We start from the raw sequence: 72,089 nt of genomic DNA, 5'->3' as shown, positions 1-72,089 counted from the left end.
CATTAAACTCTTAGTCAGTCAATGCAGATGTTATTTCAATCATTGCTTGGATTTGTTCTTGCTTTGCCTTTATCTCTTCCATTGTCAATGGATAGGTGCTCGGTGTGATGAAATCATTCTCCAGATAATATACAACATATTCTCCAACTCCTAATAAGTGCAGCTTCATCCTTTTCTGCCATGTAGAGAAACTTGACTTGTTCAGCTTCGATGCATCCCTCTTATACATCTTTGGATCTTCGCCTCAAGTACCTTTAAACTTTTTCTCCTGAGTCCAAAGCTCTGATACCAATTGATAGTTTTGATACTAATATGTTTCGTACAGATGCCAAGCTAACAAGATGAGAGGGGGGGTGAATCATACAAACTTAATCTTCCATAAAATCAACAGAGTCAACCTCGATAAATTTATCAGAAAAACAGTAATGCATGCAAACTCATAAACAGAACATATAACACCGGATTTAACGTGGAAACCCAAATAGGGAAAAACCACTGTGGGATTTTGGACCCACTAAGAAATATACTCTTCTAGAGTATGCTCGGTTAAAAGAAAATCTTGTTAAAGATTACAAACACATTGCTAGATGTGACCCAGTTAAGGGATTTCCCTCAGATCTATTAGGATCTTCACCTTGTTAGAAGTGACCTTGTTAAAGGATTTCAAACACTCAATCTGAATATCACCTTGCTAGAGGGTTTTACAAATAAGACTGTTAAGTCCACTCGGTTAAGAGATTTTCTGTCACTTCACAAAATAATAGTAATAAAATATATCTGCAACTTCACATCTAAAAATGCTAAAGCAGATTCTTATTTGCTCAATACAATCTAGTCATAGGACTTATCTTGTCCCTCTGCTGGGCTCTATACTATGTTATCAAAATAGGTCTTCAAGCTTCTGTGCTTGGTAATCACTATGTAGCATCCCTGTGCTTACACTTGCCCGCATGCATTGTTTATCAACAATTCCTTATTTATAAACAATTGGCCAATCGCTTAATCTCCTTGATCACATTTCCCATGATCAATCATAGCCATCAGATCTTCAATCTTGACCAGGTTCAATGTATCCTTCGATCTGAAAACGTTTTACCCCACCTTGGAACTTGCATACATTTCTTGGAACTTGTGCTAAGGTATTGCGATTCAATCTGAGCTGTAGATCTTCCTATCGATCTTTCATTGCCATAGATCTTTAACAAACTTTATGCACGGCTTACCAATCATTTAATCAACTCCAGCTCATCAGCTTCCTTCATTAAATAATGCTTTTATTCATTCAATGCATTTTGTTATTACTCGGTTACAACTTGGTAAATACTAAACTTCACTCGGTAGACATTCTGCCTTCATTAACCGATAGCGATAACCTTAGGGTTTACCGACTAGGTTTTTTGCTCGGTAGCATAGTATAGTATTAACCTTACAAACAATAGCATATGTAGGATATCAAAACAATCTAAACATCATGATCTCATCATTGTCTAACTCGGTAATAGTTGCTCATTGAATAACTTATGCCTCCCCTTATTCATCACATTCTTTCTGTGTCTTTTACCGACATCTTAACTCTTTTCAAAACATACTTCTTAAGATATGGCAACATCATATTGAATTAGAAAATCAATTTCTTGACATCAATGACAAAATAATAATATTAAGACAGTGAACATTCTTAATCAGTTATATCCATAGTCATCAACAACCTTCTCAATATCCTTATTGAAATGCCAACAATCTCTCATTGTAATTGGAATGCCAACAATCTCCCTTGTCTATTATAATGCCAATAGTAAATTGTACACTTTTATTAGTGTGTCCAATTTCACACTCTCCTAGCACCAATTTTAGTATTTCTCTTTCTTCTATGCATTATAGAACCATTATTGCAATTAATTAATATTTAATTCAATATTATGGGTCTTATTCCACTTTATTACATCATCACACTCTTATTTGGACCCTTAATTCTAGGTGTGCCCTTTATTATTTTATCTTGATTTACCCTTAATATTACCCTAATCCAACTCTTAAAGCTGCCATATCCCCTCCTTGATCATTATATATATATCCTAAATGACACAATTATTATTATTAAATTAACAACGAATAATTAATATATTCAAATAAAACATAATTAACTTAATTCTTAATTGTACACACAATTTATATATTTAAAATAATAAATTAATTCCAAAAATATAAATACACTATTAATAATTATTATTTAATTAAGAAGAAGAATTATTATCCATTATTAATATATTTATTATTTGGAGAGATATGATCTAGGAATAATAACAAGCATTAATCATATTGGTTGTGGTTCCTATGATTACGATATCATGTTTTGCAACTAAAATATATCAGTTATGATAGACATGCTAAACTATCAATTATAAACTAATTGGTATCATTGTATGAAGGCAATAATGACCAGTCATCAACAATTATAATCAAACATATCTAACAGATACTGACTATTAAGGCATCGGTTAACGAAGTTTAATCAATAATTGTTATGGAAGTATCGATGAAGGAAAGCCGTGACTCATCAAATCTCAAGCGATACCAACCTTTTGGCTTTTGAGATATAAGAGCGATTTCAATCACGGGGAGAAAGGGGAAAAGGAAGGAAAAAAAAAAGAAAGTCAGAATTGAGTAAATAGATCTGCAATTCAGAATACAACCTTATCTGGACATAGTAAATATTGTGATATACTGGTATGCATAGGGGATGTGCTTAATACGTATGCTTAACATATGAGCCTAATAATGTTATTATGCAGAATTTAATAGTAATATCAGTATAGACTGCAATATGTATGACAGTCATACTTAGTTACATATACAGTGGCAGACCAGATCTGATGCATGTCAGATCTGTCTGCCCTTACAACCACTGAATATAGTGATGATTAATGTTTTAAGCAGCAGTATATTAATAACTTATATAATAAGTAATTAGTAGATACATAAATAATTGATTATATACTTTAATTCATTTCTTTATATATATATATATATATATATATATATATATATATTCAATTTAGAATAAGGAATAATATAAGGGTCGTAAATATAGATATTGATACTAATAGATATTAATATAATAATTATGATTGATATAATACATTTAGAAATTGCTCTGTAATAATACATAATAATTCATACAATTAGTAATTAATAAATACATGAATGATTTATAAATGAATCAGAATAAGATTAATTATTTAATATGGAAGTTAGCAAGTACTACACAGATTTGATTCATGTGAGGTAGACTTGACTCTTAATCAAGTTAGTTTAGGTCATAAGTACTTTGAATATAGATTAATTATGGTTAAACTAGACCAAATCTGAGTAGGAGACATTACAAAAGCATATTTTGCATACCAATACATTATGGTTTGATCCACCGAGCTGAAATTGGTGTTATAATTCCATTATCTCACATACCTAGAAATTTGGAAAAAAATTGATAGGACCAGGTCGTCGAGCTACCTGGTCTTGAACTTTTTTCTCTGAATTCTGGGAGGATAATTTGGTGGTCCTATCTAATTCAAATCCCACTCCATGTGAAAATATATCAATTCTAAATTGGCCTAATGGTGATTTTAATTAAGAAATCCCTATATAAAGCATCCTTCTCAATTCATTTTCACATGACATATTATGCTAATATTATCATCAATTCAAGAGCAATGCTTCTTCCTCAAGAGTAGATCCGATTCAAAGAGCAACAAACTATATCAAGGCATGTTCATATTATGTTTCAATTATGATTTCATGATGGATTTTATGTGATTCATCGTGGTATTACATCAACACATGGAGGACTTATCCGAAGAGCATTGCATCAACTATTAAAAGTATAATCATCTATATTCAAGCATTTTAGTTTTGCCCTCAAAAAGCAAACTTTTTCAATTCAATTCAAGTTCAATTTCTATTTCGATTAGGGTTAATTCCAAATCTAAGGTTCGACCTAAGGCAAACCGCTATCCACAACACACTTTCCCTTATTTGGGTGTGCAGGTGATAGATTCAAGAGCCATGAAAGTGAAAAGGATAGAGAAGACAAAAACAAAAAAAACTAGCTTTTGCAGAAGTTCCAAAAACCTCTCTGGACTAGGGCCCAAGAATTTTCCTGGATATTTCACCAGTGGACTCGAAGGGTCTTGCCATTCTCGGAAAGACCCATCTTGCCTACGTTTGCAGTTGAAGGACCAAGGCAACCCACTACCTGGTCCCAACAACTTTTCCCAAATTTTTAGGTACAGGTTTCGATCCTCTTCTTCTACCCATATCTCAGCTTACAACTCTGTTTGACTTCTGCAACATTCTATTTTCATCATTTCACTTCAAATTCTCATTGTTAGACCTAGAGTCAACTATACAATTCAAATCCATTTTCAACTCAAACAAGGGGGAAATTGGACTCCAATTTGCATTCAAACCTCTTCTTAATAGAATTGAGGTTGGATCTATTGAGTTCATTCTCCTTTTAATGTAACTGTATTTTTGTTAGTTAATGGTTTTATTATCTTAATTGGTGAAACCCTAATTCCAATTTACACCATTACATTAACAAATATAAATCTGATTGGATTAGTAGCAGATCTCTCTCTCTCTCTCTCTCTCTCTCTCTCTCTCTCTCTCTCTCTCTCTCTCTCTCTCTCTCTCTCTCTATATATATATATATATATATATATATATATATATATATATATATATATCCTTTCCATGTTCACAACCCTCCCCAAAGTGGCATCTCTTTATAACTATCTAATCACACAAATCTACATCAATGTTGACTTAAGATTGTTGCCTTCTCATCTCTGTTTTGCTAAGTTGCCAAATTCTGCAAAAAATCCCACGAGTCCTGGTTCGGTTTGCACCAAATATTGGTTTGTTACAAATTCTCCCCAAATTTTGTCAGGGTTCAATTTTGGCCCAGGAAATTCTCTTCAGAGGAACCCTGGCCGAATTTTGACGTATTTTGGACGAATTTCAGTGCTAGCGGCAGAACTCGGGAAGAATCTGGGTGAAAAAGACATTTTTTAAAACTTTTTTAAAGTTTTCTTTTTGCCTAATTTAGTCTATTCGACCCTCCAACCCTAAATTAGACCACTAAAAAGGTCAAATAGGTAAAACCTATCTCATTTGTTCAGTGAAGGCTAATTGTTAATGTTGACATTATTATTTTTGAACATAAACATTGATATGGTGGTGTATTTTGGCATTTTGCTATGTTATTTGTCATTTGGACTAAAAGTCTACAACAATAATATATATGGTGGTGTATTTTGCTATTTATTTGCTGCTGCATATATGCATATATTTTTTATTTTTTTATTTCTATATGTTTTTCTACGGATGAACCCAAAGCGAACCCGAACCCACCCCGCCAAAAAAATGAACGAATTTGCAAACCAAAATCTCGAACCAAAATCTGAACCGACAACTTAGTTGTTTTGTGAAGATAATCGCTACCTTACATGGGCGAATACTATTTATGTTAATCATACAAGGTGTTGTTCAATATGCTTCTTTGCTCACACGATAGAGACGAATAAAAATCAGTATGTGATTGTTGACCTGTTAATGGGTCCCACACTTTGGTAAAAAATAAAAAATAAAAAATAAATATGAGATTAAAAACTGAAGTAAAAAAATTTAATAGTTATATATAAATAATATACTAAAGAATGGTTTCCATAAGGGTTGCAACCCTTATACAAGCTAGCCCTTATTCTTTGATTTATTCCAGTTTCTCATGGATCTTTGGCTAGTAACTCAAACAAACTAGTTGTTGTTATTGATATTATCCTTTTTTTTGTAATCTATTTTCTATTCAAAACAAAAAGTAAAATTAAAAACTCATACAAAAGTCAAATAACTCTTCAAATAAAGTAAATAATGAAATAAAATAAAATAATTCTTCAGCATCCCCTTGTTAATGGAGTCCAAGGGGCTGATTCTTCAAAATTAAGAAAAGAAGTGCAATAGAAATCCACCCCTAAAGGTTGGTATAAGATAATTCTTATGGCCAAGATAAATTCTTATGGAGCTTGAAAGTAACCTGGGAGCTTTTGGAGAGAACGTAAAATGATTGGAGTAGCTTTAAGAAGATTAAAAAAGGGAACAAACAATGAAGCAAGGTCCAAGTCCTCATTTGGAAGGGAAGTAAAAATCCAAGGTGATTCTACAATAATAGTTATTGTTGGGAAAAAGAAAAAGGCACAAAACTAGAAAATTAAAAAACTTCTCAAAAAGGCATTATATAATACATTGTTCAAACTATTTTCAAAGAAATTAACAAAGAAGCAAATATCTTGCCAATTCCAAATTATTGAAGAAAGTGTGACCACTTCCAAAGCAAAATTATGGTCAAATCTTAAACTAAAGCCCAATCAGCGAACAATGATAGTTATTAAAATAGTGATGATTTGATAAACTAAAGGTTTTAAGATGTTGCTATCTTAGAGATCTTGTTTGTGCCCACTATGATTTTTTCTTAATACAAACAAGCTAGTTCCTAGAGGGTTTGAACAAAGTCATTGCTCTTGTGGTGCAAAAAGGGAGATTACCTTTCTTGAACAATATTTTCTCGGTAAGCAAAGTATTGTCAACAGCCCTTAGCAACCTCTCTTTAAAACGGGATTTCTATAGGATGAGGAGATAAGGTCATAAAGTTCTTGAAACAAGAGTTTGGGTATGGTAACAATTGATTGCCTAGCTTAATATACTTATTTCTAAAAATTCTGATGGTGAAGATAATATGTAGTTTAAAATACAAGAGGTGATGATTAAGATAATAGAGAAACGATGGAGATGTTAGAAGGTTTTTCTAAATTTATCCTTTTTTTTTATGGAGTTTTTATCAAAATCCAAAACCATTATAAAAACTGTTTTTGCTTTCAATTATATATAACATAGAGAAAATGATCTCCGAGACTATATTTTTATATTTATAATAATAAGACATCTATACTAATAAGCACTACAAAAGCCTAAATAATGTTAAAAGTCATCAAGTATCCTAGAGGAGAGAAGCACTGAGCAGTAAAAGAATTTATTGCAACAAAATTCAAGTTTTATATATTAAACGAAACATACCCAAAAGCGGCTTGCCATCTGTATAATGAAGCAAGGTGAAAATATGGTTGGCAGACCCTCTGCCATTGCTGCCGTAGCACTCATCTGAAGTGCAAAAGCTGTTTGTAAACGATAACCTTCTTTCACCCTCTCTGCCAAAAGTTTTGAAGAATTCAACTGAAAATCCTCTCTGCTTTCCTCATTATTATTAGAGTGGATGTCACCAATGTTGGCATCTTTGGAGCTTAAGAAGGTCGCATCGTGGACATTGAAAGAAACAGTGGGGAAATTACACTTGTGCAGCGGGTGTCTGCTAGAATATTGCATGTTGATAAAATTGTTGCTCCTGCCGCTACATTGTCCTCGAAAACAGGGCACTCTCCGTCTCCCACCTTGGCAATTGCTCCTTTCTGAGCCACAATCAGCTGCAGCAAAAATTATCATATTTTTTAAGGAATGAGAACTTTTTCTACATATAGGATGTTTGGCAAATATTTCCAGCTAAACAAGAAATATGTGTATATTAGACTAAATATAAGTGGTTTCTATTGAGCCACTGTTAACTGCAGTGAAAATTTTTAAAGGATGTAAATTTATTTCTCTGTATTTTATGTTTGAAAATCTTTTTAGGCGACAGAAAATTATTTCTGTATACTTTATGTTTTAGAAAATCATTCTTGTGATGGAATTGTATTTCATGTTTTCAAAACTTCTGAAATGCATTGAATAAACTTTATTAATATAAAATTTAACACATATATTTAAATTATGGTTTACCATTTTTTACTGCAAAATCTGATTATCAAGATAGGCAATATGTCTGTTCGAGTCTGCTTAATAGATAAATTATTACCTAAACAGAAGCTTGTTGGCACTTTTGTATTTTGTTATTTGGTTTCTAACTTTCTTCCTTATACATGTCTGCATAATGTAATGTAAAGCCACAGCTTGTTTCTATTTTCAATGACAATATGGCATCATAGCCATAATGAGATATGCTAGTTTGAATCGAAGGAGAAACTTGGTTGTAGTTATTTGTCAATTTATCAAGCCTTGTGCAATTTTTTTTCTGGAAAGCTGAGGAGATCCTCAAAATGATATGCTATTGTGTAGGTTTGAGAGAAACATAAAGAGATTGAAAACATTTTCGAGGGGTTACAAGAAAGTTAATTTGATAACTTCTGATTGGTGAGAGATTTTAGGTGGAATATTGCCAAATTGGCTATTTTAGTGTATCAAAATGATTGGTGGGTGTATTCTGATCTTTGCATTTTTGGTTTATAGAACTACAAATCTTAGATTATCAAATTTCTTTCTATGGATAGAGGTGGTATCAGATAAAAGCATCAACCACAAAAAATACGGAGAGTGCATTCAATGCGTGTAACAAATGCAATGTTTTTACTGTAATAAGATTAGACATTTTAAGAGAAATTACCAAAGAAGAAAGAGTGACATGAAAGGCTAGTGGAAACCTAGGCAAGCTAATGTTGCTGAAAATGTTAACGAGGACAAAGTCACAGGAAGATTTGCATTTGTTACATCATAGGAGCAATAAGTTGGTTCCACAATCTGGTTAGGTGATGATTGGATTCAACATATTTAATGACATGGTAATGTTCATGTCGCATTGACCACTATTGTTAGTTATTCATTGAATTTACAAGGCAACAAATGTATTATCCTGTCTCCCATGATGACAAAGTGAATGGGATTGGAATTGACAAAAAGGGATATCACAAAATTGTTGATCCCAGAACAGCAAATCTTCATGCATTAGCATGCTAGAGAATATATTGTACCTCATACAGGGTGTTGATTATGATATGCTACTACTTTGCACGTATTTGAACCTGGCACATATAATGAAGCCAAAGGAAAGGCTGAATGGGAATATGACAACTGTAAATACAGTTTGTGAGGTAATTTGGTTGTATTATCAACTGATTTTTCACAAAAAATTAGAAAAAATAAAATTTAGCCATATAACAAATTTTCCAAAAATCCACCAAAATTTCATTAATATTGTTTGTGCGTATTTACATAAGTAACCTGTTAACAAAAGAAATTACATTAAAAAAATCCCCAAAAAGACGTTGATAATTCTTTTTAACGAAATATATATATGTTACAATTAAATTCGTCCATAACCTCAAAAAATCCCAATTCCAATACGCATTCACATGCAGCTCCATACCTATTTTTTTAAGCTGCCTAGGATAAGTGGAGTTAAAGAAAAATTGGTCCCCTGAAATTCTATAAAAGTTGCTGAAATACAGACATTATTTTAAAATCCATCCATTCATTTACCGGCAAAAATAGTTTCTGCAGTTGCTGTTTAAACATTTGTTGCTTCTTCTTTTTTCACAAAATAGGAGTTTACTGCTTGCTACTTTCAACGAGCAAAACATTTTTTATTTTTTTTAAAATGGCTTACCTGCTCTCCATACAAAGCATTGATCCGTATAGTGGAAAGGCCTGTAGCAACAGCGGTCACAGCTATCACGACTTTGCGTCAATTGACGGAAACCCTTCAAAGATTCGTGCTCTTCTTCTCACATTATCTCCTTCCCATTTCAACTATTTTCCAGGGAAATAATTTCAGTCTACCCCACAACACAAAAGAAAATTTTTGATTTCATTTTACTCGACAGCCTGCCATGGTTTTGAGCGCCTCAATTTGCGTTGAGTAAATGCTAATATGTTACCATTTGATGTTTGTTAAACTACGGCGAATAATGAGTTTGAATATATGCTAAATTTGATCCGTTGGATTAGTTTTCTTTATTCCGTTAGGATTGGGCAGTTACTGCCTGGGACGAAAAATTAGATGCTGGAGAATTTTTCCCATCCCTGCAAATTTTTTCTGGCTTTTCGGGATTTTGTTATACTTAAAAGGTTGGGCAGAATATTTTTGCCTGGACATATTTTTTGACCTGGGAAACAATTGATGGTCTTTTCTTGACGATTTAATTTTTTATTATTTTTATTATTTAAAAAATTAAATATGGTATTCCAATGGAACGTATGTGTTTTGAATGGATACGGTGTTTTTTTGACAGAAAATCTTTTCCCTTCAAAAGATTAGAAATTTTTTGTAGACCTTAAATCTATGATACAAAATGTTATTCATTCAAGTCACATTGTTCCAAGCCTTATAAGAGATTTAAGACCAAACCTAAGAATTTTTTATTCAAACCTTTTGTTGAATGTTGAGTCCTTTAATAATAATCTCTCAGTTTGAAATCATTTGACTATGTCAACAGCAAATCATTCTGTCAAATTGTCTAAAATTGCATTGAAAGCCATATTTTATGTTCTATATCATGGAATTGAATTGTTGCATCAACATGTAAGAGGGGCAAGTGAATTCTATAGGAGGCATCATTTATCTTTGAGGGGTTCAAGTCTATTATCCTATATAGTTTATAGTAATAAAAAATGTTATCAATATTACATAAAGCATACAAAATTACTCTTGAGTGTGTATTAAGAACTTATGAAATAGTCTACCTCTCTTTTCCTAACAAAAGAGTGAACCTCAATCTCATAAATTGATTGTTGTTTTGGGTGAATTTAATCTCTTGCACCCCTCACTATTTTGTGTATTATTAAGAGAGTTGTCTCCTTGGATAAGAGTGCCTACATCAATCCATAACATAACAAAGTAATATATATACATCAATTATTCTCAAATACTTTATTTTGCCTATTGAAACAAAATAATGATAATTAAATGTATACATTCATACAAATACTTGTGTTAGACACGTAAGGATAAAATTGCTATAGCAACACTGACATCCAATTTTTCTCATAGACCAATAGGTGTGATAACTAAGCTCATCAACTAAATAAGTAATAATAGATTTAATTGAGAAACTCAAATACACAAACAATAATGTTAGATTTTACAAAATAAAAACTCAAAACATGCTACAATGTACCTTGGTAAAAACTTGTGTCACAACTAACACAACTAACACTAAGAAAAGGTATGTTGTACTATTGATGTCCACCAATTCAAAAAATTATTGCATTTCAAAATATGAACAACATTATTCTAAGTATAAACTAACTATTGGTTTAGTAAGATATATTAGAATTTTACCTTCAAAATAAATAAAACCATAAAACTTGCTAGAGGAATAATCCATTATGTACCACCCTGTGACATTAGACCTTGAAATATATAATGAATGCATAATTTTAATTCAATCCTAAAATTGCAAATTAAATTAAACTTCTAAATATAAAATACTTTATAAATTCATACTAACATCCCTATACATGATCACCAAATGAATTGTGTAATAGATCATCATTGATCATCATACTATCTAGCTCACCACCCTCCATGCTCCCAATGCATCTATAATGATAGTGAGTGTACTCATGGGAGGTGACACCGTCTATGCTCTATGGATCATGGTCTCATCCTAGCATAAATGACAAGTTATAGCATAGGTGAGAGGAAAGAGCACTTTGATGGTCATTCTATCAATTATTTGTTTAATGAAAAGGTTAGGGCATAAAGGTGTCATATTATATAAGGGTGTTTGTGAGGCTAGCAATAACATATAGAGTCTAGAACTCCATAGTCTCCTCGATGATTGGTGACATCATCATATGATGTATAGATTTTTGAGGAAGGGTTCTTCATTGAAGGTTTTCTATCCAATAAACTCCTAGTCTATTGGATATTACAAGGAGGCTGGTCAAAGATCATCTACTACCTGTATGAAAAAGTGTAATAGCACCTCATGGTTATTACAAGACTTATACCAAAAATTATTATTCATATCAAGATGAACCAATGAATTGTTAATCTCTTCAAAGTCATTAAAGGGGTGAACTAGTTTTTGGATTAGTAAAATGATCATAAGTGTATATTGTCATTATATATTTATTCTTAACTTCTTTGTAAGATAACTTTGTCATATGAAATTGGTGAGAAGAATCTCTACGAGCTTTCCATTGATCAATTTGACTCATGATTGAGTCAACATACTTCATAACTTCTTCCAATAATGAAGCAACTAATGCATGGTGTGGGTTTCCTATAGATGCCTTCAATGATTAAGCTAATTTTGTTGGCACTGTAATTTTTCAAATGCCCTAACAATTCCTCTTAGCTTTGCCTAGGGTCTAGGGGAAGTATAGGAGGAGATTAAGGTGATGCAAAATCTCTTCAAACATTTCGTGTATATTAAGTTCACAATTAGGATTTATATGAGCTAATATAAAAATAAGTAACAAATAAGAAATGCATTCAAAATAGTTAATTATTTTAAAAATGTGAACTTGATTTGATCAAAAATCATGATTTTTTTCTTGACTTACCTCTTATTTGACATGGCATTACTTAAAAACCGAGGATAGAGTTGAATCTTGCAAAACGCAATTGAGTTTTTCTTAGAAGACATATTTTCCTCCCTCAATTGCGATTGTGAATAGTAGTAGGGTTTGTTTTATTTTTATGTTAACAAAAAGTGATCACATATTATGCTATACAAAACATGAGTGTGTCTCAAAGAGAAAAAACAAAGTCATGTTATGATTTAGTATTTACCAAGCCATAGCATGATCATGCTATTGTTGCTTCTCAATAACGTGACCATGTGTTGGCTTTATATTTACCAAGCCATACCATTGTCACATTATTGTTACTTTTCAATAATGTGATCACATTATCGGTCAGTGTAGGAAGTTAAGTCCACTTTATGGTCAAAAAGTGGAAGTGTTTTCCCTGATTTGTAGATTTTGCCACACTTAACATAAAAATTTGAAGCACTTAAAGATTGATTCTTACCACTCAATCTAGTTTTCAAATATGATATTTATTTTAATAGCCAGATAATAGAAATTGACTTTCAAAAGAGATTTCTAAAAACCACTTTTTAACATCCAATTTTAACATCCAATTCTGGATTACATTTATAAACATCGCGTGGATTAAAATTAAACTGTACTTGACATTAGAATAAGACATAATTGCTATCAACATGAACAATGCATGCACCATCAATATCTCCAACTGACGGTTTAAGCCAGTATTCTAAAGGATGCCTGCTACGTTTTGAACCCAGGTCATTGTGCAGGACGGATCCAACATTACTGCTAGACTGCAAGAAAGCATCAGGATTTTCATATGCACAAAACACACCAGCTATAATGACATAAAACCATATCAAGTGGTCAAGAAAATATGTATGAAAAGGTAGTTTTGTAATAAAGGATTCATTCAAAATTTCAAACATAATTAGGAAATTTAAAATGCAATCATATCAACGGTGATATTAACTATGTAGGATTATTGCCATAAGAAATATGACTTGGTCTTTTGATTTAAAATTCAGCATAAACATCTTCAAACAGTTAATTACTAGCATTTGAAGTATATGGCTTAATAAAACTAGAAAGATGGTGAAAACACATAACACGCTGCTGACAATACAGGGATGTTTTGAAAACACGTTTTTAAAACTCTAAAAAGGTATATTTAATACTAGCTAAATAATATAAATATTTATCGAACTACCAATGAATGCCTCTTTTTTTTTTAAAAGTTGAAGTTACATAATGATGTTCACTCTTTAACACAATGCAATATCTTATTCATTCATCCAATTTAATTGGATGTAACAGAAATATAATCAAGTGCTTCAGCATTGCCATAAAATGAAGCAAGAATGTACAAAATGCTAATTTTCAGATCACAAAATCTATTTTCCTTTGAGCACCGCCTTCTACAAAGGGCTATCGTCCAAGCCTGAAGCTTCTTCCTCTGAATACAGTGCCTGTTGTTGGTTCAGACTGAACAGGACTGCTTGCCTGAGGACCTACATTCCAAAGTGCAACTAACTTGTGTCTGCATTGTTTATCAAGGCCTTTTCAAAAGAGCAAATACAGATGAAATCTTTTTACAAACTACAACCAAAAGAAGCAGCAAAATTATTGTTTGGCTAAAATACTAAAAGGTTTATTATGCCAGCCGGGGAAGAAAACAAGCTAATTTTTCTTTCAGATAAACATAAATAATAAAAATACATATATACTTCAAAAATCATACAGATTGAGGTGAGAAGTGATGGATTAAAACAAAACCTGTGACCAATCATTTATTAGGGCCTTCAGGTAGTCAAACTAGGATTTTGAAATCAAACTTTCAGGCTTGGCCAGGACGCAGATTCACCATATAGTCAATCTGATTTGTTACTTGACCTGTATTGAAGAATAAATAGTAGCCTCCTCAAGGGGTTATCTAATTTATCTCATCTTAGAAGCTAGTGGAATCGTATTTGGAGGTTCCAAAATTTAACTTGGAACCCATGCATTGTCATATAACATATGAGATAATTCAAAAGATAGGTCCAGTAGTTTGTAAGATGAGAAAGAATACTAAGATCTTATATGACATGGGGGCATTGCACAGTCATATAACTCTGGAAGATGATCTCAGCTAAAACCAGTCTTCCATTGGGTCACGCCCCTACAGATTTTGCTGGCATTCTGGGAACGTAGAGACTTGATGAGGACATCCTCTCCCTATTCCCCCCATTCTGGTCTTTTTGAAAATTCTCTCACATCCCTTGACATCAGGGCATCCACCCACATGATGCACAAAATAACAGCAAAGAATACTAAGATCTTATATGACATGGGGGCATTGCAGAGTCATATAACTCTGGAAGATGATCTCAGCTAAAACCAGTCTTCCATTGGGTCACGCCCCTACAGATTTTGCTGGCATTCTGGGCACGTAGAGACTTGATGAGGACATCCTCTCCCTATCCCCCCATTCTGGTCTTTTTGAAAATTCTCTCACATCCCTTGACATCAGGGTATCCACCCACATGATGCACAAAATAACAGCATTTTTTTTAATATTCTAAAACAAATAAAACTCTACATTGGAGGCATCAACCAATGCCCCCAACTGAAAAGAACTTTTACAAAATGTCCATTGTTGTTTCACATTCACCAAAGGAGAAGAGGAAAGAGTAGTTTCCAAGATATAGCTAAGAAGATAACTCCAATTTCTAAGCTTTTTGCTCAATACCTATGCATGATACATGATGCAATAATTCTATTTCAGCACTTCTCAATATAAATCATGTCTCATATTATGTCTATAATTATCGATCTATCAGATGGACTATGGAATCAATGAACTGTTATTATTTAGAAATTGCAATTTTGGTTTGTTTATGTTATTTTTGGGTCTTTTTATTTATTTGTATTTTTAAAAATTCAAATATCAATTCAATATATTATTTTAAGAGCTGTTCCCAGAAATGATTAAAAAAATTGCCATCCCCCCCCCCCTTACGTGCAAATTAGATGAAGTGAAGAAAGGAAATAATCATGTTTACAGTATGTTTAATTACCATAAATTACCATCTCCAACTCAGTTCTGATGGATACAAAGAGCTCAAACCAATAAGATGTTCTTTCCACATTTCAATATATTTCTATTAAAATTAAATATTATAAAATTTAAACAGTTATGATTAATGTAGCATTATTGGTGCATTTCAAGATTTGACAAGAGAAAGATACTCTCAAACATGATATCTCTGCTGGTAAGGAATGCTGTTGAATTGTTGTCTAATAATTGGAAGACTTGCCAATCAGAGTCAAATATCATCTGCTGACACATGGCATGTTGCAAAAACATATCTTGATATTTTCTACCAATTATCACAACTTCTGTATTGTTGGAAGGTAATTCAATCCTCCATTAGGTAACTCTTAAGAATAAAGTTATTACTGGCAGCTCCTGAAACATGATCAGTTTTCAAAGGTTTGTGGAAGAATCTGACCTTTGGGATGTCGAACACCAAACACACAGAGGGCAGCAAAAAGTTTATATCCGAAAGGCTAGATATATTCCTAGCCTCTACAACTTGGGCAAACTCTAATTTCATGCTCGGCTCAGAGGTGATGAATTCAGGTAATTGTGGGAGGATTTCCAGGGTGTTCAAGACAAGACAATTCCCCATCAGTGTGTATTGAAGGAGATTCCTAAACAAACTTTGATAAATGGAGGTGTAATGGAAGCAAAGGCGGTCTATGATTTTAGCCATTGGTATTGTGCATTGGTAACAAAGAAAGAAACTCTTGAAAACATGAAAGATGATTGCATTCGATTAGAAGAAACGATTAAGGTAATTCAGGATAGGTTCCTTGTAATGTCCCCTTTTGGGATTGCCCTAAATCTTGCCCTTGTAAATATCAAAGTCTGCTAATTTTCACCTTATTAATTCTGATATTAGATATTGATCCATTGACTTTCTTGTCTTCTTTGATCTGTGATGTCCCCGATATAATTAAATAATAAATTTAAATACTTTATTGTAAGGCCCAAATTTAATAACAAATCTTTCGGGCCCTTTATTTAATTAGATTAGGCAAGTCTTAGTTTGGTCGTGTCGGCCCGTTTGTAACCCTTCGGGAAGTTTCCCGGAGCCCATATATATGGCCGAGTTAGTCTTTGTCATAGGTATGCAAATTTTGGTATTTTTCTCTTTGTGCGAATTCCTGTTGGAGTTCTGGTATCCGCCATTTCGGAGGTGAAAGACCCTCCCTATTTGGTATTTGCAGTTTCGGTGAGGTTCACCCCTCACCCTATTCTGTTCTGGGTACTTGTTCTGGATCTAGCAAATCTTGAATCTCATCATTGTTACTTTCTCCAGTTGCATATTTGTTAACCTGATTTACATGCATAAAGGATTCCTAATATTCAGAATTCATTACTCGATACGCTTGCGGGAGACTAACCCCTTCACAGGTTGAAGTCCACCATACCCCCCCCCCCTTCACTATATGGTTATACTCTCTCCTCACCATCGTACGGCCTGCTTCCCACACAATCGTATGGCTCAGTCTCACATTACCGTACGGCCTGTCTTGGCACCACTGTACGGCCTCTTGACACTACTATACGGTCCTCTCTTGACAACCGTACACCCAATCTCATATTCACCGTACGGCCTCTACTCAACACCCGTATGGCCAGACCACCGTACGCCTTTGCCTCCCTCGTTAGTACGGTCAAGGAACATTACAGTGGTATCAGAGCTGGTGATCTTGCCAGCCTGTCGGGTAGTGGATGCAAGTGTACACTAGGAGGTACTGTTCGGCCGACCGAATGGGGGAACCACAAGATCCTACAAGAGAAGTCATGGCACTATTAAGGGAGCTATCCAGGAGCCAAGCTCAGCTCAACGACACCATAGCCAAAGGGGAGCAACGACAACAAATCATGGAGGAAACCTTACGACAATTGGCCTTGGGAAAAACGAATGGAGAACAAAATGGGCAAGGTGACAATTCGATCACTGGAAGGTCAAATGTCCAATGCTCACATTCACGGCCGCTGATGTCGACCTTTCCTCAAAAATTAGAAGCGCCACGCGGGGAGCAAGAACCCACCTTTGAGGAGATTCAAGCACAGTTGAACCAAGATTGGAGGGATGCAAATCTCGAGGGGGACATATCCTTCAAGGATTATGCTGAGCTCCGGATGAAATACTCAGGCGGCAGAAGTTGGGGCCACTATGGTCACTATAACAATGATATCAAGCAGAAGGTTGGCAAGATCAACGTGTCATCCTTTGATGGGACCAGAGCAACCTCGACACGAGCTTGGGTTCAAAAAGCAGATATTTACTTCCAACTCAACCCAATGCCTAAAGATGAAGCTATCAAATTTGCAGCACTTCACCTGGAAGGAGTCGAGCACAAATGGTGGCATCATGGGATGGTCACTCTCGGCCATGACCAGATAACTTCCTATGCCGACTTCACAGAGAAGCTCATAGATCGATTTGACAGGAAGGATCCAAAACTCAATTTCAAGGAGTTGGCGCAACTAAAACAGTCAGGACCCGTGGACAGTTACATCACAGAATTCCATAGACTATCCGTGTTGGTAACAGACATCTCGGAGCAGAGATTGGTGATCTTGTTCATTGACAGATTGATGGAACCACTAAAAGGTTAGGTGAAAGGGTTCAACCCCAGCACGCTCACGAAAGCAATCAAAAAGGCTCATAACATGGCAACATCTTCCTCTTCCAGAAATTTTGCACATACCAAACCACCTTTCGTTTCGAAGGAGAAGGATAATAAACCCTTTCCGAAGAGGTCATCGCTCGATGAAGCCAAAAGATAGGAACTCAAAAGGAAGAAGCTTTGTTTCACCTGCAAGGAGCCATGGGAACCAGGACACCAATGTTTGGGCAAAGGAAAGATTCACTATATTGAAGTGATGTCCGATGGAGAAGAGGAGCATGAGGAAAGTGAACCACCAAGGGAAGAATCTGTCGAAGAAACCAGCCTAGCGGAGAGAATCTCCACATTGGTACAGAGGGGAGGCGTCATTGCCACATTGGCGGGTACCCCGAGGTGCAGTGTATTTAGGGTACGTGGTCCACTCCAAGGGCAACGAGTCCTTGTAATGCTCGATAGTGGGGCCTCGCTCAACTTCATAAACTCATCACTCGTCACCCGAAGGGGTTTGCGTACAAAGGAGCATGAAGGGTTCAATGCAAAGAAACGGGACTCGGACTCGGCTTAGACTCGGCAAGGCCGAATCGGACTTGGAACTCGGAATCGGACTTGGCTGGACTCGGGAAAGTGAAAAACTCAAGAAATTTAGAGATTTTTAAAGATTTAAAACTTGTTTCAGGCACCCTTTATTGAATACACCTTAAAGACACAATAACATCATCAAAATCGGCTCATTTGATTACATACAAAGTATACATCAATCACATAAGCATAAGCGCAAATTGTAGCTAAAGGAAATAACAAACATAGATATATAAACATTGTCAAATGTATACAATATTACAAAACTCATGGAATAAAAAATCCACGTCATCGTATGATCATCATCAAATGTTTCATACAAATACCAAAGGTAAATACAACTACAAGCCTATGGCTCTGAGGAGCCAGCACGGCTGCACCCTTCGGCCCCGACCCCCTGCGAAGGTGTCTAAGGTAGGTCCCGGATGATTCGACAGCCATAGCTGCTCCCCGTGACACCATGCCATGCTCACCAATATCAGGAACATCTGTGTCACTATCTGCTTCTAAATCTCCTATTTGTGCTCGTTCTCTTCGCTCCTCCTCTGCCATGGCTACAGTCTTAGGCTCTATATCTACCTGGTCGATCCAATCAGTGTTAGACTCGAAGGTTAAATTTTCCCTACTTCTATCGACGCAGTTTCCCCCCATATTTTTCGACGGGGGTTTGGGGGTAGCGCCCCCAAGGTGGGGTCAAGGGGCAGCATTTTTCTATTGGCTGACATGTTGCAACTCTAATTTTTCTCATTCTCAGGTGGAGGTTGTAGTGAACAAAGACGAGACCATTCATTTTAAAAAAAAATTTTGAAATGTTTTTTTTTGTCATTTTACGTAACCCAGCCAGTAGTCGAGTTTCAGGCACTGGACTCCCCGAGTTTGGCAAGTTTTTGCCAAACTCGCCAACTCAGCCTCGCCAGACTCGGATGAGTCCGAGTCCGAGTCCCAAAGACTCGACGAGCATGTCTCGGACTCGGACTCGCCGAGTCTGGCGATTTTCGTTTCTCTGGTTCAATGTCAAGGTGGCAGGAGGCAATCTCCTATCATGCACTCACTTGGTTCCGCAACTGAGCATCATCATGGGAAATTACACCGTGACTGACGACTTCTTTGTAGTAGATCTGGATGACACGGATGTCATATTGGGCATTCAATGGATGGAGACCCTCGACTAGTACACCCAGAGCTTCAAAAGGATGGAGTTCTCATTCGAGGTGGATGGCAAGAAGGTGGTTCTCAGGGGAATGTTGAATGGCGGCCTGAGGGAGATTTCCGCCAAATGGATGGAAGCCATCTTCAGACATGATGTAGTCTAGGCAGCACATTGCTTGATCTCGACAAAACCTATGAAAGAGCAACTGACTTACTACCAGGATGAGGAACTTCAGTCGATTTTGGATAAGCATAGTTTGGTTTTCGCTGATATTCCACCTGGTATACCCCCACACCGAGGGTTTGAGCACACCATCAAGTTGGAGGAAGGAGCAAAACCTTTTATCACCACACTCTATCGCCACTCGAAGAAGTTCAAAGAAGAGATAGAGAAAACAATCCAGGAACTCCTTGATAAAGGATGGATCCGGCCCAGCTCTAGCCCCTTTGCGTCCTTGCTGGTACTGGTGAAGAAGGACGGAATTCTCAGAATGTGTGTTAACTACCATGCACTGAACAAGAAGACTATCAAGAATAGATACCCCATTCCCAGGATCGATGAGCTGTTGGACGAACTACATGGCGTAGTCTATTTCTCCAAGATTGATCTCTGCTCCGGCTACCATCAGATCCATATGAGGGAGCAAGATGTGGAAAAGACAACCTTTCGTTGCCATTACGGACACTATGAGTTCTTGGTCATGTCGTTTGGATTAACCAATGCTCCGGCCACTTTTCAGTCCTGCATGAACCACATCTTCAACAAGCAACTGCGTAAGTTCCTACTGGTATTCTTCGATGACATACTCATCTACAGCAAAACCTAGAAGGAACATGTGGGACATTTGGATGAAGTATTGGGGATTATGGAATCACAATCATTGTATGCCAAAAGGTCCAAATGTCAATTTGGAATGACCGAGGTCCTGTACTTGGGTCATGTCATCAGGGCCCAGGGGGTACAAGTTCACCAGGAGAAGATTCGGGCCATTTTGGATTGGCCTCCACCCAAGACTCTCGAAGCTGCGTGGATTTTTTGGATTGTGCGGTTATTATAGAAGGTTTGTGAAAGGATTTTCACAGCTTGGGGCACCACTGACAGATCTGACAAAGAAAGGATCCTTCCATTGGAGTGCACAGGCGCAACAGACCTTCGACAAATTAAAAGAAGTTATGAGTACGTGTCCGGTTCTGGCACTACCAAACTTCACTCGCCCTTTCATCCTAGAGTGCGATGCCTCGGGAGAAGGCAGGCATTGGAGCGGTGTTGATGCAAGACCATCACCCCATTGCGTTCGAGAGTCGGAAGCTCTTGGGAGTTGAGTGGTTATACTCCATCTACGACAAGGAGATGCTCGCCATCATGCATGCACTAACAAAGTTTCGGCAGTACCTCGTCGAGGCAAAGTTTGTTGTACAAACAGACCACAACAGCTTGCGATATTTCTTGGAGCACAGGGATCTGAATGAACGACAACAGAAGTGGGTAAGCAAAGTCTAGGCATTTGATTTCGACATTGAGCATGTGAAGGGCAACAATAACGTGGTAGCCGATGCCCTATCCAGAAGGCCTACCATATGTTCTTTATCCCAGATTTCGGCGGATTGGAAGTAACACCTATTGGTTGAATACTCCAAGAATACTTTTGCCTGCGAACTGTTGGATGGTCAAGTGCAGGACCGATACAAGGTGGTTGACGACATCATTTACTACAAGGACAAAATTTATCTGGTATCCGAGTCCAAGATGAAGGAAAAGATTCTGAAGGAAATGCACGACTCTCCCTTGGTCGGACACCCGGGATACTTGAAAACCTACAGACAAATCCGAGAAAGGTTTTCCTGGAAGGGACTTAAGAATGACGTCCTGCAGCATGTGCAGGAATGCTCCACCTGTCAGTAGAACAAAACTGAGCACACCTTACCGGTCGGACTGCTGCAACCACTGCCGATCCCTAACCAGAAATGGGATAGCATCTGGATGGATTTCATTACTGGGCTTCCCAGAGTGCAAGGAAAGGATTGCATTATCGTCGTAGTTGACCGCTTGACCAAGTATGCTCATTTTTTTGCCATCCCCACAGGATACCAAGCAGTTCAAGTGGTCGAGTTGTTCTTCCGTGAGGTATTCCGCTTAAATGGTCTACCGCGAAACATAGTCAGTGACAGGGATTGCCGTTTTCTAAGTACCTTCTGGATGGAGTTATTTCGGTTGGCAGGAACCGAGTTGTTGCCCAGCACGAGCTACCATCCGCAAACAGACGGACAGATCGAGATTGTGAACAAATGGCTGGAGGGTAATCTCAGGAACTATGTCTCAACTCAACAGAACGCTTGGGTTCACTATTACATTTGGGTGAACACTGTTACAACACCACTTATCACATGTCGATAGGCATGCCACCTTTCAAAGCACTGTACGGTTATGAACCTTCTTCATTTGTTGATCTGGCATTGGGAGACGGTCATGCATCGAGGGCCAAAGATTGGCTTCAGGAGAGTTTAGACTTCCTGACATCTCTCAAAGATAACCTGCAAAGGGCTCAGAACAAGCAAAAGATGTATGCCAACCGACACCGGGTTGAGCGAAATTTTGAGGTGGGCGATCTGGTATACCTTTGACTTCAACCGTACAGACAATCCTCCTTGAAGACAAGTGGTAAGGAGAAGCTGAAGCCTCGTTTCTATGGACCCTACAGGGTGGTTCGGAGGGTGGGCGAAGTTGCCTACGAGTTGGAGCTTCCTGAGGGGAGTCGGATTTACAATGTTTTTCACATGTCATGTCTCAAGAAGGCTGTCAGGCAGCCCGTCACAGTGTCCAAGGATCTGCCACCCATCGACAAAGAAGGAAAACTAAATCTAGAGCCGACGGAGATCATCAATGTCAGAGAAAAGAGGCTGAGATCATGCAAGGTCAAGGAATTCCTTGTGCGCTGGAAGAATCTACCCATCGAGGATGCCACCTGGGAAGGCGAGCAAATTTTGGAGCATCCAAGTCTGCAATTGCTTGAGGACAAGCAATTTTTGGCCCGGGAGGAATGTGATGTCCCCGATATAATTAAATAATAAATTTAAATACTTTATTGTAAGGCCCAAATTTAATAACAAATCTTTTGGGCCCTTTATTTAATTAGATTAGGTAAGTCTTAGTTTGGTCATGTTTGCTCATTTGTAACCCTTCTGGAAGTTTCCCGAAGCCCATATATATGGCCGAGTTAGTCTTTGTCATGAGTATGCGAATTTTGGTATTTTTCTCTCTTGTGTGAATTCCTGTTGGAGTTCTTGTATCCGTCATTTCGGAGGTGAAAGACCCTCCCTATTTGGTATTTGCAGTTTCAGTGAGGTTCACCCCTCACCCTATTCTATTTTGTGTACTTGTTCTGGATCTGGCAAATCTTGAATCGCATCATTGTTACTTTCTCCAGTTGCATATTTGTTAACCTGATTTACATGCATAAAGGATTCCTAATATTCAGAATTCATTACTCGATACCTTGCGGGAGACTAACCCCTTCACAGGTTGAAGTCCACCGTTACCCCCCCCCCCCTCCTTACTGTACGGTTATACTCTCTCCTCACCACCGTACAGCCTGCTTCCCACACAACCGTATGGCCCAATCTCACATTACCGTACAGCCTGTCTTGGCACCACCGTACGGGCTGTTTTGGCACCACCGTACGACCTCTTAACAATACCGTATGGTCCTCTCTTGACAACCGTACGCCCAGTCTCATATTCACCGTATGACCTCTACTCAACACCCGTACGACCACACCACCGTACGGCCCTAGTCCAACACCACCATACGCCTTTGCCTCCCTCGCCAGTATGGTCAAGGAACATTACAATCTTATGGATGGTTCCTCCAATTCCCCCTTATCAATTGAATTAATCTCCTCTTTATATCTTCATTTGTACACCTCTTCATAAGAAATGAGTCATCACTCTTCATTGCTGCCCTTTGAGAATAATAAATTGTTCTTCAAATTGATCTCCCTTGGATGTCCTCCTCAAATGAGACTTTCTCCTTTTTATATCCTCCAATGTGAGGGAGAGGTCACACACCCTTTTGCGAGAGACACACCCTTTCCACCATTAGCACCCTTTGAAAGAGTGCAACTCTTCATTATTTTTGCCTTTTGAAAAAAACACAACCTTTCACATTCAGATCTGCATTTCTGGATCCCCAAATTATCCCCTCAAATGAGGTTCTCTTCTCCCTTTCATATCTCATGTTTGAGGGAGTCACAACTTTTCATTTCATGTCTTTGACCATTCATTAACTTAATTAAAATTTAATTATATTTAATTGCATTCTTTTATATTTTGATTTTAATTTTATTATTATCATTTATCATTAAATTGTATTTCAAAGTGGGGGCATTACATTCCTTGTGCTGATTAAGGAGGTAATATGAACAAGAGATCCTTGATAGTGATGGTATGAGTGTTGATAACTTGCAAGATAAAGTGAGAAAAACTTTCAAGCTACAAGTTCTATTTCGACAAGCCATTTGAATAATATTGTTTCATTCATGGCCTTTTGTTGATGTTGTAGCTAGGTTGGATTCCTTCTAGGGCCAACCTAGCACATGTGGGTGGCTAATTGGCCTATCGGCCTTAGGCACATTATTAGGCAAACTCAATGTGCAACATGTATTTTTTGTCTGGCCCTAAATGGGTGATGTAACTTGCAATTTATGCTGGCCCCATAATGGGCGATAAACTTGTAATACACAAATGTAACTTGTAATGTAAATAGGGTAGACCCTATCTCATGTAACTTGTAATTGCTATTGGTCTGACCCTATGCTTGGGTGCCAAAATAAGATAATATTATTAAGGCCGACCTAAGGTGTCTAGGCGAACTTGACACATATATATACAAGGCATTCATGCATCAAAGGACACACATTCATTCACACCTTCATTCAGCGATCAATCACCTTCAGCAGAGCAGTGAAATACTTCTTCTGATCAGCAAGTATATTCCAAGAGCAGTGAACTCATTTCTAAGAGCAGTGAATTCATTCCCAAGAACAGCAAACCAGTTCTGAGCAGCGAATCTCAATCATTGTTTAGCGAATTACCTCTGTGAATTCCTTCAGCAAAGCAGCGAATATATACCTTCAGCAAGTGAACTGATCTAAGGCCAGCGAATCATTCTCAGACCAAGCGAAGTGTCTCCTTATCAAGCAAATGGCCTACATCTGATTGGTGAATCACCTGCAGCAAGGATCGTGCAGGTAAGTTGCCCTAAGTGCAGATTTGTTTACTGTTGTTCATGCCCTAGTTTTGGAATTATACAGTGCTGATATATTGCTTCAAGTGTTGAAGCAAAACTTGTAAGATACATACTGTTTTAATCTAATACAACTAAGATTTTGATTGTTGGGTGATTCACCTCCAAGAGGGAGGTTTTCCCAGAGTAGTTATGTGTTCTATGTGTTCATTGCATTATTTTCTGTTCATTGCTATCAGTCTGATTTAAAAACTAACATGGTATCAGAGCGGGTTTGAATCGATCGTGATCAGATTGTCTGATAGCAGCGAAGCTCTTCCTCCTACTTCATCTTCAACAAGCAATTTCTAGCAGTGACAATGGTGTACGGTTTGAAGGTTGAAGACAAACTTGATGGAGCTTCGAATTTCACTTTGTGGAAGATCAAGAAGAGAAACTCCAATTCAAGAAGAATGCTGTCAACGCAAAGAAGATCTTGATTGACTCCGTGAAGAATCACCTTGTACCTATCATTTCCAAGATGTCTTCAGCCAAAGATATGTTCAGAACCTTGGAAGGCATGTATGAGATCAACAACACCAGCAGAGCTCTCGCCTTAAGGCAACGACTTCACAATGTAAAAATGGATAAAGATGAATCAGTCATCTCATTCTTTATGAAGATTACTGATTTGAGAAATCAATTGAGCACTATTGGGGACAATATTGCTAGCAGAGATCTTGTTATGATGGCACTTAATGGTCTCCCTCAAACCTTGGAACTCTTCATTCAAAGCATCAATGGGAGATCCAGGTTACCCAAGTTTGATCGCCTTCAAGCTGATTGTATTCAAAAAGAGTCAAGGTTGGTAACAAGAGGAATTGGGCGTAACCATTATGATGTGGAAAATCAAGTCCTTGCTACTCATACTTCAATGGAAAGAGGAAAAAGAAGAAAGAGGGATAAAGATAGAGAACCAGATTTTGTTTCAGAACCGAAAAAGAAGGATTTATCTCACATTCAATGTTTTAGGTGTGACAAGTATGGCCACAATGCTCGAGATTGCAAATTCAGGTCTACTCATCTAGCTTCTTCTGCGGAAATTGACAAACGGACACCTCAAGAGGAGCCAAGGTCTAATGTTAATTCAAAAGGGTTCTTATTCTAAAAGGAGGAAATAACATTTCGGTTTCAGAGGGAGCCTGACATTTCAGGTTTAGAGGGAGCCTCATCATCTTGAAGATTTGATTAATGCATTCTTCTCTGCGAGGGAAGTTTGAGGTGCAAGCCCTTGTTAATGCATTCTTCTCTGCGAGAGAAGTTTGAGGTGCAAGCCCTTGATAATGCACTCTTCTCTGCGAGAGAAATTTGAGGTGCAAGCCCTTGTTAATGCATTCTTCTCTGTGAGAGAAGTTTGAGGTGCAAGCCCTTGATAATGCACTCTTCTTTGTGTGAGAAGTTTGAAGTGCAAGCCCTTGTTAATGCATTCTTCTCTACGAGAGAAGTTTGAGGTGCAAGCCCTTGTTAGTGCATTCTTCTCTGCGAGAGAAGCTTGAGGTGAAAGCCCTTGTTCCACCCTTTGTGAGTAGGTAGTGGATGTCATGTGAGAGACTCCATGTCTTAGCACTTGTGTTTATTCACCCTCTGGGAATAGCTATGGTGAACGTCATGATGAGATGACGACATCACATTGAGGATTCCGTGATGAGCACTTGTGATCATTTGTTTTCTTTCCATTCATGGGTGTAGCCATGATGGACCCACCCTTAAGAGTAGCCATGGTGGATGTCACTATGTGACTCATATGTTGAGAAGGACTCCTCCCTAGCTAAGAGGGAGTGTTGTTGTTGTAGCTAGGTCGGATTCCTTCTAGGGCCGACCTAGCACATGTGGGTGGCTAATTGGCCTATTGGCCTTAGCCACATTATTAGGCAAACTCAATGTGCAATGTGTATTTTTTGTCTAGCCCTAAATGGGGCGATGTAACTTGCAATTTATGATGGCCCCATAATGGGTGATAAACTTGTAATACACAAATGTAACTTGTAATGTAAATAGGGCAGACCCTATCTCATGTAACTTGTAATTGCTATTGGCCTGACACTATGTTTGGGCACCCAAATAAGATAATATTATTAAGGCCGACCTGATGCATCTAGGCAGACTTGACATATATATATACAAGTCATTCATGCATCAAAGGACACACATTCATTCACTCCTTCATTCAGTGATCAATCACCTTCAGCAGAGCAGCGAAATACTTCTTCTGATCAGCAAGTATGTTCCAAGAGCAGCGAACTCATTTCTAAGAGTAGTGAATTCATTCCCAAGAATAGAGAACCAGTTCTGAGCAGCAAATCTCAATCATTGTTTAGCGAATTACCTCTGTGAATTCCTTCAGCAAAGCAGTGAATATATACCTTCAGCAAGTGAACTGATCTAAGGCCAGCAAATCATTCTCAGCCCAAGCGAAGTGTCTCCTTATCAAGCACATGGCCTACATCTGATTGGTGAATCACCTGCAAAAAGGATCGTGCAGATAAGTTGCCCTAAGTGCAGATTTGTTTACTGATGTTCATGCCCTAGTTTTGGAATTATACTATGCTGATATATTGCTTCAAGTGTTGAAGCAAAACTTGTAAGATACATAATGTTTTAATCTAATACAACTGAGATTTTGATTGCTGGGTTTTTCACCTCCAAGAGGGAGGTTTTCCCAAGGTAGTTTTGTGTTCTATGCAAAGTTCCCAAACTCGGACTCGGCTCGGACTCGGCAAAGCCAACTCAACTCGTGACTCGGCTACAACTCGGCAACGACTCGGCAAGGACATGGCAATGACTCGGCAAAATCTTGAAATCGTATACTTTTACAAATATATATATATGAAATTATATATCATATTCCATGACTCGGGCCGAGTCATAAAAACTTAGCGAGGTCTGCTCAGCTTGGCAACTCGGATAACTCGCACAACTCACGGCGAGTTTTGGAACTATGGTTCTATGTGTTTATTGCATTATTTTTTGTTCATTGCTATCAGTCTGATTTAAAAACTAAACCCTTTCATGGAGAATTTTCAAAAACAAGAGTTGGAATGGGAACAGATCTTTGCTACCTATGCTAAGGGTTTGGAGGTCATCGAATTCAAGCTTGATATCAGGCCCAATGTATGAATGGAGGAGCTCAAGATGGTCCTATCCAGATTCATTGCATTTGCTCTCAAGGAAAAGGATAAGGGGAACATTCTCCTACATGGTAGTTTGTTATAATCTTAGGTGGCATAGAATTTTCCAATTTGTTCTTAATCCTCGCATTTTGTGTCAAGGAAGTTGTTCATTTTCCATTGGCTGGCATTTAATAAAAGTTTGGTGATTAGGTAGTTAGTTGTAACAAACCCTAATTAAGGTTGTTTTGAATTATCTTGGTCGTTGATTTCAAATCAATCCGGGCCCTTCATTTGTAATAAGAGCTCTATACAAGACTTGCTCATTTCATTTGTAGTAAGAGACTTATGTGAAATTGTTGCCGAGATATTGCCAAAGTAAATACAAAGTCATTGAAGCTTGGTAAGCCTATGTATTATTTTGGGTGTTAGTATGGTTCCTATTTATCATAGCTAGAATAAAAGTTATTTGCATCAAGTACTTAGTTGAAAGGAAGGCATTATTGTTGATTTATGGTGAAACCTACTTGTTCATACCATTTGTTATTTGTTGATTGCAAATTGCACTGCATGGTTAGACTGAACTCTGTTAAAGCTTAACTTCAATTGCTTTACTCCCACTGATTCGCATTATCTTTGATATTAATGTGTGTTGGCAATTTGAAAATCATTTGTATTCCCTTAGAAGATTGCATCACCTTTGCGTAGTTGTTCCTAGTGGGGAAGCTTTGATCTGGTTTCACTAAGTCACCAATAATTCTTGCATTGTTACCATAGATAGAGATAGATTCAATTCCTAAACCTTAAATTCTTTTGCATTTTATTTTCAAAGAGTATCTGTAAAATTAGTAGAAGAGCTTCATTGCAAACTATTAAGTCATTTTGAGGAAAAGAATTGATTGAGAACCTAGAACAACTGTGTCAGTCCCTTTGTATGAACCAGCATTATAACATTTGTAACCTAAGCATATCTAGAACCTTAAAGTCGATCATTCACATTGTAAACCTTTAAGTCATCTTGATTGATCACACTTCTTAGCATTCACGATTTCCTTGTTCAAGAGAATGTAGGATACTCCGTATTCTACTCTATGTTCAAGGTGCTCAAAAAGTAAAAACACATCTACAATTACCATAAAATTGTTTGATCTCCTACAGTGTGCTTTGCACCACTACTAGATTATATGCGACACTTGTTGGAGATGGATGAGTAATCGTCATGTTACCATGAGCATTTGGGAGATGTTTTGTTGTCCTATAGACCACCGAGGTGTTCTCACAATTACAGCAAGCCATGAGAACGGTCCAAGCATTACCACAAAACCATTGTTGGTAGATCAGTCACACCTCCTCCAGCAATAGTCCTAGGAAGCAGGTATAGAGCCTTGACTTCTTGTCATTGATCAAGGACCATTTGATTTGTTGTGAAAGCCAACCCACTCCAACTACTTTGTTTACAGCCATAAGAAAATGATGAATAGCATATGAAAAGCACAAACATCCTTCGGCACCACATTCTTCTCTTGGGTACTCCCCTTCTATTTTTTTCTACCTCAAGGATCCAACACAAAGTATGGACGGGGATACTACTCACCAGCCCTAATTAAAATGCAATTAGCAGGACTGCCATCATGCCTATCAATATTCCTTTTGAGAAGAGCATTCTTGGAGGAAAGGTCAAGATGATTTCCCTTCAAGATTCCCACACCATCAAATTACAAGATTATGCCCCACACTAGGATCATTGTTTCTAACCTGAGGACCAGAGATATTAAGCCGCAAATCCAAAGACACAAACTGTCTGAAGCCATTAAGAATTCTTCTACCTTTAATGACTTGCACAAAGAATCTATGGCCTTCTCCATTTCAACCATCTATCAAAAGATGATCTCCATCCCAGGCTAGTTCAGAGTGGCATCTTCATCAGCAACAAGAGGGTTCAAGGGCTTCTCTACATCTTGGATCCCAACAGTGTTATAGTTCAGGTTAGATTTTAGCCCCTAGGAGCAGCCTGCAAGGAGTTGAGACCTAATGCTCTTAGCATCTGAGTGGTATCCTCAATACTTTTTGATGGAATTCTCATCAAAATTAATGCATCTTTCTGTAGCAATTTGGTGCTTTCAATAGGCTTGCACTTCTTGATAATCTTCACACATCCAAATATTCTTGTTACACCCCTGTTAGCAGGGCATCCATAAGTAAAGTTCATTCTATAGTGTTTAATCTATTGAAATGTGGCAACTGATCAGCAGAGTACTGTACACTCAGCACGTATCCTCGTCGGGGTCCGGGGGCGGGCCGAGCCTCGGGGAGGGGTTTGGGGGTGGCAGCCCCTAAGAAATGCGGGGGTTCGGGGGCGGGAGCCCTCAAGAAAAAAAATTTGGGTATTTTTTTGATAAAAACCGACATTGTAATAAAACCCTAAAAAGGCCGACTTTGTTTTTGCCCTAAAAACGCATGTTATAAGCGGCTGGGATGCTTAAGACATTGTAAGGTTGATGTACTATTTTTGCTAGATAATAAGAAAGATTGGACAGCTGTGTATGGTGGACGTAACCCATTCTAGGTGAACCACGTTAAATCTCTGTGTTATCTGTGTCTTGTTTTATTTCTTAATCTTTTGTATTTAAATCTACATATAATTGTTAGTTCATATTTGCTTCGGATCTGCTTGAAACCCTAACAATTGGTATCAGAGCGAGGTTTTCTATAAATTGGCAGGACTCTTAGATTTGAGTGGTAGCAATGGAGGACTCCAAATTCAAGGTCGAAAAGTTTAACGGCCAGAACTATCAATTATGGAAAATGCAGATGGAGGATTACCTGTATCAAAAGGATTTGTGGCAGCCATTGGAAGGAAAGACAAAGAAAGTGACCGCAATGTCAGATGAAGAGTGGGACATTTTAGATAGAAAGGCATTGGGATCCATTCGATTGTGCCTTGCACCATCTATAGCATTCAATATAACAAAAGCAAAAACGACTGTAGATTTGATGGCGACATTGGCAAAGTTGTATGAGAAACCCTCGGCTTCGAATAAGGTATTTCTTATGAAGCGTTTGTTTAATTTGAAAACGAGTGAGGGAGGATCTGTAGCAAAGCACTTAAATGAATTTAATACAATTACCAGTTAACTGTCTTCGATAAAAATTACCTTTGCAGAAGAGGTTAGGGAACTCTTGATTTTATGTTCTTTGCCAGAAAGCTGGAATAGCTTGGTTATGGCTATAAGTAACTCTATCTCTGGTAAAAATACTTTGGTATTTGATGATATTGTTGGTGTTATCCTGAGCAGGGAAATGCGAAGGAAAAGCACAGGTGAGACTCCAACATCATCGGGTAGTGTTTTGAATGTGGAGAACACAGGAAGATCAAAGGAAAGAGGAAAAGGCCCTGGGAATGAGAAGTCACGAGGGAAGTCAAAGAAAGGACACTCTCAATCTAGAGGAAAGAAAGATTGCTGGTACTGTGGAAAGCCTGGTCATCTAAAGAAAAACTATTGGTCTCGGAAAAACAAAGGAGGAGACAAAAATGAAAATGACAGTAAGGAAGCTAATATTGCAAGTAATACTTTACAAGATGCTTTAATCTTATGTTTGGATAATGTTAATGATTCCTGGGTAATAGATTCTGGGGCTTCATTTCATGCTATACCCCATAGAAAATATTTTCTAGATTATGTTCAAGGTGATTTTGGACAGGTATATTTGGGTGATGATGAGCCCTGTCAAATTGTTGGAAAAGGAAAGATAAAGATCAAGTTGCAGAATGGAAATGACTGGTTTCTGCAGAAGGTAAGACATGTTCCTAATTTAAGAAGAAATTTAATTTCTGCTGGGCAACTAGGTAGTGAAGGTTGCATAGTTACCCTCTCAGACAGTATGTGGAAGGTCAGTAAAGGATCATTAGTAATAGCTAAAGGTGCGAAGGTAGGCACATTATATCTGTGTACAGGTAACACTTACTCTACCCTAGCTGCTACAGATAAAATTACTGCAGGGACAACAACAATAGATGTTGCAAGAACAGATTCGATAATGTGGCACCATAGGCTTGGGCACATGAGTGAGAAAGGGATGAAAACCCTTCACTCCAAAAATCTATTGCCAGGACTAAAGAAGATTGATTTAGAGTTCTATGAAAACTGTGTTTATGGTTAACAGAAAAGAGTCAGATTTCTCAAGGTTGGGAAAGAGAAGAAGAGTGAGAAGTTAGAGCTTGTACATTCAGATGTATGGGGACCGGCTCAAGTATCATCTCTTGGTGGCTCTTGTTATTATGTTATTTTTATTGATGACTCAACTAGAAAAACATGGGTATATTTCCTAAAACAAAAATCAGATGTTTTTGAAACTTTTAAGAAATGGAAAGCTTTGGTTGAGAATGAAACAGGGAAAAAGTTGAAGTGTCTCAGATCGGATAATGGAGGTGAGTATTGCAGCAAAGCATTTGAAGATTACTACTCCTTAAATGGGATTCAAAAGCAAAAGGCAGTTCCAGGAACTCCTCAGGAAAATGGTGTGTCAGAGAGAATGAATAGGACTATCATGGAACGCGCAAGGAGCATGAGATTGCATGCTGGATTGCCCTGACATTTTTGGGCAAATGCTGTACATACTGCTGTCTATTTGATAAATAGAGGACCTTCAACCCCTTTGGATGGTGGTATTCCAGAGGAGGCATGGACTGGTAAAAAAGTAAATTATTATTTACCAAAAACCTTTGGTTGTGAAGCTTTTGTCCATGTTGATAAAGAAAACAGAACCAAGCTTGATGCTAAATCTCATAAATGTACCTTCATTGGATATGGGATAGATGAATATGGCTATCGGTTATGGGATTTTGAAAATAAGAAAATAATTAGAAATAGAGATGTTATATTCAATGAGAAGGTCATGTATAAAGAACAGATGCAGGAAAAGAAGCATGAACAGGACAAACAAGAATATGTGGTGTTGGATGAGATTCCTGAAAATGAAATGCCACAGGTACCTGATGCTCAGCAACAACAGATTGTCCCACAAACTCCTGCAAATGTTAGACGTTCTACGAGGTCAAGTAGACCCCCTGAAAGATCTTCTCCTTCTTTGTATTCTATTTTATTAACGGATTCTGGTGAATCAGAAGAATATGAAGAAGCAATGCAGGTAGCTGCCAAACAACAATGGGAGCTAGGCATGAAAGAGGAGATGGACTCCTTGATGAAAAATAAGACTTGGGACTTAGTCCCTTTACCTGCAGAAAAAAGAGCGTTGCCTAACAAATGGGTTTATAGGCTGAAGGAGGAAGAAGGAGGTCAAAAAAGATATAAGGCTAGACTTGTGGTAAAAGGTTTTGCACAGAAAAAGGGTATAGATTATGATGAAATATTTTCTCCAGTTGTAAAAATGACTTCAATTAGAACTGTACTTAGTCTTGTGGTTGCAGATGATTTACATCTTGAACAATTAGATGTCAAAACAGCGTTTCTCCATGGAGATTTGGAGGAGGAAATTTACATGTTGCAACCACAGGGATATGAGGTCAAAGGTAAAGGGAACTTGGTGTGCAGGTTGAAGAAAAGTCTGTACGGCCTAAAGCAAGCACCCCGACAATGGTATTTAAAATTTGATAGTTTTACGGTTGAACACAGTTATCATAGATGTCATTCTGATCATTGTGTATATTTTAAGAGGTTTGATAATGGCAGTTATATTATCCCATTGCTTTATGTTGATGACATGCTTGTTGTTGGGTCTAACATGAAACATATAAATGATCTTAAACAGAAATTAGCCAAATCATTTGCTATGAAGGATTTGGGTGCAGCTAAGCAAATTCTCAGTATGAGGATTACACAGGACAGGAAAAATAGAACCTTGAATTTGTCCCAAAGTGAGTATATAAAGAAGGTGTTGAAAAGATTTAACATGCAGGATGCAAAAACAGTTAGTACACCTTTGGCTAGTCATTTCAAATTGATTAAGGATATGTGCCCAAAGGCACAGGAAGAGGTTAATAAAATGTCTAACATCCCGTATTCATCAGCTGTTGGCAGTCTGATGTATGCAATGGTATGCACAAGGCTAGATATTGCACATACAGTGGGAGTTGTGAGCAAGTTTATGAGTAATCCGGGTATGGAAAATTGAAATGCTGTGAAATGGATTCTTCGGTATTTGAAAGGAACTACTACGAAGGCATTATGTTTCAAAGGATCTAATGCTGCTCTGAGTGGATTTGTTGACTCTGATCTGGCGGGTGATATTGATTCACGGAGGAGTACTACAAAGTATGTTTTTACTATAGGGGGAACTGCAGTCAGTTGGATTTCTAGGCTGCAAAAGGTTGTTGCACTTTCAACCACTGAAGCTGAGTATGTTGCTGCTACATAAGCCAGCAAGGAGATGATTTGGTTGCAATGTTTTCTGAAGGAATTGGGTCAGACACAAGAGGATAGCCCATTGTATACTAATAGCCAGAGTGCCATTCATCTTGCGAAGAACTCTGCTTTTCATTCAAGGACAAAGCACATTCGACTCAGGTACCACTTCATCTGGACTGTTTTGGAGGAGGGTCAATTACGACTTGAGAAGATTCACACAAGTGAGAATCCTGCCGATATGTTCACGAAGGCAGTTCCACAAGAGAAGTTGATTTCTTCATCAGTTTCTGTTGGTCTTCTTGATTGATAATTGTGGAATTTATACCAGTCGAGTCCTAGTGTTTTATCCAGCGGATGTTGCATGTACAGTGGTGTCATGTAGTATCAGTCTCCAAGTGGGAGATTGTTCGGTGTGGAGCCTGATCAGTCTCCAAGTGGGAGATTGTTGAAATGTGGTGACTGATCAGCAAAGTACTGTACACTCAGCACGTATCCTCGCCAGGGTTTGGGGCCTTGGGCAGGGGTTTGGGGGCGGCAGCCCCCGAGAAAAGCGGGGGTTCGAGGGTGGGAGGCCTCAAGGAAAATTTTTTAGTGTATTTTTTTGATGAAAACCAACATTGTAATAAAACCCTAAAAAGGTCGACTTTGTTTTTGCCCTAAAAACGCATGTTATAAGTGGCTGGGATGCTTAAGGCATTGTAAGGTTGATGTACTGTTTTTGCTAGATAATAAGAAAGACTGGACGGCTGTGTATGGTGAACGTAACCCATTCTGGGTGAACCACGTTAAATCTCTGTGTTATCTGTGTCCTGTTTCATTTCTTTATCTTTTGTATTTAAATCTGCATATAATTGTTAGTTCATATTTGCTTCGGATCTGCTTGAAACCCTAACATAATCCCACCCTCATACAGATAAGCCAGATGAAAAACAAAGAAGAGAAAGCCATAGGAGGTACATTGTAAACCATACCACAGGATGGACACTCCACAACAAACAAGACTATAGCATGCGCCATCTTCAGAAGCAAAGTTAGAAATTTATGGTGAAAATTGACCAAAGGGAACAACTGTTAGGAAATGAAAATGTTTTGGAATACTCCCGGGGGATGAGCCTGGAGGTAAACAGGATAAAAACTGAACCTTGATCAACATTCGAATAACTTGGTCTGGCAAGAATTAGAAAATTTGTCTTTTCAAGACCTTCCTGGGTGTAAGGGCGGGGTAAAGAACACAAGCATTGGCAAGTGTTATATGGGAAAAAGTACCTAGTAACAACCCATTTTTCTGTATCATAAAGTCAAATTATGCTGGAAATAGAGCAGATAAAAAGTCCAATCATAGCTCTGGATTTCCGGCATGCAAGAAGTGGGAATTTCTTATTTTGTTCACTTATTATTTTGTATACAATAATAATAAATGAATTTGGTATTTTGTTACAGCACACTAGAGTTTATGGGATGAATTATATTCTAAAATTTACATGCACTTGTGTGATTGGTTAAGTCACTCCTACTTCACTATTTTGTAACAGTGAATGTTTTTTTTGCTCATTTGATTGTCCCTTCATGACCATGGTTTGTATCTCAGCTTCTATGTTATGATTTGCTTCCATCCAACTGTACTACCCTCCTCCCTTAAACTTGTGACCATGAGGTGTGGTGAATGTTCTGTTTGGAAAGTCTTAAGTAAATATACAACATGAGCAGTTAGTTTATGAAATGACATGGTAAATGCGGGAGGGCATGATTACTCAAAATTAATCATGAGCTTTTTAAGTGTAATGCCACTATGGTATGTAGTCATTGATACTAATGTTGGTGATATTAACCATGGTAGACTGACATGTAAGTGGTTGTATCATTGTGATTACCTACATTATAGATATATATTATCTTTCTCTAAACCTCCCCCATTTTAAAAAATGCTTATGCTTTACTTAATAACTCAAAGATCATTTTATAGTCCCCAGTTAAATTAGGATATACACTGATTATTTAGACAGGGCACTACAATTCAAATACACTCTGCTATTAAGAAAGCAATGTAAAGGATACATCCAAATTGGAGTCTTCAATATATTCTTTCCCCAGCACGAGGATGGCTGTTAGGAAGTAATATAAGTGTCCAACAACGATGCCCAATAGATCTGGAATCAGAGGTGAACCAAAGATCACATTCATGGCTAGCATTGCCCAGGGCAAGTAGAAACCCTGCAGATAACAGGCATTAGATGAAATGTTGAAGCATAGTTTATAGGTGCAGATAAAATTTCTCTTCATAATGTCACTCAAAAGCACATTAGTCATGGCATGTTTATATTATTGGAACAGACCATGTCATGGTTCAGTAAAAACAGAAAGAGTATCATGATTGTTTGAATTAACAAAGTAGTCAGTTATGAGCATTAACACAACCCTGTCCGCAACCTACTAATAATCCATACCTTCAATGTAACAAGGCCAGAGATGTTGACTTGTGCATTGGGAAATTCCCTTGCCCAAATGTATGGGAGCATGAAAACAAGAGACCTTCCCATGTAATATGAGTTTAAGGCCAGAACAAGAGAAAATCCCTACACAATCCACAAGGAAGGATTCCATGAATTTTCGATTTAGAGAGGCTTTTCAAGCCCTAACTGTGTTAAGATAAATCTTCAATAAACATCACTCCACCCCACATGACATGATAAGGCATTAAAATTTGGGAAGCACAAACAAAAACAACATTCAACAAAATGTTTTCTTAGCGGTTCCAAACAGTAACAACATAACATAGTAAGCCAAAATAATTTGCTAAGACTTACAAGAAGAGACAATGCCCCAAAGATCATCATCCACAAAAAGTCACCTGTCCGCCTCTCAAATGGTCCACGCTCTAAATGCACACCACACCTTGCTCTGTAAACTTCAGTGTTATATTTGTGTTCATGAAAAACAAAGAACTGAAACTTTTGGACCACTAAAAGCCAAAGAATGTATATGGCAAAATTACCAAGTATAATGTTTGATTTATATCACTAACAAACATTTCATCACTTATTCCTTGAAATCAAACCCTAAATTGTCACTAAGTGAGGAAACCTTCATACATACATTATTAAAAGACGAATTGCAAAGTTGATAGAAAAGGGACCGAGAAAAAAGAAGTTGGTCAAAAGCCTCCATATCTGCAGAAATGGCCCAGAGAGGTTACTAATAGATGAAATGCACAAAAATAAACATAATTTTAACTTTCACATAAAACTTTGATGGACTTTGGTACATGCTAGTTAAGAAAATTATTTGCCAGACCCAGCATAAAAAGACAGAGAATCTTAGAATCCAAAATTACTAGTAGCATAGCAATAAAACAATGCAAGTTCTTATTCACACCAAGTCTCGTTTAGAAAATATCACTTTTTATCACGTCCAATTAATCTACTAGATGTCTAAAGGCTACTTTGCTCATTTTTTTAAGCTGTTTATTGCAAAAATAACCAACAGATTGTCCAAGTCAAGATGTATTTTTCAGTTGAAACTAGCAGCAATCCCAGGCATTTAATGCATTCTGATGTTAATGAGGGTGACCGGAAACCTTTGTACCATTAAATAGAACATATATTTCTCACTTACATTGGCTAACTGTTCAATCCATATTTGTTAAATAAGTTTTGATGAGCATTGATAAATCATTGGCTAACTGCAAAAACTGGGAATTAAGCACTTGCAAGGTACAAAAGGCAAGTATTGTTGTGCAAAATATATGACACAAAACCATCCCTTTCAGATATTTTTGGATATTAACATCTTTTGTGTCCAAGCAAATTACAAAATAAAGCTAAGGGTATAGCTATTACAAATAATGGATATTCTATGGATATTCTATTAAACAAGAAGCGAACACTTGAATAGAAATTACAAAGACGTTGTTTCTAAGAGAAACAAATGTTAAACAAGAGACGAAAATAGAAACTACCTAAGATGACCATTAACTAAACAAATAGAAAGATATTATGCTAATACCCTCCCTTAATGGTCATCGTTCTACCTACCCAAAGAAGGCTACCCCCTTCTTCTCAAAACAATGCTGCAACAAAAGACAAGAGCCTGCCACTGACTCTGCCACTTGAGATGAGTTTGCCACCAACCCTCCCAGAAACTTCAGAACTTTTGGATATCACCACAAATCGTCACAAAACATCCAACTTGACGTTGGGTAACAAAGTTGTCCCTCCCTGTAGCCAAAGACACCGAGAACAGCCACATAAACCAAAACCACGATTTTGAGGAAAAATCGGCAAACCCTCAACAAACTTTTGCAGATGAGCACGATGCCCCAAAGCAGACTGCAAGAAGCCATGATTTTTGAGGAAAAAATTGCCAAACCCAGAAATGGAAGATTACATAGCATCGTTTTTTTTGGAAAAAGAGTAAAAACCCTAAGACAAACCCATGATTTTTGTGGATAAAATCAAGCAAAACCCAGAATCCCATGAGAACATCGCGAATAACAAATGACCAAACACAATTTTTGAGGTGAAAAATTGATCAAAACCCGACACAAAATCCGAGTCACGGATCAAAATACAAAACTTCGTTTTTGAGGAAAAATTGTAAAACCCTATAACGAAACGATTTTTGAGGCAAAAAATAGCACAATACCCACAATGATTTTTAAATGGGGAAAAATTATAAACCCAACCAAATAATAATTTTTTTCAAGACATTATAAAACCTACAGATATTTTTCAAGGATAAAAATATAAACCCACCAAAATAATTTTTTGTGGAAAACAAATTATAAAACCCTTCATCACAAAAACCAAGAATTAGGAAACCCTAGCCGCAGAAAGAATCATTGAGGGTTCAGATTAAACCCTAGGCGCAAAAATCAAGGCAGAAATCGCACAGGTAAAATCTGCCACGGAAAAGATTCAAACATGGAAAAAATCACGCGAGACAAAGGAAAACACGTCGCTCAAAACACGCAAAAAAAGAAAAACGCCCACCGCCGAAAATATTAGACACTGGCCGAAAAGAAACTTTGGGCGACGCAAGGCCGAATCGCACGAAGAAAAAAAAATCCGTCGCACAAGTTAACGTGACCTTGCAACAAAAAACACTCGACACCCATGCAAGAAAATCGCGAAATGTCGCCACCAAGCAAAAAATCGCGTGGAAAAAATGTAGATTGCACTTTGAAAACACACCATAAACTCACGAATTTTGCAGAAAAATGGGCGCAAAAACATGCCCTTGAAAATCCGTCGTCATGGAACCCTCGGAGAAAAAGAAGCAAGTCGCGACTTTTCAACTTCAAAAAATCCTCAAGCCAAAAAAAAAACCGTAGCTTCAAAAAACCCACACACAAGTGCGCGAAAACCAAAGAAGGAATCCCACATGAAAAAACTTCCACGAAATTACGGAATCTGTTCAAAACTCTAGCTCGCGATTTTTTGAGAAGAAAACCCACGAAAAATTTGCAAAACCCTTTGATTTTAAAAAACACCCTCGAATTCTGCGAATCAGAGAAACCCTTCACAAAACCTTGAGCCCTCCTGTGAGGGAGACGGGCTCAGACCCGCTCTGATACCATATTACAAATAATGGATATTCTATTAAACAAGAAGCGAACGCTTAAATAGAAATTACAAAGACGTTGTTTCTAAAAGAAACAAACATTAAAGAGGAGACGAAAATAGAAACTACCTAAGATGACCATTAACTAAACAAATAGAAAGATGTTATTCAAATAATAGCCACATAGCATATCAACCATTTTAGATACAGATACGGGTATGGATATGCCTCATGTGCATCAGATCAGCATACATCCACATGGCATATCTGGATACATGTCTGAGCTAACAGATTTGTTTCAACTATGCGTCTGGGATGACAAATCTGTTGGCTAAACCTATGGTTCTGACAACGATAGAAAAAAATTAAAATAATCCCAGTCTGTAAGTCATTTGTATATCTCAGTGCTGCCTGTGTAATGAATTTTCTAATTAAAGCAATCCTTTTACTAGTGATTAACATTAATAGAGAAACCTTTGGAACTAAGCAACAATCTATCATCAACTTAAAAAGTCTATTTTATAGTAGTTTGTTCTTGGGCAGGTTACTGGGAGTCTTTATAATTGAAAAACTCGGACTGAGCAATGATTCGGCTGGACCAAAAATTTAAAAAACTTGGGACTAGCCAAAAAACTCAGAAAAAAATCGACAATAACTCGACAAATTTATCAAACATTTAAAAATATATAATTTCTTAAAATATTCTTAAAAAACATATATATACACCAAATTTGTAGAACATATTACTGATTTCTAAATATAAATATAAATTATAAATTAAATATATATCAATAAACATATTAAAAATTACATATATTAATTATAAATTAATATATATAATAAAGTAAATATATTAATTATAATTTACAAATTGAATATATTACAAAATATTTATTTATACATACAAAGAATTAAAAGAATGAATAGAATAAATACATTATAAATTAACAGTTTCATTTGATGTGGAATAGTGTATGCAATAAAATCTTTTAGTATTGAATATAGTGAGTTATAAAATTGGCATGAATATACTTGGATGGTCGAGGGTCTTTAAAGTTATTGCTCTGATTTTATTTGGGCATATAGACTTCTTGCTACTAAAACACCTGGGTGGAGATTATTTGAAGGCGTGAAGACTAGAGAAAAGGGGTGAATTTCATTTGGATGCCAAACAACTCATTTCCATGGTCGTGGATTCATAGCAGAAGAAGAATTTGTCGCTGGGAATCATTTTTAATTTTTAAATAACCAGGAATAAAGACAGAGATTGGCTGCATTTGTGAGTTTTTCCACAGATACTGTGGTCATTTTTACACATAAGGAAGAAAAACGAAACCCAAGTTTTAATTTTCTTTGGTAGCACCAAGTTTTTTTAAAATTGTGTGATTTTTAGCAATTTTTACCAGTTTTAAACACTGAGAGCCATTCTAAAACTCATTTGCAAGTTTATCGGCAAAAACTCGCGGCCAATTAGGGCTCGCAAGTACTTGCAATTCTAGCAATTTTTATGCGATTTTTTAAACTTTGATGAGAAGGTAATGGTCCAAGGATGATTTCTTTTGGTGGTGTGTGCAAAGTTTTGATTTCACCTCTGTTTGAAGGGATGTGTACTGTTTTTCTTTTGTAGCTGGATTTTCTGTTTTTTTGCAGGGTTTCATTTCAGGTAGTGCTGGGTGTCTGCGTTAAAAGGCAAAGGATAGTGAAGCAACAGGTTGCTGGAAGGCAGAGAGATCCTTTTTACTGAGAGGCAGTGTCAGACTGCAGACTTAGGGCGTAATTGCCCAAATGTAGCTACTCTAAGAATGATCAAGTGATTCTAGATTCCATGGGTAGTGCAAATACAGGCAAATTCTGTCTAGGAGCATTATTGCTGCTGATTTATCACTAAACTAGAGGAATAGATGCCCGAAAAGGTCATTCATTAATAGATTATTGGTCAGGGCTTCCAGAAAAGGCAGAGCAGGCAGCTGGCATTGGTACCATTTTCCCCTGCAGCAGTGGTAGATTCTTCCATGAAGAATGAATAATGGCTCCTATTCACCAGGAATTCCATTCCCTGCATATGGAGATTAAAACCATCCACTGTCATAAGGAAGGTTTGGTTGATTTCTATACAGACCTGGCATTGGTATTTGAATCTCTGGCAATTACACACAAAAAGGAAACCTCGCGCTGGATCTGTGTTTTTCTTAACCCCCATTGTCTGGTGGTATCCTAAGCAAAGCAAATAGGAAGTCGAAGATCTACCAAGGCATCCTATTTCAACAGCAGGAAGAAAGTGAGCAGAATTATGCAGGGAGTGTTGGTGTGAACATGGTATAATACTTAACCAATCTCATATTAGGTCCTATTCATACTTACATATTTATGCTTACTTAGATCATTTACTTTTTGTGTATGATTAAGGTACTTGCATGTTCTTAGATTGTTCTAGAGTTTCATCCTTGTCTTTATAACAAGGGAGTTTCTTCATTATGTATTGTAACAACTTCATTTTGCATCTAATGAATTCACTAGCTTCATAGCATTTCCATTGCTTCTCTCTTGTGTGGAAGATTGTTTTAGTTGTAGGTAATTCTTGGCTTCTGTGTGGTTGATCAACAATTCTTACAAGGTACCAAAGTTTAAGATCTACAATTCCCTTCCCTTGTTTGGATAGTTTTTGCCAAGTTTGGTGCATCTTGGTGTTTAGAAGGCCAGAAAACTTATATATCAATATAAAACTCAATAGGATTTGGCTCCAAAAAAAACAAAAAATTGGAGGTTGACAAAAATTAGATCCATACTAGTGAGGACAATCATTTGGATTCATACAGACATCATCTACCATTGTTGCACAGCTATTGAACCTAAAATTTTCACAGAGAATGTTCAACTATATCATCGACTGTCATCCATACAATTGTAGAATTTCAAATTGGTTGATTGGTGGTCACACAGGGGTTGCGGGTCTAGGTCAATCAAACTTGAAAAACTCTGCAAGCACTCGCAGAACTCACAACTCACAAGTACTTGCAGGTCAAAAAAAGGTGGCCAATTACTTATCAAAAACTCACCCCTGAGTTATGCAAAAACTCACAGTGATTTTTAATGGAAAAATCACAAAAACCTGCAGTTTATTACTTGTCACTCATGAAAAACTTGTCCCTGTTCAATGTAAAATGATTTTAGACAAAAAGCAAAAAATTTTAAGGGTTTTCTGCATGTTTTAGGGACAAGAAAAGATGATGGCACGCAACTAGGGCGCGGTGGGACATGATGAAACAAGAAGTGCAATATTAGAGGGTTTTCTTAGCCTTCTACCTGTGAGCAATTAGCCCATGATTAGTCAAAAACTTCCGTGCTTTTTTTTATTTTCAAATTCCAGTATTTAAAATTTTAAAAGAGTTTAGAGAAGAGCAATGTAGCTATAGGTAATTAGATCCTGGTTGGTGTCGAGTTTCAAGCAACCTGACCTGCATTGGCTAGTCAAATTACTCATTGCCAATACCAGTTCTTGATCAAATAACGGTCAACAGTAGGTGTCTTAGCCTTATAGAGAAATAGTAAGCTTGAATCATGTTGACATGATTATGATACAATGGATGGGCTCATTAGTTTGAGGCTAGTCAGTCCCAAAAACAACCCTACAATAATGAATCATCATTAAATAAATTTTAAGATTTAAACTATTGAAGCATATGGAGTGCTCAATGAATACAAATCAAGTATATATGTGTGTTTTTGAAGAAAATTTTTAAAAATTAGATCTTTTCAAATGTATGATAGATTTGTCAAGTTATAGCCAAGTTTTTGCTGAGTGTAATGTCCCCTACTTGATCTATTTCAATATACTAAAATTGATTGATATTCTTCAATTAGTTATTAACAAGTTCTAATTTATTTTCCTCATTAGATGATTAATTTCATTGTTCATAGTTTTCAATATAGATATCAGACCCTACTACTACTTTAGTTTTAAGGGAGAAGGGTCCATGTATGTTACCAAAGCGCTTAGAGACCAAATACAATAGGTTCCCTCAAAGTTTACAGATCCAAGCCCTTACCTATCTTGGGTCTACACCATCGGGGCTTATGGGTCGCTGATCCCCACCCTATCTTGGGACTTAACCTATTGCTTGGATTTAGACTGCCCCTCTTTGGAACATCTCATTCCAATCTTCTTAAATACTAACAGTAATAACATGATGTAGACTATAAGTATACTAATTTATTATGCATTATGAATATATATGAAATTAAGTATGGCTGTCATACATATTGCAGTCCATATTAATATTACTATTAATTCTGCATAAGAACATAATCAGGTTTCATATATTAAGCATACATACTCAGCTCATCCCCATGCATACCTCCAAGGTCAAAGATGTTACTGTCTGTAACTTAATAACAGTTCTGATCTAATCCATGGTGATGTGATTGGATGCCTTTATATCTCTCAATGTGAGGGAGAGGTCACACCTCTTCATCATGCTTGCCCTTTGGCAAGAGACACACCCTTTCACACCTTTTGAAAGAGTGCAACTCTTCATTATTTCTGCCCTTTGAAAGGGACACAACCTTTCATAATCAGATCTGCACTTCTCATTTTTCAAATTCTCCCCCCCTCAAATGAGTTTCTCTTCTCCCTTTTATATCTCACGTTTGAGGGAGTCGCAACTTATCATTTCATGCCTTTTTGATCTTTCATTAACTTTAATCAAATTTTCATTATATTTAAGTATACTCTTTTATATTTTAATTTTATTTTTTATATTTATTCTTTTGTATTTTAATTTTATTATTATTTACTATTAAATTATATTTCAAAGTAGGGACATTACACTAAGTCGGAGAGTTTTTAAAAATTTTGGGCCTGCCAAGTTATTGCCAACTCTAAGTTTGCAACTATTGTGTCAACAAATGGTTCTTTATTGCGCATGAGAGGCCGAAGCTCATGGTCCTACCAAGCATAGAGCCCCTAGACATTACCAACCCTAAGAGGCCTTAATACCAACAAGCTGTACCACCCTTGCCTTGATAGTAACTATGTGCTTTTTAAAAAACATGGAGGAATTTTTTTCCAAGAAGCATAACTTGAGCATTCGGTATCAGATTTTTGCAAACAAATAGGGGTTGGAAATTTGGTTCCATGTACCTTGCAACAATCTATTTGTTTTTTCTTGATTTTGCCCCAAGCACTTGTTATTTCAATTTAAAATCAGTTTTTCTACTTTGACTTGTAATTTGGTTATTTTGCAGAATATGAGGTCATTTTTATGCTGTAAGGGTTCCAATTTCACATGTTTTGATCTCTAATCTATATATGAGGAGTCTGTCATTGTAAAATCATCAGCTTTTCAACTCATCCTTCTATAATTACCCTAAATAAAGGGAACCATAAGTCTTCAAAAGATGCCATCTTGAAACATCTCAAGCAGCTTCATCTCTTGTCCCATCTCTATGGACTTGTCCCTAGACAAGGTACATATTAACTAGAAGCTGGCATGGGATATCAAGAATGATCATGTCCAAGGATTGATTGGTTCTACCTTTGATGGTGACACTTTTTCGGAGATCTCAGATATCATTTCACATATTGAATGTCTATGCATTTTTCAGACTGGAATTTGGGAGATCTATGCAGACCCACATCATTCTCCATTCCCAAATATCCTATTATGGATAGTCTTGTGCCCCTTGATGATTGTGATAACCTACCATACGATGATGATACAAAAGAGAATCTTGATTATTTGGCAAGTTTTGATAGTTGTGATGACATTGAGGTTTCTCTTAAAGCTCCTCCTCTTATAGAGCCATCCATTTATTCTTTGGCTTCTGTGACTCCTAACCTCAATTCAAAGGTTTCATCTTCTTTATCACTGAGTCATTATCCTAAGGTTGAGGCCTCATGGATTCCAGCGTTAAGAGATACATGTTCTAGTGTTCATATTCAATAATCTTATGTGGATACATCAACATAGGATGGCCAATATAATTGGATGATATGCATTGAGAGCACATAATTCCATCACTTGTTGCTTCAAGTGATTCTTTGTAGCAGGTAAATTAGGATGATTGCTTGACAAATATTGTAGGTTTGTATTGTGTGTCCCATCTTGTAGATATGGAGGACATGCTTTAAGAAATCCATCTTCTCTTGGATGACAATCCCATCATAGTTGTTGCTAAACCATTATTGTCTTTAGATCTTGTTCATTGGTTTGCACCATGGTCCTAGTTTGTCACCTTCTTCAATGACTGGGTTTGTACCTGATTTGATTGTGGCATACTTTCATATTTACATGGTGACACTTATACAAAGTTCAAAGACATCATCATAAATCATAATCTTTCTTCCTTCATGAGAGGACATCCTGCATTTATACTTTATTTTGTTGGGTTGAAATTTTGTTCAACGTTCTTTATTGTCATCCTTTCTCAAGCATCTACCATCACCACAGAAGACTAGACACTATAAGAGGCCTACATAGTCTCTCTCTTTCTCTCCTATGGGGGAAACATCTATTGGATATTCGTGACAAAAATTGTTTGTGGGGGTTCAAGTTGAGTCCTTTCCTCCATTGTACATTTTTGTTTGCATCTTGTATCTATTCAGAGGGATTTTTTTCCTATGGGTCTTCTCCTTTACTCTATTTGACAGATATTTGTTTGTTCATGAGTACGTCACATGGCCTTGTAGTTAGGACCCACCCTTTGCATGTTTTATCATTCTTTCTGAGTTGCACTAAAAGGGGGTTGTTAGATGTTATATTACCTAACTAATTTCATATTAGGTCATATTCACTTACATACTTAAGCTTACTTAGGTCATTTACTTTTTGTATCTCTTATCATAGGACTACAACACTTGTCATGATCTTAGATTGTCTAAGGGTTTCATCCTTGACTTTATAACAAGGGTTTCCTCATTATATGTTGCACAAATTTCATTTATGTCTCCAATGTATACTCTGGCTTCATAGCATTTCTATTGTTTCTCTATCGTGCGGAAGGTTGTTTTGGTTGCAGGTGATCTTTAGCTCTTGTGGGGTTGATCAACTCTTACAGGGAGGAAGTGGAGTTGACAACAATCTGTGTGCAAGGTTCAATGGTATTGCAAAGACTGGTTCTCTTGGGGTGGCAAATATAACATTATGTTTAGAATTGATATGCCCTCAATGTTTTCTCATTAATCTTGAGTTAGATGCTTGGTAGAATAGCTTATTGGTTGATGTATTAGATGCATTTGTAAGATAACTAGCTACAAGAAAGCTATAAAATAAATTGTTGTCGCCACTCAAGCAACAGAATAGTATCTAAAACATCTGTTTGCTGAACTACAAAGTCACCCACAACAGGCACTACAGACAATTTCTGTCTAGGAGCATCATTGCTGCCGATTTTATCATTAAACAAGAGAATTTGGTGACTGGAAAGGCCATTCACGAATGGCTTATAGATCAAGTGCTTCCAGAAAAGAGCAGAGCAGGCAGCAGCATTGGTGGTATTTTCCCCTGTGACAGTGATGAACTCTTCCATGAAGCATGGCCACTGTATTCACAAGGAAATCCATCTACCAGGCCTGGCATTAATGGTTAAATCTCTGGTAATTGCACACAGAAAAGGAAAGCTGCAGCTGAACTCATGTTTTTCTTTGCCCCACTATCTGGTAATATTCTGAGCAAGGCAGCTCAGAAGTCAGAGATCTACCCATGCATCCCATTTCAACAAAAGGAAGAAAGTGTAAGCAGAAATATGCAGCGAGGAGGTGAAGTTGGCAGCTCTCTGAATGCAGGGTCTTAGGGTGGCAAATATAGCATTATGTGTAGGGTTGATAAGGCCTCAATGTTTTCTTATTAATCATGTGTTAGATTAACAAACAGCTGTTGCCACTCAAGCAATAGAACAGTGTCTAACACATCTGTTTGCTTAACTATAAGCTCGGCCAGATTTTAAAGAGGGTATTCAAGGTTATGGCAGTGAATGTGATTTGAAAGAATTTGTACATGGTCTATGAAATCCTACATAAAAAAGGGGTCCATTCTTTGAAAATGAAACTCAACATTTAAAAATGATACAAAACAGAAGCAAAAACAGAAGATGTTGCAATAAAGATGAGGCACTTCTCCACTGCAATTTCTCAACAATACTTCACTAGATGGCCTAACCACACATCCAAATAACATCTGATACATGATTATGATTTATCCTACCTACCGAATTTATTATAGTTAGGGCACTACAGAAAATTCATATGACCAACTATATAATATGACTGACAAATGGTACAAAGTAAGAAAAATACTGAAAAACATAAATGAATTTAAGCCCTCAACAACCACATAACAAAAAATCCATTCAGTATGGGACTTGCTTAAAAATGAAAATCCTGCATTCGTGGAAATAATGAATGCCCCCCCAAAAAATATGAATTTACTACTTATTAAATTTATGATCAATTCTTTTTCCAAGAAACAGGGGCATCTTGAAAACAATTTTATACCTGCCTTACTTTCCAATAAGAATCTCAAAACGTAAAGCTAAAAAGTAATATAGATAGTAGGAGTAAGAAGAAAAAAGTGGTAAATAAAACAAATTTACAAAGGATAACGAGAATGCATACCTGTAGATGCTTTACCACTAGATCATAGTCTAGATAAAGGAACTTTGGATTAACCAATCCCATATGATAACCTGCTGTAGTCATAAGACACAAAGTTCCATATGCCTTGCTCACTGAAGTAAGTGAATTGAACCAACTGCAAGTTTTGAGCAATCAAAATTGCCAATGTATTACATATCAGAAGAAGAAGATGAGCTTCAGAACATGAAATCATTAGTTAAAAATCCATTGTAAAATACATACAACAGATATGTAAGCAAATAAGTGCAATGTATAATTAAAGATAACGTTTATTGTTTGTAATTAAAGGTTGTACAACTGCTTTTTTATTATAAAAAAGGTTTTGGTATAACCAGCAATTTACTTGCAATTAATAACAATATATCATATCTAACAGATTTTAATATCGCAACAACTGTATTCCACATCTTATTGCATATAATATTTTCAAGAATTCAAATGACCTTTGTCTATAGAAGTGAACGAAATACCCCTGATTTCTTTATGTACACATCACAATTACAAACCTTTTGTTTATAGTTCTTCCTTTCTGGCTATGATGATTATCAACAAAATATATATTGACACATTCAAAGAACACCAGTCAATACCATTGAAAATAGCTGCTAACACATTTCCAGCAATATCTTGGCATAATAAGATAGAGGAAGAGGAAAGACAAAATCAATGCATAAACTTAATTCCTATGTGGTCAGCATATTTTTTCCAAAGGCAGAAAATTGTTATGAACTGATCAAATAACTCAGATTTAAAGCTATGGTCTTCAATGTATGAGGGCAAACCCTGTGAGACTGTAACATTTACTTTGAGGCTGTGTATCCAAGAATGGAAACGTAAAATTATTGTACAAGAAGCTTACTGGAACAGTGGACCGAAGAGCGCTAAGACATTTTCAGTAGTTGAAACCAAATACTACAAAGGAAAAGTTTACAAATAGTGTGGGACATTAATCCTGTACAAGTAAGATCTTCCAGTTGATCATCATGACAGATTTTCTATAGAAAATATGTTATATAGGTTATTGAAACTTGGCGTGAGAATCTGAATGTGGAGGTTGTCATTGTTCCATTAATGTAAACATTGAACTGAAAATCAGAGGGCATTGAGCATTCTCAGTTTGGTTGGTGTTTAAGGTGGAGTGTTTTAAGTGGATGATAAAAGTAATTGAATTATATTAATTAACCCAAATTGTAAGTAATTAAAAAATCTGCCTCTCCTTGCATATATGATATTATTTTACATTGATCACATGCTATAGTGGAGTTAAAAAGAGAATTATGTAACTATGTTATAAATTTGGCCACTTCATTCCATGGTATTTCTAAATATATGGTATGATACATGGTGTTATTTGTAGAGTGTGTCTGCCTAAAAGAGTGTATTTGATAAAAAAAACTATTATACTTCAAGCCCATGTTTAAATTTTTAATGTTGGCCATATTATTGTGTTAGGAAATTCAAATAGTTTAAATACCTGGATATGAGGACTCTTTTAAGGGTAAATAAGTGAAGATTTTCTTTAAAAAAAATACCATACTTTAGATGCTTTGTTGTGTGATGTATACAATGGGTACGTTTACATGACATGTGTTTTTGTTTATAAGTCAAAAGTATGGCATGTTATCAGAAGTTGAATCTGCCTTGTTGCCATAAGCTTAATAAGAGAAATTATAGCCTTCAAGTTACAACAAAATTGAGGATAATCTTAGTGTATGGAGCTGCAGTAGGAAATATTGATGACTTTCAGCCAGCCTATATGTCATTCCATGTATGCAGGTTTGGCCAATGTTGACAACATTGTGCAAGACAACAAACTTGACGAGTGCAATGTACATGTAAAAGCAGCTAATCAACTTAGAGATTAAAGCTATCAAACTCCTTAATTATGCTAATAGAGTTATGGGATCAGATGGCAGCAATTTGTGAGAATGATAATACAGAGATCATACCAACTACATTGTATGAACAGTCTATTAAAGGCGTTTGGAGCAGTCCAGATTCGTTCCTTTCTTTGGCCTTTCTTTGGTCAAACCTGCCAAGCACCTAAGAGTTGAGAGAGCTTATGTGACCAGTACCACTTGCTATTCTCTATATATGTTTGTGAGACCACTGAAGTGATATCGTTGGTTATTTATTCATGTGACTTATGACTAAACTCAATGTAAATCTATCTGATGATGAAGGTTCTGTATACAGTATACAGCTCTCTGGTGTGGAAGGTTCCTCACTCTAGGACCAAGGAGATAACTGTGTGGATCTTCCATATATCAACCGGTGACAACCAAATCAAAGGAATGAGCCTTGTAAACAACCAACCAAACCAAGGATGTGAAGAAAACAAAACAAATGGAACCAGGATCGGAATAAAGCAAGGAAGGAACCAAGGAGACAAAGGAGGAAAAGAAGAAAGGATGTGACAAAGCATGGAATCTAAGAACCAAACAAGGAAAGCATTTAAAATCACTTAACACGGGATCTGGTAAAGTCGCTCCTGCATGGGAAAAATATTCCTTTTATGGGTATTGCAATAGCTCTATTTGCAGTATTCTTATCTATATCTTGGAGAATCAATGGCTATCTGATTACTAGGTTGCTCCCAACCCTTGATTAACTAAGTAGAAAAGAACCTTCCATCAGATGCCGACATGAGCAATGAGATGAGGTAGAACTGCTTTTAATGTCAAGAAATGAGAAGTGTCACAAATACTTCATTTGTAGAGATTCTATGACATATATTACTCAAATCAGGATGTGCTCTTGAACAATAAATAGCACTTGATAGCTCCTGTTTGGAAAGGAATGACTCAAATTGCTAGTAGCATAAGCATATATCCAAGTAAAGTGTATCTGAAAAAATGATGTGCTGCCCTGATACTCTTTATTCTGGAACCTCAGAACCCCAGAATATGATAGCAATAATAAATGACAAGGCCTTTAAAACATTAGTAAGGTTAGTGATGCTAGAATGTTAGATCAATGGACAAGATGAATAATGCAAAGTAGCAAAGTTTGCAACACAAGAGAAAGGACAGGAAATGGTAAACAAAAGATTGAAAAGAAACAAGGTCTTACAACTGTGAAAAGTCCATGCATTCAGAAAAGAAGTGTCTTAGTAGAACTTCAATTCTACTGGCCTCCCGGACAGAAGAATAAGATCAAGGAAATGTAGCATCATTTGAGCATGCACCTGGACATGTCTGCACAGAGATTGCCAAGAGATGTGACAGTTATTTTGGCATCAGATGCAGATATGGATTGTGTTGGTAAGTACAACTGTGACAGTGGTGGTACTAACAGCAATGGACCGAGGCTTCTCTGATATGATTAATTATGCAGAATACTGAGATAATTAATCATATGTTTGGATTTTTGATATGTAGTTTAGTGAGTCATTGGATATCGTGGGAATAAGAAGGTCAAAGTAGGTTGAGAAATTAAAAGATATACAGTTATGTGCATCTTATGTACTTGTGAATATGCTACTTATTTATAGTTTCTAACTTTCTAGCATTAAAAAGCTCGTTGGCACTGAGGCATGTAATTTTCTCATAAATTTGTCACTGTTTGACAGTTCCTTACCTCTGAACATGTATTTTGATATGCTGTCAAGGCATACAAGGCGAGCCTATGGAAAGGTTAATGCATCAAATTTACCGGTAATAGAGACAAATCACCTGGTACGCATTTTACAGCTGTACAGATGTAGTGGACACCCTAGAATGCCCAAAAACTAACCCCACTACTAATAGGAATTTAGTCAAACAGTTTGCAGCCAACTCCTTATTCCTCCGTTTAATGTTTCAATGTTTTTTTTTGTTTTTAAGTCTTTGCACAGGTATGAAACCACATAACATGAACTAAAAAGAATTTACAATAATAGGCAAGCTAGAAATTGAACTACTGCTGTTATAATATTATTTCCAGAATTAACAAAAAACAAATACATAGCAGGTTATTTTCAACTCACTAAATACTCCAGCATTTTGACATAATGTTCCAACCAAAGTTTCTAATTCTGCTGCTACAGTAACATGAATAGTGCTGCATGAATAGTGCCGCATGAATAGTGCCAGGTGAATAGTACCCGCGTGAATAGTGTCGCGTGAATAGTACCCGCATGAATAGTGTCGCGGCCTGTAGCTGGAAATGCAACCAAATAATGCTGTTGTTTGTAGCTGAAAAAGCACCCAATCTGCCTGTAAATGAAGCTGATAGCAAAAGATTCCAAAGGCCAAACCCCAAGGGAATGACGTCTAGAATGTCACAAGAGAAGATAGACGTCCTCTAATGCCAAGAACGGATCTGCAACTCACACACCAAATTCTTCTCACATTCCACATACCCAATGAAGCCACAAAAGCTCCCTTTTATTCTTTCTCCAAGGGGCGACCCAACTCACTCAAGCAATGTGGGATAAAACATGTTCAATATAAAACATATTAAAATATTCACTTATGTCTCCCTTGGTTGCCCCTTTGATTTACACATATCTCCATAAAATAAATATTAAAGTAACACTTTAATATTTTACAATTAAATTAAATGTTACTTTAATAAAACTTTAGGCATTAAAATATATTAGCAATCGGACTCCGAATAGCGTGAGTGATAGCTCGTCGGAAAGCTCTCGCCAAGGAGTATCAAATCCAATCACCAAAACTAGCCCCCGTTGTGTCCTCCTGACTTACTAAAAATAGTAAGTATGCCTGAAACCAAGTAAATCAACTTTGTTTTGGCCCAAACTGGAAATGACTAGGCCAAAACACTCCAGGATCCCTTTAAACCCTTCGTTAGCCCTTGGGACCATGTAGAGCTAGGCTAACGCACATATACTTGGTCAATCTGCTAGAGCGGGGACATTACAGTCCGCCCCCCTTGAAATTGCTTGTCCTCAAGCAATCTCAGTCCAGCCTGCTGTATCACCTGCTCATTCTCCCATGTAGCATCTTCCTCCGGCAGGTCTCTCCATCTGACCAAATACTTCTTCACTATCCTGTTTCTGAGTTTCCTCTCTCTGGTGTCCAGAATAGCCTCAGGTACTAACACGAGCTTCCCCTCCTCATCCAAAGGAGGTAAATCTGCAGAAGGTACTACACTCTGACCAATAGCTTTCTTAAGCCTAGACACATGAAATACATTGTGCACCCGACTGCCCTCTGGAAGCTCAAGCTCATAGGCGACTTCGCCCACTCTGCGAATCACCCTGTAGGGACCATAAAATCTAGGCTTCAACTTTTCAGCTCCGCTCTTCTTGAGTGATGACTGTCTATATGGTTGTAGCCTCAAGTAAACCATATCCCCTACCTCGAAACTGCGCTCTATTCGGTGCTGATCAGCGTACAATTTCTGTTGATTCTGGGCCTGCTGTATATTCTCCTTGAGCACTTTCAGCATGTCCTGACTATCCTGCAATAAGTTTTTGGCTTTGGGCACTCTGCTGTCCCCCAAAACTAAATCCATGAAGCTAGGTGCATCATAACCATAGAGTGCCATGAAAGGAGTCATCCTGATGGACATATGATAAGTGGTGTTATAACAATACTCTCCCATATGCAACCACCTGACCCAAGCTTTTTGTTGTGCAATTACATAGTTCCTCAAATATCCCTTCACCCATTTATTTACAATCTCTGTTTGCCCATCTGTCTGCGGATGATAACTAGTGCTAGGTGTAAGATCTGTACCACACAACCTAAACAACTCCTGCCAAAAAACACTCATAAACTTACTATCCCGATCACTGACAATGAATCTGGGCAACCCATGTAACCTGAATATCTCTCTAAAGAAAAGATCTGCCACCTGTGCTGCTGTGTAAATGGACGGAATAGCAAAGAAGTGAGCGAACTTCGTCAAGCAGTCCACCACCACATAGATGCAATCCCTTCCCTGCACTCGTGGTAACCCAGTGATGAAGTCCATCGAAATACTTTCCCATTTCCTATCAGGAATGGGCAAGGGCTGTAATAAACTTGCAGGAAATGTGTGCTCTCCCTTATTCTGTTGACAAACCGCACACTCCCTGACATACCTCTGAACATCATCCTTGAGCCCTCTCCATGAGAACCGCTCTCGGATCTGCCTGTAGGTCTTGAAGATCCCCGGATGCCCAGCTGTGGGTGCATCATGAAATGCCTTTAGTATCACCTCTCTCAAATGTGATGACGGAATCAAATAAACCCTGTCCTGAACTCTAATCAATCCATCTATCACCTCATAGTACCTGAAATCAATCCAGAAGCCCAAGCATCTCCGACATACTCTGCTATAATCTGATCTCTCCAATCTCCTGAAATCTCTGCCAGAGCACATAAGTGAGGTCTCCGAGATAAGGCATCAGCCACCATGTTTTTCTTACCTTTGACAAACTCTATGTCAAAGTCATAAGCCTGCAATTTAGTAACCCATTTCTATTGTCGGTCATTAAGATCACGCTGGCTCATGAAATATTTTATGCTATTGTGATCAGTTTTGATCACAAACCGTCCACCTACTAAGTATGATCGGAATTTGGCCAATGCATGCATTATGGCCAACATCTCCCTGTCATAGATAGAATAGCTCCTCTCAACACCTCGGAGCTTCCTACTCTCGAATGCAATGGGATGTTTCTCCTGCATCAATACTGCCCCTATCCCATCACCTGAAGCATCACACTGAAGTTCAAATGGCTTTGTGAAATCTGGTAGAGCTAAAACCGGACAAGATGACATCACTTGTTTGAAGTGGTCAAAACATTGTTGCGCTGCTTCTGTCCATATGAAGGCTCCCTTTTTAGTGAGGTCTGTCAAAGGTGCTGCAGTCTGTGAAAACCCCTTAACAAACCTCCTGTAAAACCCGCATAAACCAAAGAACCCCTTAAGTTGTGTGAGGTTCGTGGGAGTAGGCCAATCTACTATAGCTCTAATCTTTTCAGGGTCTACTCGAACTCCATCTGCACTAATAATATGCCCAAGGTATAGTAATTCTGTCATACCAAACTCACACTTAGACTCCTTGGCATATAAAGACTCTCTCTCTAGGATAGATAATACCTCCTCCAAATGCTGTGAATGTTCCTCCCAGGTCTTACTGAAGACCAAGATGTCATCAAAGAAGATCAAGACAAATCTCCTCAACTGCTCCCTGAATACCTGGTTCATACAACTCTGAAATGTAGCGGGTGCATTGGTTAGTCCAAATGGCATAACCATAAACTCAAAGTGGCCATAGTGACATCGGAAGGCTGTTCTCTCAATGTCCTCTGCTCTCATCCTGATCTGATGGTATCCGGATTGCAAATCAATTTTGGTGAAGAAGCATGCCCCATGCAACTCATCAATCAACTCATCAATCCTAGGAATGGGATACCTGTTTTTAATTGTTTTCTTATTCAGTGCCCTGTAATCGATGCACATGCACATTGTCCCATCCTTCTTCTTTACCAAAACTACAGCTGAAGCAAAGGGGCTTTTGCTAGGCCTGATGTGCCCCATTTCCAACTCCTTAATTGCCTTCTCTATCTCATCTTTATGTTTCTTAGGATGACGATAGAGAGTGATCATCACTGGTTTGGCTCCCTCCTCGAGCTCAATAACATGCTTTGCACCCCTGTCAGGAGGAACCTCGTGAGGAATATCACTGAATACCTTGGCATGCCTGTCAAGAATCTCCTGTATATCTGGTGGATGACTCTTCACCCGAGGCTCCGATGAAGTTGGCATAACTAAGCACTCTGTTGCCCACTCTATATCATTATGTCGAAAAAGTCTCTCCATTCTCTTCAAAGAGATTACCCTGCAACTCCCATCCGAAAGTCCCCTGAGAACAACAGTCCTACCCTCATGCTGAAACCTCATTTCCAACTTCACTAGGTTGAAAGTGAACTCAACCAGCGATGCCATCCATGCCATACCGAGGATGACGTCGTAATCTCCCATGTCCACAACGTAGAAATCATCCTCCAACTCATAGCCATCTCCAAATCTAATGTGAAGATTTGAAACCTTCTAAGTACATAATAGCTTTTGGCCATTAGCCACCATGACCCTAAAACCATCATGCTCCTCTGTCTGTAAACATCTCCTGGCTACCAACTGTGTATCTATAAAGTTATGTGTAGCCCCAGTGTCAATGAGAGATATCACTTTCTGCCCCTGAATAGTACCCCTGACCTTAAATGTGATTGCCTTTTGGGCCCCTGTCAAACGTGCCAACGATCTATCATCCTTAGGAATGCTGCTCTCCTCTATCATGTTACCCTCATCTGAATCGGAGTGCTGATCCTCCCCCTCTGACTCTGACTCCTCTGCTGAAAAATACTCCATTTGATTTGCCTTAGCCTTGAGAGGGCATTTATGAGATAAGTCCCAAGGCTCTCTACACTGGAAGCACAGTTTCTTCTTTCGAAGTTCATTCAAGGTTTCACTGTCTAGTCCTTTTGATCCTTCTTTGGGTTTGTTATACTCTTTCTGAAATGGTTTTTTGTCTGTCCTTGCGGTAGGAAGAATCTGTTGAATGGTATTTTCCTTTGTATACCGAACGGGCTAAATCTCGTGCCTTTTTAGTTGCTTCTGCTAAGGTGAGTGGATCATGTCCCTTCACCCAACCACGTAATGGATCAGCAAGCCCATCACAAAATAACACCACCAATCTCCTAGGAGAGATATCAGTAACAAGTACAGACAAACGCTGAAACTCGGCGATGTAAGCATCCACTGAACCTGACTGTTTTAACTGTGCTAGCTCCTTGAAATGTAACTCGGGATCCCTAGTGTCAAATTTCTCAATCAATCTTTCTGTGAATTCCTCATAGGATGTAATCTGATTATGCCCCAGAGTCACCATGCCATGATGCCACCATTCATGCGCAACGCCGTCCAAATGCATAGCCGCATACTTGATAGCCTCATCTTGAGGCATAGGATTTAGCTGCAAGTATGTATCTACCTTCTGCACCCAAGCTCGTGCAGTCATCTTCCCTGAAGCATCATAATAAGGCAAGGAAAGTTTTCCAACTTTTTTCCTCAGCTCAAAATTTTGATTCCTCCCTCCTGCTCTAGGCATATGTCTCATCCTCAAGTCCATATAATCTCTGAGGGAAATATCTGCCTGAAACTTGGGTCCACTGGCCTCCCAGTCCCTCCTGAACTGACCCTGTAACTCAGTAATCTACGGTTCGTTCACTGGTTGAATCGGATCCCTAGGTGGAAAGGTGGGTAGAAGAGGTCGCGAGCTCGCTGTTCGAGCTGGGTGTGCAATGTGTCTAAAGTTATCCGCCTCAATTCCATTGTTGCCATGTCCATTATTACCATTAATGTTATTCTCAGGGCCATTGTTGTTGCCTCAGCCTCCATTATTATCATTGCCCCTATTGTTATCGTTTCCCCCATTGTTATTGTTTCCATTGTTGGCCTCACCTGGATTAATATTAACGCCCATCTGTCTAGCCATAAGCTGCAACATCATGTCCATTCGCCTATTCTGCTCCTGCTGCATACGCTGCCCTTGCTCTAACGTACCCAGCAACTGTCTGAACATTACCTCCCCCTGATCTGGAACAATATTCCTCTCATCTCGGTCACCCATACTGCTGTCCTGATCGAAGAATATTTCCTCTATGTCTGTATGACTGGATTCTATGTCCACCTGCACGGATGAACTAGACTGCTCACTCTGACTATCCGGATTTCTATTTTGTCTGGCCCTGGTATTGCGAAAATTATAATGCCCCTGTCGCATGCTCAATCATACATTCTGGACCTGTTTTATTTCTGCAATATGTTTTGGTGAAAGTTTCCCACAAGATGGCAGAATCTTCTGCTCTGATACCACTATAGTGGACACCCTAGAATGCCCAAAAACTAACCCCACTGCTGATAGGAATTTAGTCAAATAGTTTGCAGCCAACTCCTTATTTCTCCGTTTAATGTTTCAATGTTTTTTTTTGTTTTTAAGTCTTTGCACAGGTATGAAACCACATAACATGAACTAAAAAGAATTTACAATAATAGACAAGCTGGAATTTGAACTACTGCTGTTATAATATTATTTCCAGAATTAACAAAAAACAAATACATAGCAGGTTATTTTCAACTCACTAAATACTCCAGAATTTTGACATAATGTTCCAACCAAAGTTTCTAATTCTGCTGCTACAGTAACATGAATAGTGTTGCATGAATAGTGCCAGGTGAATAGTGCCACGTGAATAGTACCCGCGTGAATAGTACTTGCGTGAATAGTGTCACGTGAATAGTACCCATGTGAATAGTGTCGCATGAATAGTGTTGCGTGAATAGTGTTGCGTGAATAGTACCCGCGTGAATAGTGTCGCGGCCTGTAGCTGGAAATGCAACCAAATAATGTTGTTGTTTGTAGCTGGAAAAGCACCCAATTTGCCTGTAAATGAAGCTGATAGCAAAGGATTCCAAAGGCCAAACCCCAAGGGAATGACATCTAGAATGTCATAAGAGAGGATAGACGTCCTCTAATGCCAAGAACGGATCTGCAACTCACACACCAAATTCTTCTCATATTCCACATACCCAATGAAGCCACAAAAGCTCCCTTTTATTCTTTCTCCAAGGGGCGACCCAACTCACTCAAGCAATGTGGGATAAAACATGTTCAATATAAAACATATTAAAATATTCACTTATGTCTCCCTTGGTTGCCCCTTTGATTTACACATATCTCCATAAAATAAATATTAAAGTAACACTTTAATATTTTACAATTAAATTAAATGTTACTTTAATAAAACTTCAGGCATTAAAATATATTAGCAATCAGACTCCGAATAGCGTGAGTGATAGCTCGTCGGAAAGCTCTCGCTAAGGAGTATCAAATCCAATCACCAAAACTAGCCCCCGTTGTGTCCTTCTGACTTACTAAAAATAGTAAGTATGTCTGAAACCAAGTAAATCAATTTCGTTTTGGCCCAAACTGGAAATGACTAGGCCAAAACACTCCAGGATCCCTTTAAACCCTTCGTTAGCCCTCGGGACCATGTAGAGCTAGGCTAACGCACATATACTTGGTCAATCTGCTAGAGCGGGGACATTACAACAGAAAAATTGGAAAAAAAACCCTGTGACAGCAAAGTTATCTACAATTCTCCCAAGGTACATACTTTGTCAGTATTCCTTAATAATGCAGCTATTTTTTTGGCTTGGTAAATCTTGAGTGAGGTTATGAGTGGCCTTTAGTCAGTGGCAGGGTAAGCTTAGACCACACTTTGAGTTTGCCAACATGCACCATGCTCAAACATAACCCATAACTATTGCGCTACAGAACGTTACGGCTGGTGTTATGTATCACTCTAACGCAGTGAGGCGTTTGAACTACATACACGCATCCCTCATTGCCATTACACTACAATCCCTTTCCTAAAAGTCACATAATCCAGCTTACAATCACTTAACCCTAATTTGCGATATAATTATAATGGGGAAATTTAGTTTGCTTAAGACTGTAGACTCCCTCGGTGTGGGCCGGTAGGGCTTCCTACAAGATTTTAAATCCCTATACCTGATTTTCCATTTCAAGAAGCCACGACTTCAAAGTTTCACCCAGTTCAACATAATTTCCATGGAAAGTAATATGAACGATAACAAAACTATCAAAGAACCCTATTAGATGCCTTTTCTGCACGTCTTATTTAATTTTTACTTAACTATTTCTAAACATTGGATTCTGTGGCGTGCCCGTGATACCCAATAAAAATTTAAGATCTAACTGAAGCGCTAGAAAACGTGAATCAATTTTTTTGAAATTTCACTATTAATTAGCTTAAAATTACGTCAATTTGCACAACACCCACGACGACTGTAAAAAATAGTATGTAGTGAAGCTTTGAAAAAATGAATAGAGATGATAAAAACAATGAAAAATATTTATATGTAAATGAGATTTCTAACTTACTCTCCAGGTGAAGACATTCTGGCTGATCTACAAGAATTACCAAAACTTCACAGAGATTTATCTCTCGGTCGAATCAAATTTAAACACTCAAAATCAAACAGAAGCGAGAATTTTGGCCCTGTAAAAGACTGGTTTGCAAAATTTTCTGTAAGTTGTTCAGATTTTATTTGAATTTTGGAAGCTTGTTATTGAGTTTTTAATTAAATATAAGAGTAACTACTTTTCTCCCTCGAAGCTTCCGTCCTTATTTCCGTGGCAAAGGGGTTTGTTGAATGTTCTAGGAGAGTTATCCAAAAAACAGAAGTTCTGGGAGAGTAAATCGAGGTCAAGTCAACTCAACTCGTCGTATTATAAAATACTGGCACTTAGCAGTCATAAATGAAATTTAACATCATATAACGAATTATATTAACATATATGTCTATATACATGTATCTTATAATATAATTTTATATTAGATTATTAATATTAAATTTAGACGAATGAAGGATATATAATGTTTGTCTTTATGTATTTTTTGTAGCTTCTTGTAGCATCCTAAATTGTATATCTTTACTAGTCAACTAGCATCATGGTCCTTATAATCTAGGCCGAATTTTGGGAAGTAGATATGAATCATATTCTTTTGATTAGATCCAGGGTTTGTGGCTCTATATGACAACTATAGCTCACTCTTTACGCCCAATCTCTTCAATATTCATCCATTTATTCTAATTTCAGCATTTTCACAAATCAACTTAGAAAGAGGGAGTCAAAACCCTAACCAATGAATCTAATCAAAATTTTCAACCGTGCCTTAGTTGGATTGAGGCTAGATCTATTGGATTCACCCCTCCTTCAATGTAAAGATTAATTTGGTTCATTAATTTTTATTTGTGATCTCAAATCTGATCGTTTATGTATTTTTAAATTCAAATTTGCATTCATAAGTTCTATTTTCAATTGAATTACATAAATTTAAAGGTTAATTCACAAAAACCATAATTCATAATTCTAAAGTTAAACTTTTTGGTTGCATAATTTTGATTAATTATCTCAGATCTGATTCTGATTGTTTATGCATTTTAAAAATCAAATTTGCACTCATAGATCATATTTTCAATTAAAAACATAAATTTAGAGGTTAAATACATAAAGACTCTAATTTATTTTCTTAAAATTGACTTGTGGGTTGTATAATCGTTTAATTGTGTTTCCAAATCTAGTTCATTCTTCCATTGCATCTTATAATTTGCATGTTTCAAAACTATATATATATAGTTCTTTCATGCATTGTTATGTGTGTTCAAATTAGTCCCTTTATGCTTTATTTCGTTACATTTTCTTCTTTCATCGCAAGTTTCTTTTTTCTTAAATTAGAAAAATGTCAAATTTCTTTTTGCAAGAGGATGCTCTTAAGTTGTAAGGATTTAAGATATATGAAAATCCCCTTTATGAGCCTTTCAATGATTCGTCTCCCAAAGTTTATCTCCCTAAAGGGGACATATTGATGAAAGAAAGTATTTTTAACACTTCTAACAATGATCTCCCTATTTGGGATGAACCATTAGAGAATGGTGTGGATTATTCTCTTAATATGTTCCTCCTCCACAAGGGTGCCTTGGTGAAAGAGGATGATATTATGGTAAAAGAGGGTGATATGATTGACAATTCTCTTAATAACACGTCACCTTCTATTCATTTCTATTGTTTAGTGAATTTACATCTTCTCATTTCCATATGGTATTACAACAAGATAGTGTTTTGTCCAACCCTCTTTTATGTCAACTCGATTTATTTTCTTCTACCCTAAATAAAGACATAAACTTTAGCCTAGTACCCAAGGATCGGGGCACTCAATGCCCTTGTCCTGGGACCAAGGCACCCAACACCCTAGTCCTCCTCAGACCATGGTGCCTAGCACCCTAGTCCTCCTCAAGACCATCGCGCCTAGCACCCTGGTCCTCCTCAAAACCATGGCACCGAGTGCCCTAGTCCTCCCAGTTCAGATCCAAAATTGCAAGTTCCCTTCCAAAATATTTTAAAGTCCAAATTTCCAAGTTGTAGCTCCAAAGACCATAAAAATAACATAAAAGTAGCATGTGACAATGACTCGCATATTTTTCATAATCATTTCAAGTAACATTCAAGTTCTTATTATTTTGCTCCTCACCCTATGGCACTAGTAGCTAACTTAATTGGAGGCTCTTTGCCATAAGAGGTGATTCTTTTTCAATTACAATCATCTTGGGGCAGTAACATACTTCATTCTTGCCTCTATGCTTAGGGGCCAAGAATATTATCCTATTTTTTCTCTCTATCTATAGTTTCACTATTCCCTTTAGGGGTTGCATTTTTCATACCTTGATGTCCTTTCTTACATGGAATGGTATGTCTTGTGATTAATCCCTCCTTAGGGGGGGTATGTGATCCTTCATCTAATTCTCTCTTTCTCTCTTTGACGATTACCTCTTTTTTAGAGTTGCATTTTGCATATCTTGATGTCCTTTCTTGCATTGAATATTCCTTCATGTGAGTACATTGTGCATTTGCTTGTGTGTAATCTCTCCTTAAAGGTAGTGTAATTCTTCTCATTCTCCCTACACTTGGGGGGCAATGATCTCTCTTTTATCCTTTCTAAGGATCTACTTTTCCTTTGTTGAGTGTTGTTTGCTTATGATTTGATGTCATTCCTTGTGTGAAGTTGTTGTTTGCTCATGGATTCTCTCTTATGCAAGATGTGTGTATCCTTGACGACAACCTCTTTTTCACTTGGCAATGTATATCTATTATAAACAAACCCTTTCACTTAGGGTCAAAAGTGTGACATCCTTCATCAAGAATCCCTTTCACCTAGCAATAGGAGGAAGGTAGGCATTCTTGTTCTCCCTCCCTTTTTTTAGTAAAAGATGTTATGTTTGTTCAAGAAACTCCTCTTGGAGGAAGATGTCTTTTGAGAAAAGATCTCTTCTCCTCCAAGGATTCCCTTTACGATTGTTGCAAGATATCTCTTTTTCAACTATCTTATCCTTGTTTGTAAGAGTATTGTCTCTTTAGCTTAGATTTATGAATATTGTTGCCTAAAAGGAAATATCCTTGGTGTTGAAGGTGGGTATCCTTGTTTCTAGCTTCCTTAAGACATCAACATAGGGCTATGTTGGCATCTTAAGGGGGTCATACATATATCACCCTCTTTGTACCATATTGTACTATATTTTTGCATGTCTTAAGTGAAGTGTTCATTCTCGAAACCAGAGCAAACAAACTCTTACACAAGATGCTTCATGCCCAAACCTAGACACAACATCCATTTATGTCTTATATGGGGTGCACATTCTCGAAACCAAAGCAAACATACTCTTAAATGATATTTCCTCAAAACTAGGCATATATTTATCTTACACAGGGTTACACATTCTTGAAACCAGAGAAAACAAACTCTTGAACAAGATGTTCCTGATACCAAACACACATTTTCATTTTCATTTCATGTATTACACAGGTTGTTGCATGCTCGAAACTAGAGAAAACAAACTCTTGTACAAGATGCTTAACATCTAAAACTAGACATCTCTTGCACACACACACGAGGATGTGTGGAACTAGCAAAACACGGCCAGACTATTCCTACTCTCCTCCCCAACATGGATCACCTAGAAAAACAAAACTAGAATGTGTATCGATATCTTCTCTCACTCTCATTCTCATGGATCACCTAGAAAAACACAACTAGAATGTGTATCCATGCTTCTCTCTCTTTTCTTCTCCTCGAGAGCTCATAATGTTGCTACTTGTAGTTCATGGATGATGCATATTCTTGCTCTTTTTATGTGATCACTTATGTTCTTGTGATGGCATTTCAAGAATTATATTAGTAGCTAAGACATTTTTATATTGAGGTCTCTATGTCTAGTTGACTTGAGATCTTGTTTTTAGTGCTAACCCCTTGTGTTGTGTGTCCTTGCATGAGATTGTGTAAGATCTTAAGATTGGGGGCTTGGTTCCTCAAAATTAGAGATGTCTTGTCTCCTTGTGATTGCACTCCTAATTGCTCCTCTCTCTCATCTTTCTTCATTGCCAAGAGTATGACTGTAAGCTCATACTCCACTAAAGTGGGGGCTAAATGTAGGGTCACAAATTGTTCACCTTTACTAGTGTGTCCAATTTCACACTCTCCTAGCACCTATTTCAGTATTTCCCTTTCCTCTATGCATTATAAGACCTTTATTGTAACTAATTAATATTTAATTTAATAATTGGGTCTAATTTCATTTTATTACATCATCACACTCTTATTTGGACCCTTAATTCTAGGTGTGCCCTTTATCATCTTATCTTGATTTTTCTTTAATCCTACCCTAATTTCAACTCAAAAAGCATATGTTGCATATCTACACATCTTGGTTTGATCCATCAAGATGGATTTAGCACTAGAATCACAATAGCTTGCATCCCTTGAAATTTGGAAAAAAGTTGATACGACCATAGTGCCCACCACCATGGTCCCACACTTTTTTCCTCAAATTTCAGGATGATGATTGGGTGGTCTTATCCTATTCGAACCTAGCTCCAATATATCAATTCTAAGTCAGCCTAAAGGTGATTTCAATTAAATGAAATCCCTATATAAGGTATCTTTCTCAACTCATTTTCATCTAAGCAATCTAAGCAATCTAAGCAATCTAAGACTCTAAGCAATCAATTCCCAAACCATTCTTGCATCCATGAAGCATTAATCAAGCATTTTTAGAGATCTTCAAGGTTGCATATTCATCCTTCAACCATTGTAAAGAAAAATTACAGCAATTTTATGCAAGCATGTATCTGTGATTAGGGTTTTGAGTTTGTCATGCCATATAACATATGTGATTTCATTATAAGAGCAAAGTATCACCACCAACAATTGCAGATCGAAGGTATATCTTTCTATTTTTTTATTTCAGTATTTGCATTATTTCATTAAAGGTTGATTCCAAACCAGGGTTTGACTTAGGCAAACCTCTATTCCCAACATATTTCCCCTTTTCTCTATGCAAGAACGGGTGCAAACCTGTGTTTTTCAGGATTGACATTATTCATAGAGATGAACAGGTTCCCCTTTGGACGACAAAAAGTTCGGAGGACCATGGTCTCGAAAATTTAGGCAAAATTTTGGGGAGCATATTCAAATCATATTCTTTTGATCAAATCCAGGTTTCTAGCTTCGTACGACGATTGTAGCTCACTGTTTATGCCCAATCTCTTCAATATTCATCCATTTACCCTTATTTCAGCATTTTCACAAATCAACTTAGAAAGAGGGAGCCAAAACCCTAACCAATGAATCTAATTAGAATTTGTAGCTCTTCCTTAGTTGGATTGAGGCTAGATCTATTGGATTCACCCCTCTTTCAATGTAAAGATTAATTTGGTTCATTAGTGGTCTTATCCTATTTGGTGAAATCTTAGCTCCATATTACACCTCTAGACTCCTCTTTTAAAAACTTAAAATTCAAATGCATCAAAACCAATTAGAAATCCACTGTTTGTAAATAACTTTATGAGTTTACAACTAATTGCACATAGTTGAAGTCAATATTGTAAATAATTTTTCTCTATTAAAGAACATGATAATTAGAGGTCTAAAACTTTATGACAACTAATTGCACATACCTAATCTTGTTATTGGAGATTAATTCTAGGAGAACTTGTTATTTCTTTCTACTAATGTTGTTTGGGTTCTCTTTAATTTTGGAATAGTGCTCCAAAGAGAATGCAACCTCTATGAAAGAAGATAATAATTAGAAGTCTATAACTTTACGAGAGTGTAAAAGTAAGTGCATATCCCTGAACTTGCTATTGTAAGTAATTAAATCCTTTATTAAAGAAGAGAATAATTAGAAGTCTACAACTTTATGAGACATTACGAATAATTGTGCATACACGATCTTGCTATTATGAGAGCGATTATAGGTGATCTTCTTCTTTCTTTCTTATAATGTTGTATGGATTCTTTTTCATTTTTTAATAGCACTCAAAAGAGAATGTAGACTCTATGCGAATGCCTTTTATGGATGACAAAAATCAGTAATGAATAGGTTAAGGGATATGGACTGAAGGGTGTAGATAAGGTGAAGTTGATAGGACAAATGATGCTTATGGAGATCCTTAGCACTGGACCAAGATCAAATGTACAAAAAAGGGATCATGGATGTAGATAGCATGGTGGATAGAGGATGGTGTGGGATAATGAAGGATGTGGTAGGTAGGATAACGTGAATGAAACTTGTCCCCAAGTGTAGAGTTGAAAAGGATAATGGATTTCACATGACACGTGTTTGCCATATTTTTTGTCATTGTACTTGCCCATGGTGCCACGAGAGGTGGTTTTCACCAATGAATAAATTATTTTTCTATACTATTTTTATTTTAGATTTTTTTTGACTTTTTTCAAAGATAATTGATTCATGATAGGAGATGGAGGAAGGGCTCAAGAATCTCCTTCTTTAGATAGTAGCCTTGAAATATATGTTGCAATAGACGATTGCTATTGAAAGTTATGTTAAAAGTTGTTGGTAGTGTAATGATAAAGGGGAAGGAAATGGATGAGGAGATACAATTGGTTAAGGAATTATGTAAAAGGATTGGATGGGAGGGACGGATCAAGCTTAACAAAGATTATTGAATGATGTCTTTAGCACTATGAATTAGTGAATGATGTCTTTAGCACTATGAATTAGATATGGAGGATTTGTGGACAGGAGTTAATGATTGTATTAAAAGGACAAATTGATTTAGCATATGCAAGATCAACATTGGCACACACCTTGAGCGTTGGTGGAGTGATGGAGGAAAAGTGGATTTTGGATTTGAGATTTTGATGGAAGAGTGGTTGTGGATTTGGGGACATAAGATCCCAAAATGGATAAAGGAGACGATAATAATAGATTTAGTAGGTGGGAGATGTTCAAATAGAGGAATAATGGAAGCCTTTGTAACAAGAAGTTTGGATGACAATGTTGATTTTTCTTTGGGATGTAGTGCTTCTATAAGAAACTTAGTAATCCACATGGTTTTTATTTAGTTTCTTCTTGATGGGCGTTTGTGGAATTTTGGATTTTGCTTTTTGCTTTTGTATCAAATTTTGCTTTTTTTTTACATGTCTTTTAGATGGGACATATTGATTCTTGAATGTATGTGGATTTTTGGACTTATGGATCTTTTGCTCGACATCCAAATTGCTTCAAAAGGGAATGGAATTCATGGTTGGAATGATATGGAGGTATTTTAGATGAGTTGATGTAGGTAGATGGTTGGAGCATTCTCAAGGATGTGTGTCTTTGTTGATTTTGATTAATTGTAGGGTAAGAGGATTGTGAGTGAGGGATAGTACATATAATGGATGGAGGGATATAAGGACCCAAGGTAGATGGAATGAATGAAGGCTTTGGTTTTGAAATATAAGGACACAAGATGGCTCCAAGGGATGAAGGGGGGTGTGTATTTTTAGGTTTGGCATAAAGGATATACGATTTAGCAAGGATATGAACATCTTGGGAGTGAGCTATGTAAACAAGGCCATGATAATCATGATTTGCTTTGATATGAAGGGTTTCTAATATACCTTGTTCATGGAAGCTTAACCCATTGCCTTGATAATGCATGGTTTATGAAATATTTTTACCAATTGGATATTGATTAGTTTTGAAACAAGACATGAGTCCAATTTGAGGAGGATATTATTTGGAAGAAATGACAGGTTCACAAAGTAGATAGGATCTGATGAAAGGGAAAGAAATCATTTGTTATGTAAAGGGTTCATGAACAACTTGGGTAAATATAATGGGATCAAAGGATTATGATCATGAGAGGGATTATGAGGGACAATGGGATCATCTAGGGAGATAGGAGGAAATAGGTTATGAGGGAAATCAACAGGGACTATGAGTTCATCTTGTTTATGCTATATTTGGATGCTAAAATATTGTAAAACCTAAGAGATTCAACCACTAAAACCCCCAATCCTACAATAAATTCCAGCATAAAACCAATGAAGAACCAAGTAACATGCAATATATCAAATAAAGAAATGTTATACCATTCACATGCTCCAAGGGCTTGTCTTCGTTGTCCTCCTATCTCCATTGATCTTGCTTGATATGGTTGCTCTTAGATTTTATGTGTGCACAAGAGCTCAATAGACAATGGATAGTGGTTGTGTATGCAATTTGATAGAGTTTAGGTACTTGCACTTGATTAAGATATAGAAGGATAGGGAAAGGATTTTCTTTTATAGAGAGTACCCTAGAAATGGAGGGCTAGGATTAAAAGTTGGACGGATAAATAGCCACCTCAGATTAGAGGGTAGGTATAGGAAATAGGAAAATATTAGTGAGGCAGTTTGAGGTGGATTAAGAGATGAACAACACTTGTCATGGGAGGAAAAAGCTAATAAATAAATAAAGATTTATTTAATCAATAGAAAAGGTGGGGCCAATTAAATATATAAAATATTTATTTAATTTAGGGAAAGGATAATTTAAATAAATAAAAATATTTATTTAAATGGGACAAAGGATAGAAGAGACTTGATGAATTAATTAAATAAATAAAATACTTATTTAATTAGGCTAGGATAATTTTAGGTGTCTACATTTTGCCCTTATTTGAGACAATGTAACTTGTCACATTGTTTTAGAGAAAAATCATTCACTGATACAGATGGTCGCCCCTGGTAAGGATGGTAACCTACTCCCTCAAAAGATTGGGTGAAAAATCTATAAAATATTCAAACAATCTATTCACAAAAAGAGAGCAAATGTAGGTGTAATGCTTAAAACTACATATGCGGTAGCATTGATAGATTTTTTGAGCTAGAGTTGCAAATGTGATAGATGGATGTTGATAATGAAGTTGAAGTGGCAAATGTGATAAACAAATGTTGCTGATAAAATTGATTGTCAGATTGATAAAATCAAATAGTTTCCCAAGTAGGATAAGCTGAGTGATGGTTGATGAAGCTAGGGTGACAAATGTGATAGACAAATGTTGTTGATGAATTTGATAAAGCTAATAGGGTCGATGTTGGTGCAATTGCATTTGCTTGCATTTTGATCACTAGGAGGGGTTCCACCACCAGGGATAGAGGGTTTGGACCATCATCAAGAGCTCAAATGCCTTTGAGACTTGCTAGTTCTAAGGGTGAGAGTTCATCATATCTCAGTCCATATTTTGTATGATGATGTAGATACCTGAGGGTGATTTTGTAGTTATTATGATATTTTTGACATCATTATATTATGACACATTATTTTCGATATATAAGATGAAACCTATTCCTTGTGGTTATGTGCATGTGCTTATTGTGATGTTATTCTTTCCATGTGATGATTCTATGCATGATGATTATATGTGATGTGATTTTTCTATTATGTTTATGATGATGATCCAGTTATGCTATGATGCCTATGTAATGTTATGATTCCTATATGTCTTATGATGCTTATGTGATGCAATGATATCTATGTGTTTTATGATGAGATGTGATGAATGACTTATGATGATGAGATGTGACACTATATGATGATGCATTTCCATTTATGATTTTTGTAATGCGATTGTGTTATATGAATTTATATGATGATAGCTTATGCATGATGAGCTATGATGTATTTTATGCCATGATGCATGTCCTATTTTTCATTTATGCTTTGATTATGATGAAATGCATAATGATGTGATATGACTTATGTTAGAGCATATTTAGATATTAGTTGCTTTTTACAACTAGTTATGGTTTTTTGCTTAAGTTCACTTAGGAGAGCTTTTTTTACTTGTGCACCTAGTTTAGCTTTTATTCACCTAGACAACTAAAGTTGAACTTTATTTAGCTCCCCATGCTTGCACTTTAGTTCTCCTAAATTTATCTTTGTGTTTTCTTTATATGCACTCATTTTACATTATATTTTCATTCAGTTATTAGATAATCAATATGATTTATCTTTCTGAATCAGTCGTCTTTTGGCCTCCATAGCTATTTGGTTCTCTCTTTTTTCGTGATAGGTGTTTGATTGCAGGTGATCTTTAGGAGCTATGGGGTTGAGAAATCTACTCTAACAACTTATGTATGCCCCTATTATGGAATAACACATATGGATGCAAGATATATGCCTATGTGATATATGCATGAGATGATCTATAATATGCATGAGTAACATGTGATAGTCTTGAATGGATAGTAGATGCAATGCATGACTATTATTTTGGTGTGTCGTTATACTCAGTCAAAAAATGTTTGACTATATGGGATTAGGGATGTGAAGGATCAAGAGATGGAATGTAGCAGATACGAGGGTGAATGAGCTTCTTGTGCATTATCGTCATCAAGCTTATTATAGAAAATTTTTTTTACCATCCAAATATAGGTTAGACCTAGATAGTTAGTCTATCATTTGCATGAAAACAAGAGAGTCACAAACAAGGAATTTTTCTATTCACACTAAATCCATAATGTCCTCATATCCTCGAACAAGCCATAGTGTTACTAAGAAAAAATCCACAAGAAGAAATTGGGTGACCATGCCCCATCCTAGCCAGTCTAGTTCATATAAATCATTGAGAAGCATAGCAAACATGACACCACAAAGATCAAAATCAAAGAAAACCAAAGACTTAACACTTACATACATTGAAATCCTCCTATCATAGATGATTCTTGCCACATATGTTAAAGTGCTTGATCTAGTCACAATGTTATATCCTAATAAGGGATAGATAGCTTGAAGATCTCAAAATCCTATTAGAACCATAGTAAGCTAGTTGTTATCCTTGTTTTCATTTTGTGTGAAAACAAGATTACCCCCCCCTACGAATTTTTCCTAAATTCGTCCTCTTTTCTCGAAGTTAAGTTTTTGAGGAATTTTTGTCACCTCATTTGTCCTTGAATACTTGGTGTTCGATCTTAAAAGTTCATCTGAAAAGTTAAAAATTCAAATTTTAACTTCAAAAGATAATTTTCTTGGTTTGGTGTCAAATCGGGTTTTAAACCCGATTTTATACCTTTAAAGTCTTTTTATGGTGTGAATCAGACTTATAAGTCCGACTTACACCATTTAGGGCATAATAGTGTAAATAAGACCTATAAGTCCGATTCACACCATTATGAGGCACGTATTGGTAATTAATGTTTTAAATAATTTGATTTCATATGGGTTTCTTATCTCTTTATTATTGATTTGAGTCCTTGTTTCTTTTCATTATTTGTGTGGATATTCTTAAGGCATCAAGGTTTTTCTACTTGAGATCGATTTCATCTTTCCCTTGGTATGTATTTTTATCTTTCCTCGTGTTTTTTTCTCAATAATGTTTTTCCTCGTCGTTGTTAGTTTGAACCTGAACAATATGCATCAAAGTTTTTGCCTTTGATGAG

At 37.0% G+C, this 72,089-nt stretch overlaps 1 long non-coding RNA gene and 1 pseudogene across 1 annotated transcript; one reads left to right on the top strand and one right to left on the bottom strand.

Annotated features, from left to right (window-relative positions):
- Positions 1 to 13,604: 13,604 nt before the first annotated feature.
- On the bottom strand, positions 13,605 to 53,138 carry LOC131856024 (derlin-1.1-like; annotated as a pseudogene).
- Positions 41,170 to 48,139, top strand: LOC131856025 (uncharacterized). The gene is made up of 2 exons (XR_009358134.1): positions 41,170 to 42,483; positions 47,185 to 48,139. It is a non-coding gene; the product is annotated as an uncharacterized LOC131856025 (long non-coding RNA).
- Positions 53,139 to 72,089: the final 18,951 nt, after the last annotated feature.

The sequence above is a fragment of the Cryptomeria japonica genome, chromosome 6 (assembly GCF_030272615.1).
Source record: "Cryptomeria japonica chromosome 6, Sugi_1.0, whole genome shotgun sequence".
Taxonomy (NCBI): Eukaryota; Viridiplantae; Streptophyta; class Pinopsida; order Cupressales; family Cupressaceae; genus Cryptomeria; species Cryptomeria japonica.
This window is presented reverse-complemented; position numbering and strand designations above follow the sequence as displayed.